The 72,089-nt window shown below is 42.5% G+C and overlaps 1 protein-coding gene and 1 non-coding gene across 2 annotated transcripts; both read left to right on the forward strand.

The window, feature by feature from the left end:
* Nucleotides 1-34,863: 34,863 nt before the first annotated feature.
* On the forward strand, nucleotides 34,864-38,394 carry LOC123049723 (cytochrome P450 87A3). The gene is made up of 9 exons (XM_044472610.1): nucleotides 34,864-35,120; nucleotides 35,223-35,547; nucleotides 35,694-35,840; nucleotides 36,848-37,099; nucleotides 37,242-37,331; nucleotides 37,482-37,560; nucleotides 37,660-37,766; nucleotides 37,828-37,958; nucleotides 38,056-38,394. The coding sequence occupies exons 1-9, from the start codon at nucleotides 34,897-34,899 to the stop codon at nucleotides 38,147-38,149; spliced, it is 1,449 nt and encodes a 482-aa protein (XP_044328545.1). The 5' UTR covers nucleotides 34,864-34,896; the 3' UTR covers nucleotides 38,150-38,394.
* A 4,241-nt stretch (nucleotides 38,395-42,635) lies between these two features.
* Nucleotides 42,636-42,708, forward strand: TRNAV-UAC (transfer RNA valine (anticodon UAC)). The gene has a single exon. It is a non-coding gene; the product is annotated as a tRNA-Val (tRNA).
* The last annotated feature ends 29,381 nt before the right edge of the window (nucleotides 42,709-72,089 follow it).

Below are 72,089 nucleotides of genomic sequence, written 5' to 3' on the forward strand. Positions count from 1 at the left end.
CATGCCGGTCTAAATCCTATGCGCGCAGGGGTCTGGGCTCATCGCCCATTGCACACCTGCACGTTGCGAACGCGGCCGGTGAGCAGACCTAGCAACCTCCATTACAAAGGAAGTTGCGTTACGCGGTCCAACCCGGCGCGCGTCGCTCAGTCGCTGACGTCAAGAAGGCTTCGGTTGATACCACGACGTCGAGTGCCCATAACTGTTCCCTGCGTCGTTGTTTAGTGCGTATAGGCTAGTGTCCAGACTCAGATCAATTACCAAGATCTCGTTAACCGTTTAATTGAAGTATCCGCGAACGCCGACCAGGGCTAGGCCCACCTCTCACTTAGGTGGTCTCAACCTGCCATGTCGCTCTGCCACAAAGTAACAGTCGGGGGCCGTTGGGAACCCAGGCCCACCTCTACCAGGATGGTGCCACCTGTCCTTTCAGCCCCCACATCGGAATCACTTGCGGGTACTCTACGAGCCGAACCGACTTTAGTCACCACATGTATCATATATTATGTATACAAGTATATACCCGTGATCACCTCCCGAGTGATCATGGCCCGATAGTATAGCATGGCAGACGGACAACAATGTAGGGCCACTGATGGAATACTAGCATCTTATACTAAGCATTTAGGATTGCAGGTAAGGGTAACAACTGTAGCAACAATGATAGGCTATGCAGCAGAATAGGATTAACCGAAAGCAGTAACATGCTACACTACTCTAATGCAAGAAGTAGAGAGAAGGAATATGCAATATCTGGTGATCAAGGGAGGGGCTTGCCTGTAAGCTCAGCCGAGAAGGAGGGGTCGTCAACACCGTAGTCGTACTGGGTAGCAGCGGTGTCGGTCTCGGTGTCTAGCGAGAGAAGAGGGGGAAGAAATAATAAATACGGAGCAAACAAAGCATCACAAAACATACGAGGCAATACGCGGTGCTAGGTATGCCCTAACGTGGTACTAGGCGATGCCGGCGAAGGGGGGAAACATCCGGGAAAGTATCCCCGGTGTTTCGCGTTTTCGGATAGATGAACTGGAGGGGGAAAGTTGCATGTTCGCTATGCTAGGGATGTGTGGCAGATAATCGGGCTACGTATCCGGATTCGTCTCGTTCTTCTGAGCAACTTTCATGTACAAAGTATTTTCATCCGACTTACGGATTATTTTATATGATTTTTCAAAGTTTTAGTAATATTCTGGATTTATTTATTAATTCGAATTTTGCCAGAGATACTGTTATTACACAGCAGTGGGCTAGCCACAGTCAATGACATGTGGGGCCAGGGAGCTGGGTTGACCCAGTCAACATTTGATTGGTCAGCATGTGAATAGTAGAGGTGGATCCCACATGTCATAGGCCATACCACTAAACAAATAAATAAACACTAACCTAATTAATGGGGTCCACATGTCTAGCCTAATTACTAATTAACCTTATACTAATTGAACAGGGGTCGGGCCTCACATCTAGTGGCTGTGTTGCCATGGACACCATAGCGTGCACGGGTGCATAGCAACGATGGCCATGGCCACGCATCAGCAGCAGCTAGCGGCCGAGTAGTAAGTAGCAGCAGCATCGCATAGCAGCAAACACGAGCGGCAACGGAGCAGCAAGAAGCGGCGGCGGCGGCGGTGTTAGAGGCAAGCAGCAGGCGAGTAGTAGCAGCAAGCAGAGCAACACCTATTGGCTGCAGCAAGAAGTGACAGCCGCTAGGCGCGGCGCGGGCGTGCACGAGCATCAGCGAGCGGACGGGCACGCGCAGATGCGGGCAGGCGCGCACGGCGGACCGCAGCCGCAACGTCGAGCGCGGCGGCGGTCGGAGCAGAGCTCGAGGAATTCCTCACCTCGCGACGGGTTCGGGCCAACGAAACGTGCAGGCAACACCTACGGGTCACCAGGAGCTCATTGGCGCGATGCAAATGAGCAGAGAAGCTCAGGAGCGTGGAGCTATTCGGCCATGGCGGCGGCCGGAGCACGGAGCTCGAGAAACGGCGGCTAGAGGACGGGAGCGACGCCTAGAGGAAAAGGGGATCGACGCGGAGCTCACATTGATGCTCGGGGAAGGCTCGAGGGTGCCGGGGACGGTTGGAGCAAGTAGATCGACGCAGCGGCCGAGGAGCACGCCGGCGAAGGGAACGGATGCGGATGGCATTGCAGGTGCTCCCCGGCTTCGATCCGGTGATGTGGTCGACGGAGAAGAACTCGCTGGAGCTCCTGGACGCCTCGGAACAGCGTGCGGTGGCCGGTGGCCACATCTACGATGGCGGCGTGGCCATGGACGCATGCAGACGAGCTTGGGTTCGAGCGTGGGAGGCGATGGAAAGGAGGAAAGTGGCTAGGGTTGCGGGAGGGTCTCACGGGTGACGTCCTTAACCACCCAGGGGACCGCGGGATGGCCGACGTGTGTCCAGCGGCTCCATGGACGGCGTGCAGGCGTCCACCCTGCCTCTGATGAAAAGAGGAAAGGGAAGGAGCCGGGGTGGGCTGGGCCGCCTATTGCCAGCAGGCCATAAGTGCAAAGCAGCACTGCTCATTTTTCCTTTACCTCTTCTATTTATTTATTTCTCCTCTGTTTGGCATTTAGATTAAGTAGCAAATGCATTTTAGTGAACAAGAAACGTGGCACATAAATATTGGGTCATATAATGGAGCTGCACACCAAGTTTCAAGTCATTTTGAAAAGGATAAATATTTGTTTATCTTTAAATGGTAAAATTAAATGTTGTTTGTTCCTGTTTTAATTATCTCAGAGGAATATAAACATTCCCAAAAATGTTGGTTGATGTTTGTTAATTAGTTAGTTAATATTTGCAACCCAATGAACATTTTTAATTTACTTTTTTAAGAAACTATAGTTTGACTTGTTATTTGAATTTGTATTTAAACTTACTTTGAAGCAAGTGAGGTTTAGCAAAATTTTAATTATGATGACCTGACATCATTAACACGGTTTTACTGTAGCTTAACTATCGGGGTGTCCCATTGACCTGGAAAAAATCATAAGGAAGCTTTCGGGACGAAGCGCCGCCGTCTCGAGGCGGAACCTGGGCAGAAGCAATCTAGGGCTCCGGCGGAGCTGTTCTGCCGGGGAAACTTCCCTCCGGGAGGGGGAAATTGAAGCCATCGTCATCACCAACAATCCTCTCATCGAGAGGGAGTCAATCTCCATCAACATCTTCACCAGCACCACCTCCTCTCAAACCCTAGTTCATCTCTTGTATCCGATCTTTGTCTCAAAACAACAGATTGGTACCTGTGGGTTGCTAGTAGTGTTGATTTCTCCTTGTAGTTGATGCTAGTTGGTTTATTCGGTGGAAGATCATATGTTCAGATCCTTAATGATATTCAATACACCTCTGATCTTGAACATGAATATGCTTTGTGAGTAGTTATGTTTGTTCCTGAGGACATGGGAGAAGTTTTGTTATAAGTAATCATGTGAATTTGGTATTCGTTTGATATTTTGATGAGATTTATGTTGTCTTTCTTCTAGTGGTGTTATGTGAACACGGACTACATGACACTTCACCATGATTTGGGCCTAGGGGAAGGCATTGGGAAGTAATAAGGACGATGGGTTGCTAGAGTGACAGAAGCTTAAACCCTAGTTTATGTGTTGCTTCGTAAGGGGCTGATTTGGATCCACATGTTTCATGCTATGGTTAGATTTGTATTAATTCTTCTTTCGTAGTTGCGGATGCTTGCGAGAGGGGTTAATCATAATTGGGAGGCTTGTCCAAGTAAGGACAGCACCCAAGCACCGGTCCACCCACATATCAAATTATCAAAGTAACGAACGCGAATCATATGAGCATGATGAAAACTGACTTGACAGTAATTCCCATGTGTCCTCGGAAGCGCTTTGCTTTATATAAGAGTTTGTCCAGGCTTATCCTTTGCTACAAAAAGGATTGGGCCACCTTGCTTCACTTTCATTACACTTGTTACTTGTTACCCGTTACGGATTATCTTATCACAAAACTATCTGTTACCTATAATTTCAGTGCTTACAGAGAATACCTTACTGAAGCTTGTCATATCCGTCTGCTCCTCGTTGGGTTCGACACTCTTACTTATCGAAAGGACTACGATAGATCCCCTATACTTGTGGGTCATCAAGGATCTTTTCTGGAATTATTGCCGGGGAGTGGAGCGCCTTTGGTGAGTGGAATTTGGTTAGGAAAATTTTATATTACGTGCTGAAATTTACTGTCACTTGTCACTATGGAAAATCATCCTTTGAGGGGCTTGTTCGGGATATCTTCACCTCGACCGGAAGAGAAAAGAATTGCTCGTCGACCTACTGAACCTACTATAAATATTTATTATGAAATTCCTTCGGGTATGATAGAGAAACTGCTAGCTAATCCTTATTCATGAGATGGAACACTACATCCTGATATGCATCTAATCTATGTGGATGAAGTTTCTGGATTATTTAAGCTTGCAGGTTTGCCCGAGGATGAAGTGAAGAAGAAGGTTTTCCCTTTATCTTTTAAGGGAAAGTCATTGACATGGAATAGGCTATGTGATGATATTGGAGCTTGGGACTACAACCGATTGAAATCGGAATTTCATCAGAAGTTTTATCCTATGCATCTGGTTCATCGTGATCGGAATTATGTATATATATATATATATATATATATATATATATATATATATATATATATATATAATTTTTGGCCTCGTGAAGGAGAAAGTATCGCTCAAGCTTGGGGGAGGCTTAAGTCAAATGTTATATTCATGCCCCAATCATGAGCTCTCAAGAGAAATTATTATTCAGAATTTTTATACTCGGCTTTCTCGTAATGATCAATCCATGCTCGATACTTCTTGTACTGGTTCTTTTATGAAGAAGACTATTGAACTCAGATGTGATTTATTGGAAAGAATTAAACGCAACTCTAAAGATTGGGATCTCGACAAAGGTAAGGAGTCAGGTATAAACCTCAAGTTTGATTGTGTTAAATCTTTTATGGATACCAATGCTTTTCGTGAATTTAGCACTAAACATGGACTCGACTCTGAGATATTAGCTTCTTTTTGTGAATCATTTGCTACTCATGTTGATCTCCCTAAGGAGAAGTGGTTTAAATATCATCCTCCATTGAAGTAAAAGTAGTAGAAACTATCAAAGCTGAAGAAGAAACCACTACTTATAATGTTGATCCAGTTGTTCCTACTGCTTATATTGAGAAACCACATTTTCCTGTTAGAGTAAAGGAACATGCTAAAGCTTCAGGTGTGGTTCGTAAGAGTTATTATAGAACACCTACACCCCCTGAACAAATTAAAGTTGAACCTAGTATTACTATGATTAAAGATCTCTTGGTCGATAATATTGATGGGCATGTTATTTATTTCTGTGATGAAGCTGCTACAATTGCCAAACCCGATGATAAAGACAAAGATAGACCTGTTGTTGGCATGCCTGTTGTCTCTATTAAATTAGGATATCATTGTTATCATGGCTTATGTGATTTGGGTGCTAGTGTGAGTGCAATTCCCTTTGCTTTATACCAAGAAATTATGAATGATATTGCACCTGCTGAAATAGAAGATATTGATGTTACTATTAAGCTTGCTGATACGTCTCAAACGTATCTATAATTTTTGATTGTTCCATGCTATTATATTATCTGTTTTGGATGTTTAATGGGCTTTATTATGCACTTTTATATTATTTTTGGGACTAACCTACTAACCAAAGGCCCAGTGCAAATTGTTGTTTTTTGCCTATTTCAGTGTTTCTCAGAAAAGGAATATTAAACGGAATCCAAACGGAATGAAACCTTCGGGAGAGTTATTTTTGAAACAAACGCAATCCAGGAGACTTGGAGTGGACGTCAAGGAAGCAACTAGGCGGCCATGAGGTAGGGAGGCGCGCCTAGGGGGGTAGGCGCGCCCCCCACCCTCGTGGGCCCCTCGTGGCTCCACCGACCTACTTCTTTCGCCTATATTTAGATATATTAAAATTGAGCACCCTCCCAGCCCTCTCGGGCCATCAACGCTCCCAGCCATCGGATCGACACTTTTAAGTATTTTCAGCCATCAGATTTATAATGAATCGCTCCTAACCTGGCTCCTTCGCTAATAACAATCGCTAACCATGCCGGGCCGCTGCTCCGGTAGATTTTTTGGGCGTCTCGGGTTAATATGGGCCTCTAGCAACCTCCCTGGCTCCCTGCACATAGCGAGTGCTCCGAAGAAAAAGGTACGGATTCGATCTGTTGAAAAGGGCAACGGCGATGCTGGTCCTGTCGTCAAACCTAGGCATGCCGCCGCCGCCGCTGCCGCCACCACCACCGTCGATCTCCTATTCCTTTTGGTGCCGACGCAGCTGAGAGCCACGACCTGCACACGGTGGTGTGGAGACAGCAACGCAGCAGACGGAAAAAATACGCCGGTGGAATTCTTCTGCGCGTACGGCTCTACCATCCTCCACGCCCCCCGCGACGGGAACTCCATGGTTGACTACATCCTTGGCGTCACCGACCTCCTCCAGTGGCACTCCGACTTAGGCTAGGTACACCCAGCCCTCCTTTCTCTGCCCCTTCTTGCATCCTTTGTAGCTTATCATGTCTGTCAAACTATTCCTCTCTGTTTGTTTGATTTGATGCTATCATGGATGGGTTGCAGAACTTGGTGAGGAATCAACGCATTAGTCTAGCTAGATGGCGCGTCGTACGCTCTCATTTCCCCAAACATATCATTGATAGGAACAATGGCCATATCAGGTGAGCCCAAGATTAACAAGTACATAGCGTGCCTTTAGCATTCGTGTTGACTAGATTTTTGTTAGGGCACTAACAACCTCTCCTTTTTATCTGTATACAGTGGTTGAGAGATTTTCTGCGGATTCTGTGTAATGTGTTCATCTCATATTTAAGTACATGACCACAAAATAACCAGGTAATGACAGTGTTCTACATATGTTGTAGCACAATGGTAATTTCTCTGTTCTTTAGGAAGTCAAAATATGCACCCCGTGAATTTATCAAGCAAATACATCGCGACTCGCTTTTCCAAGATCAGAAGTCATTTAGCTCGATCCTTCATATACTCACTTAATTTCGGTAGCAGTTACCATTCTTCAAGAATTTCTAATAGGATAAAATGAACAGTTTTAGATGTTATGTATTCTAAACTGAGACTTAAGAATATAATTTTGAACGGTGTTGTATATAGATGGATGGAGTATAATGTTATTATACTTTCATTTACTTTTTTTAACCGAACCAAGTTCTAAAATTCTCGATACCCTTTCAATGGTTCACAGATGTTGGGAGGGTGAGTCGAGCTAGAAGCCTAGAACACGGTGAAGCTCTTCTTTTTTCCTCCTCGTCATGCAAGCATCCCGCTTCCCCGACCTCGACCTCGAACAATGGCACCTCTTCTGTGACCTCCGCCACGCGCGCTGGCGGCCACCGCGGCTTTTCAACTCTGCATGATAGCTAGCCAATTGAACCAGTGCCCCTGGCATAGTGGCCTGCTGCCGTCCAAGCCGTCTCATGTTGGCCATACCTTTTTTCTGCAGGTATGTTGCCACAAGAAGAATCGGATATAGAAAGTATAGTTCATGATGTTAACTATCAGATGAATTTCTTGGTCTGAATAAAGGCAGTTTGCTACATACATTTGCTTTAGGATTTGTAGATTAGTTTTGTAGAAAGGCAAGAATGTCTCGATAGCTTCATCATCTATTGTCTAAGATGTTATAGTTTCTAGATATTTACCATACTTACAGAAATAAGCATCTCCGATTTTAGAATTCAGCTTTCAGTGTACCCTAAATGTGCAACATTTATACATTAGCAGTTCATATTTGTGTACTTGCATCCACTTCGGTGCTATATGACTTCTTTTTCGTTTTTTAACTAACCCACTGTAATCTGCAGTATCATTTTTAGGAAGCCGTGGACGATGTCATGGAAAGAGCACCCCATATGAAAGAGCTAATAGATATGAACAGCTGGTCTGATGTTATTGCTGCAAAACAACAAGAGGAGCTGCAAAGGGTTGCCACACTCTTCCAGAAAATATATCCAATTTAGTATAGCAGTTTATTGAACTTTATTCTCTTTCTCAAGGTTTGCCTTCTTGTTATTCTTGACAGCTTAATTTTTATGAGTCAATTTAGGCAGATGAACAACAATTTGAGTAAAACAAACTTATAAAGATCCACCATTTCCATATGTTGGTATATTTCTTACACTATGCATCCCCTTTAGTAGATTTGGATGGGAAGAATGAAAGATCGCCAAGAATCATCAGAGACAGGTGAACTAAAGACTTGTAGAATACTCGTGAGCTTCTCTTTCCTACAAGGTTTCTTACTCCAATTAAACCATTGCACCAACATCCCTCCATACATAGAAATATTATAAACAAACAGAATAGCACTAACTATCACCTAGCCTTTTCCATGGCCAGAATGTGTGATTGATGTGATATTGGCACATGAGACATTGGTCCAAGGCTGAGAGCAATATGCATGCATAAGGAGGATGGCGAAGACCAAGAAATAAAAGCTAACAGCCAATACCAGACTAGGGTGCCCTTTTAAACTTAACGCCAAGACCTCTTATTTGGTCTAAAGTCTAAAATGAGATTTTACATGATTATATGTTTACATGGATGAAGCAAAGCTATTTCTACACATAGCATGGTTGATAATCTTACCAATCCCTGTTTTTAGTGTTCAACCTGTGTTATACTACCGCCCTCTAGCATGGTGTAGATGTTCATTTCATATTTATGCCTGTAATAAATTCTCATACCAAATTTTGTGCATTGGTCTATTTTTATGAATGGTTACTAGCTGTGTAAATTTTATCCTTGCGGCAACTTCAAATATAAACAGGAGATATTCAATTGTCTTTTTGCATATGGAACATTTTAGTTAATTGCTCCATTTGTTCCATTGCTATTTTGGTACTGCCATACTCAGCGATGATTTGAATGGTGTCACTATAGCATGTTGATTTTTTGTATTCTATACCTATAGTTTTGAAAAAGTGTATTATGGGTTGTCTGTCTACATCAAAGCAATGTATTTGAAATATTCAAAGTTTCTCAGCATTTCTATTTTATTGTAAAATATCCTCTTTGATCACTAACCAATATGTAAACTTAGCTTTCATGTTCATATATTTACAAAAATTCTTATCATTTTACATTCAAATAGACGGGCGCAGCAACGCGCGCCATCAATGATCTAGTATACTCATATACCCTGAAAACATCCAAGAGCACCACGAAATCCTATTTCCACCGTGGCAATCTTCTGTACCCGTGAGATCCCATCTTGGGGCCTTTTCCGGCGCTCCGTCGGAGGGGGAATCGATCACGGAGGGCTTCTACATCAACAGCATAGCCTCTCCGATGATGTGTGAGTAGTTTACCACAGACCTTCGGGGCCATAGTTATTAGCTAGATGGCTTCTTCTCTCTCTTTGGATCTCAATACAAATTCTCCTCGATTCGCTTGGAGATCTATTCGATGTAATTCTTTTTGTGGTGTGTTTGTCGAGATCCGATGAATTGTGGGTTTATGATCAAGATTATCTATGAACAATATTTGGTTCTTCTCTGAATTCTTATATGTATGATTTGATATCTTTGCAAGTCTCTTCGAATTATCAGTTTGGTTTGGCCTACTAGATTGATCTTTCTTGCAATGCGAGAAGTGCTTAGCTTTGGGTTCAATCTTGCGGTGTCCTTTCCCAGTGACAGCAGGGGCAACAAGGCACGTATTGTATTGTTGCCATCGAGGATAAAAAGATGGGGTTTATATCATATTGCTTGAGTTTATCCCTCTACATCGTGTCATCTTGCCTAATGTGTTACTCTGTTCTTATGAACTTAATACTCTAGATGCATGCTAGATAGCGGTCGATGTGTGGAGTAATAGTAGTAGATGCAGAATCGTTTCGGTCTACTTGTCGCGGATGTGATGCCTATATACATGATCATGCATAGATATTCTCATAACTATGCGCTTTTCTATCAATTGCTCAATAGTAATTTGTTCACCCACCGTAGATTATGCTATCTTGAGAGAAGCCACTAGTGAAACCTATAGCCCCCGGGTCTATTTTCCATCATATAAGTTTCCGATCTATTTTATTTTGCAATCTTTACTTTCCAATCTATATCATAAAAATACCAAAAATATTTATCTTATTATCTCTATCAGATCTCACTTTTGCAAGTGGTCGTGAAGGGATTGACAACCCCTTTATCGCGTTGGTTGCAAGGTTCTTATTTGTTTGTGCAGGTACAAGGCGACTTTCATGTAACCTCCTATTGGATTGATACCTTGGTTCTCAAAAACTGAGGGAAATACTTATGCTACTTTGCTACATCACCCTTTCCTCTTCAAGGGAAAACCAACGCATGCTCAAGAGGTAGCAAGAAGAATTTCTGGCGCCGTTGCCGGGGAGGTCTACGCCAAGTCAAGTCAAGATTTGATCTCCCAGCAACTAGCCATTTCTGGAGCCGTTGTCGGGGAGATCTACGCACAAGTCAAGACATACCAAGTACCCATCACAAACTCTTATCCTCGCATTACATTATTTGCCATTTGCCTCTTGTTTTCCTCTCCCCCACTTCACCTTTGCCGTTTTATTCGCCTTCTTCCTGTATGTCTTTTTGTTTGTGTTTCCATGTTCCTTCTATTTGCGTGCATCTTTGCTTGCTAAAAATCTATTGATATGGATCCACTTAAAGTGTTCTACTTGGATCATCTTCGATCTATTTGTGCTCGTGCTGAAACCCCAACTAGTTTAGTTGAGGGAAAATCTTTAGATGAGCATGCTCATTTTGTGTGTCATCGTTTGTCTAAAAAGGGGAAGCTCTTATGGTATCAAATAAATAGTTTGCTATGCTATGCTTGGAATCTTTGTGAAATTTATGACTTTACTTGTTTCTCTAAGAACCCTAAAAAACACCTTCCCTACCTATGTGAGTTTAATGATAATGAAATCTTATCTTCTTATGGAAAGGGTGTTTATAGTTACTATGATATTGAGCAAATTGAAGAATTTGTCGTCTTTAAGGGTGCTCATGAAGTTGCTTCTTTGATTGAAAAATATGATATTACTCTCTACAAATCTGAAAATTCTGGCATACTTAAATATTGCTATGAAAACTATGCTCATAATGCCTATGTTAAGGAACTTATTGAGAGAATTACCGTTGCTTTGGAAGGAAATAATGATATGCACAAATCTATAGATAATTATGATTCCGATGATTTGATTGAAATATCCCTTGATGAACATGACGCTTGCTATTCTTATGGCCATGATGCCAATATTTATGGAGATGAATTTGCTATAGCTCCTTATGTTAAACATGAGATTATTGCTATTGCTCCCGTACTTGATAGCTCCTTGAATAAAAAGCATGATTGCAATAATCTTATTATAAATTCGCTTGATGTCAACTGTGCTAATAATATGCAAAACCCTAAGCTTGGGGATGCTAGTTTTGCTATGACTACTACTTGTTACAATGATCATGATTGGGGTGATTCTTCTTATGATCTTGAAAATTTATTTAAGCCCCATGATGAATATGAGATTGATAATAGTGTTTGCAATATTATTGAAAGTGGGTTTGGAAGAGTGTCAACTTTAGATCCCACATATTTGGAGCATGCCCAATCTTATGAAATTTTTGATAAAAGTGGGTTTGGAGAGGTCATGACTTCACTTAATGTTAATCCCACTATTTTGGAAGAGTGTCAACTTTGCATGCATGTGGATCGTGTTGAAAATATTTTATGTGATAGCTATTTTGTTGAATTTGCTTATGATCCTGTGACGCCCGGATAATTAAGCTACAGTAATTCCTTGCTAATGATGCCACGTCATCATGATTACTGTTGTCAAACTCGTGTTGGTTCGAATCCGGTCCAAATTCAAATCTAAAACAAAGTCAAAAATAAAAGTTTTCAAATGTCAAAACTAAAATGTTCACCTTATTATATAAATTCACTTGATCATTGTCATGTTGAAACCAACATCATTTAAATTCCCAAAAGGCCCGTGGAATTTAATTTGGTGGTCCAGCAACAATCAAATTGGCCTTTTCAATTTCTAAAAATGGTTAGGCAACTCCTTTTGCCCCCAAACTTTTTGTGCCATCTCAAAGTATTGTGTTAAAATTATGTGCCAAGTTTTGTTCAAGACAAAGTTCATTTTGTGTCCCAACTAAATGCAAAACGGTGAAAGAAAATAGAAACAGATTTTTATATAAAAATAAAAGGTGAAACGTCTTCCCCCCCCCCTCACCCTGGGCCACTTGGCCTACCTAACCACCAGGCTGGCCCACTTCCCCCCGCTACCCCTCCCTCCCTGTTCACGGAGGGATTGTGGGCATGCCCGATGCCCGCCACGGCACCGGTCGACGCCGTGGCGGCCATCCGCCGGCGAACCCCTGTCTACAAATAGGGACGGCGCCCCTCCCCCGGCGAACCCTAACCCCACTTCCCCCCTTGCGCCCCCAACCCCTCGAGCTCGAGCCCGCCCGTGGACGCCCGAAGCCGCCGCGCTGGTCCCAGTCGCCGTCGCGTCGTCGACCACCGCCGCCCCAAGCTCCGGCGCCTCCCCGACTCCTCCTCGCTCACGCTATTGCACATCTACAGGGCCCGGTGAGGCCCCCTCTCCGTTTTCCCCCTCTTTTTCCCATCCCGTCGTCGGAGGCCGAGCACACCCCGTTGTCCTCGCGCCCACATCCACCGCCCGGCTGCGCCCGACCGCCTCCACGCATGCACGCCCGCGTGCTCATCTGCTCGATGTGGCCAGCCGCGCCACCGCTGCTTGCCTCCGCCCTGCCGCCGCCCGCGTCGTGGCCGCGCCCGTGCCCGTGCCCTCACCCTCTGCCTCGTGATTGGCTCCCTCGCTGATCTGCTTTCCCGCGGCCCCGCTCGCCCTGCCGCGCGCAGGCACTGCCTCGGCCGTCCTCTGCAAACGCCGCAGCCCTGCCCCGCCTCGCGCTCAACCCCGCCGCTGGCCGCGGCCCTCCCCGCACTCTTCGCCAGCGTCCCGCATCTCCCTGCGCCCGCCCCGCCTCCGTCGCTCCCCCCCCCCCGCGCGCTCGCCGCTCGCCGCCCGCGGCCGCCGCCGTTGCTGCTAAGCTCCATCGCTGACTGCTGCCGCTGTTGCCGATGCTTCCGCTAGCCTCCCGCGCCGCCCGCTGCTAGCCGGCTGGGCACCATGGCCGCCGGCACGCTCCAGCCGTGCCCGCCCAGCGGGGCCTCGCCGATCCCTCGCTCACGGCCTCTACCGCGCTCGGGTCGGGCTCCCTCGCCCGCGCTCGTTAAACGCCCGCTCCTAGGCCACTGGCAGCCGGGGCCCACCCCCCTGTTTTGTTAAAAAATATATTTATACATATTAATAAAAATAATTAAGTAATTAATTAGTTAAATGGTTAATTAACTTAATTAATAAATCTTATTTAACCTAATGAGCTAGATTAGTTAGTTAATTCAGTACTTAGTTAGCTGTGTCAATGACAGGGGGGCCCACCACCTGTTGACCAGTCTATAAGCGAAGCATGAGACCCCCTGGCCCACCTGTCAGCCACTAGGTACACTTACGTGTACACTTTGCTGGGTGCGCTTAGCATTTTAGCAATTATTTTAGAATTATTACTAATTTCATAATACTGTTTAAAACATTAGAAATTCATAGAAAATAATCCGTAGCTCGGATGAAAAAGTTTTATACATGAAAGTTGCTCAGAAAAATCCAACGAATCCGATTACACGGTCCGTTCATCTGTCACATGCCCCTAGCATGCTGAACATGGAACATTCCCCCTCCAGTCGTCTGTCTGACACAGGTCCGGAACCGGGAATACATTCCCGGTTGAATTCCCCTTCACCTATGTCGTGTAGCCATACGTTAGGTCACACCCGGCACAGCATATTGCCATGTTATGCTTTGTGATGCTATGCTTGCTTTATATTTATTGTTTCTTCCCCCTCTTCTCTTCGGTAGACCCCGAGACCGATGCCGCCCGTGTGATCGACTACGTCGACGATGACCCCCTCCTTGCCAGAGCAACCAGGCAAGCCCCCCCCTTTGATCATCCCGATATCGCCCATTCCATTCTCTCATGCTTTCATTAGATTTTGCTACTGTAATTGATTGCTCCTATTCTGATGCATAGCCTGCTTTTGTAACCTGCTCTTTGTTACCTACCTGGTTATCCTAAACTGCTTAGTATAGGTTGGTTAGTGATCCATCAGTGACCCCCACCTTGTCCTTGTTGCCCCTGCTTCATCATTGAAGACCCGATCAACGGGATCGAAGACAGGCCCCGGCACCGCACATCACTTTCCCCTTAGTTGCTCGACACTACTGGGTTACTATCGAGTGCCGAGGGTGAGACCTCTACAGCACTTCTGATGTTAACCCTGTAGTGTACCTATTCGGTTGTGGTCATCGAGGGTGATTCCGCCTTAACCACTTCCGATACGACTCTTTCGTGCAACCCCTCAAGTGTGAACCTCGGGGGTGATTCCTCTTACATTCACCTTGATGATTACATCGAGTGGAATTCACCGGGGGTGATTCCTCGGGTTTTCCCCTTGATGTTTGGACACACGGATACTTGGACTTTACCACTGCTACTTGGAATGGCGGGTCGACCCTGAGGGGTACCCGCGAGTGATGTGGAGATGGGTTGACCTGGAAGGTGCCCGCGAGATACTTATGAGGCGTGGCCGGGCATTCCTAGCCCTTGCCGCAAGTCCTCGAGACGGGGCAACGGGGTCACATCTTTCGTGAGTCTCTGCTTGTTACCGCGCGTTCCTAATCCACTACGATTTGGATATTTGATCCGAGGGGCCTCTGGCCTGATAGCACTAACCATCACGTGGGCATAGTATGGGCGTTCTGTGTCGTATGCATCAGCCAAAGCTTATTAGACGTCAGCGACTGGGCGGCGTGCGCCTGGTTGGACTGGTAAGCACCTGTCTTTTCTAAGGAGGTAGCTAGGTCTGCTCACCGGCCGCGTTCGCAACGTGCAGGAGTTCCCGGGCGATGGCCCATGACCCCTGGGGGCATAGGTTTAGTTCGGCGTGTTGACCTCTCTATTAAGCCTAGGTCGGGTTGCGGCGTATTGTTTGGCCGAGGCCGGGCATGACTCAGGAAAGTGTGTCCGGCCAGAGTTAATCAAGCATGGTGGGTAAGTTGGTGCACCCCTGCAGGGAAGAAAACATCTATCGATAGCCTGTCCTACGGTAACGGACACTTGGAGTTGTATCCCGATCGATACAACTAGAACTGGATACTTGTGATGAGAATTGGATTATGGATGAGAACTGGATAGTATGGCTCTAGGATTGCTTTCTCGCAGGGAGTCGAGAAAGGATCTCTGGCCGAGGTTGATAACACTTCTACTACTTTACTTTATGCTACTCTTATCTCTTCTGATGCTGCAAGATGCTTGGAGCTGCTTGAAGGTGCTAGTCTTCGATAGGCTAGGCTTTCACTTTCTCTTCTGGCATTCTGCATCCAGTCCACAGATACAGCCCATTTCATTGATACCGATGCATATGTAGTGTAGATCCTTGCTTGCGAGTACTTTGGATGAGTACGCACGGTTGCTTTGCTCCCCCTTTTTCCCCCTTTCCTCTTCTTTCCGGTTGATGCAACCAGATGTCGGAGCCCAGGAGCCAGATGCCATCGCCGATGCTTACTACTACATGGAGGCCGCCGACGACCAGGAGTAGTTAGGAGGCTCCCAAGCAGGAGGCCTTGCCATTTCGATCGATGTTGCTTTTGTGCTAGCCTTCTTAAGGCTAACTTGTCTAACTTATGTCTGTACTCAGATATTGTTGCTTCCGCTGACTCTTGTGTTTTTGAGCTGATGTATTCGAGCCCTCGAGGCCCCTGGCTTGTAATATAAAGCTTGTATTATTTTAATTTGTGTCTAGAGTTGTGTTGTGATATCTTCCCGTGAGTCTTGATCTTGATCGTACACATTTGCATGTATGATTAGTGTATGATTGAATCGGGGGCGTCACAGATCCCACATGTAATTATTATGAGAGAGGAAAATATGGTTGTAGAAATTTTCATGATAATAAATTACCTCTCATTATGTTGAGATTGCTATTGTTTCTTTCTGCTTCCTTGCATATGCTAGTTTTTGCTTGCCTTGATAATTTGTTTGCTTATAAGATGCCTATGCATAGGAAGTATGTTAGACTTAGATGTGTTTGTCACGTGTTTTATGATGCTCTCTTTGTGCTTCAATTCTTGTCTTTCATGTGAGCATCATTGAAATCTCTTTGCCTAGCTAGGGGCGTTAAACGATAGCGCTTGTTGGGAGGCAACCCAATTTTATTTTTGTTCCTTGCTTTTTGTTCCTGTTTAGTAATAAATAATTCATCTAGCCTCTGGTTAGATGTGGTTTTATGTTTTAATTAGTGTTTGTGCCAAGTAAAGCCTATAGGATCTTCTTGGGTGATAATTATTTGATCTTGCTGAAAAAGACAGAAACTTTCCGCTCACGAAAATAATTGTTAAAAATCACCAGAAATCGATAAAATACTGATTCCAATTGCAGTAGATCAATAATAAAATTATCTAGGTCTTCCTATTTTGGTAGAAGGTTTCGAGTTCCAGAAGTTTGCGTTTGATACAGATTACTACAGACTGTTCTGTTTTTGACAGATTCTGTTTTTCGTGTGTTGTTTGCTTATTTTAATGAATCTATGGCTAGTATCGGGGGGTATGAACCATAGAGAAGTTCGAATACAGTAGGTTTAACACCAATATAAATAAAGAATGAGTTAATTACAGTACCTTAAAGTGGTAGTTTGTTTTATTTAGCTAACGGGGCTCGTGAGATTTTCTGTTGAGTTTTGTGTTGTGAAGTTTTCAAGTTTTGGGTAAAGATTTGATGGATTATGGAATAAGGAGTGGCAAGAGCCTAAGCTTGGGGATTCCCAAGGCACCCCAAGGTAAAATTCAAGGACAACCAAAAGCCTAAGCTTGGGGATGCCCCGGAAGGCATCCCCTCTTTCGTCTTCGTCTATCGGTAACTTTACTTGAGGCTATATTTTTATTCACCACATGATATGTGTTTTGCTTGGAGCGTCTTGTATGATTTGAGTCTTTGCTTTTTAGTTTACCACAATCATCCTTGCTGTACACACCTTTTGGGAGAGACACGCATGAATCGGAATTTATTAGAATACTCTTTGTGCTTCACTTATATCTTTTGAGCTAGATAATTTTGCTCTAGTGCTTCGCTTATATCTTTTAGAGCACGGTGGTGGTTTTAGAATACTGATCTCTCATGCTTCACTTATATTATTTTGAGAGTCCTATAAAACAGCATGCTAATTTGCCTTGGCTATAAAATTAGTCCTAATATGATGAACATCCAAGATGGGTATAATAAAAACTATCATATAAAGTGCATCGAATACTATGAGAAGTTTGATACTTGATAATTGTTTTGAGATATGAAGATGATGATATTAGAGTCATGCTAGTTGAGTAGTTGTGAATTTGATAAATACTTGTTCTAAAGTTTGTGATTCCCGTAGCATGCACGTATGGTGAACAGTTATGTGATGAAGTCGGAGCATGATTTATTTATTGATTGTCTTCCTAATGAGTGGCGGTCGGGGACGAGCGATGGTCTTTTCCTACCAATCTATCCCCCTAGGAGCATGCGCGTAGTACTTCATTTCGATAACTAATAGAATTTTGCAATAAGTATGTGAGTTCTTTATGACTAATGTTGAGTCCATGGATTATACGCACTCTCACCCTTCCACCATTGCTAGCCTCTCTAATACCGCGCACCTTTCGCCGGTATCATACACCCACCATATACCTTCCTCAAAACAGCCACCATACCTACCTATTATGGCATTTCCATAGCCATTCCGAGATATATTGCCATGCAAGTTTCCACCATTCCGTTTATTATGACACGCTCCATCATTGTCATATTGCTTTGCATGATCATGTAGTTGACATCGTATTTGTGGCAAAGCCACCTTCATAATTCTTTCATACATGTCACTCTTGATTCATTGCATATCCCGGTACACCGCCGGAGGCATTCAGATAGAGTCATATTTTGTTCTAAGTATTGAGTTGTAAGTAAATAAAAGTGTGATGATCATCATTATTAGAGCATTGTCCCAATTGAGGAAAGGATGATGGAGACTGTGATTCCCCCACAAGTCGGAATGAGACTCCGGACGAAAAAAGGAAAAAAAGAAGAAGAAAAAACAGTCCATAAAAAAGGAGAAAAAGGCCCAAATAAAAAAAGAGAGAAAAAGAGAGAAGGGACAATGTTACTATCCTTTTACCACACTTGTGCTTCAAAGTAGCACCATGATCTTCATGATAGAGAGTCTCCTATGTTATCACTTTCATATACTAGTGGGAATTTTACATTATAGAACTTTGCTTGTATATTCCAATGATGGGCTTCCTCAAATTGCCCTAGGTCTTCGTGAGCAAGTGAGTTGGATGAACACCCACTTAGTCTCTTTTGTTGAGCTTTCATACACTTATAGCTCTAGTGCATCTGTTGCATGGCAATCCCTACTCACTCACATTGATATCTATTGATGGGCATCTCCATAGCCCGTTGATACGCCTAGTTGATGTGAGACTATCTTCTCCTTTTTGTCTTCTCCACAACCACCCTTTATTCCACATATAGTGCTATGTCCATGGCTCACGCTCACGTATTGCGTGAAGATTGAAAAGGTTTGAGAACATCAAAAGTATGAAACAATTGCTTGGCTTGTCATCGGGGTTGTGCATGATTTAAATATTTTGTGTGACGAAGATAGAGTATGCCAGAATATATGATTTTGTAGGGATAACTTTCTTTGGCCATGTTATTTTGAGAAGACGTGATTGCTTTGTTAGTATACTTGAAGTATTATTATTTTTATGTCAATATTAAACTTTTATCTTGAATCTTTCGGATCTGAACATTCATGCCACAATAAAGAAAATTACATTGAGAATTATGCTAGGTAGCATTCCACATCAAAAATTCTGTTTTTATCATTTACCTACTCGAGGATGAGCAGGAATTAAGCTTGGGGATGCTTGATACGTCTCCAACGTATCTATAATTTTTGATTGTTCCATGTTATTATATTATCTGTTTTGGATGTTTAATGGGCTTTATTATGCACTTTTATATTATTTTTGGGATTAACATACTAACCAAAGCCCCAGTGCAAATTGCTGTTTTTTTGCCTATTTCAGTGTTTCGCAGAAAAAATATCAAACAGAATCCAAACGGAATGAAACCTTCGGGAGAGTTATTTTTGGAACAAACGCAATCCAGGAGACTTGGAGCGGACGTCAAGGAAGCAACGAGGCGGCCACGAGGTAGGGAGGCACGCCCAGGGGGGTAGGTGTGCCCCCCACCGTCGTGGGCCCATCGTGGCTCCATCGACCTACTTCTTTCGCCTATATATACTCATATACCCTGAAAACATCCGAGAGCACCACGAAACCCTATTTCCACCGCCGCAACCTTCTGTGCCCGTGAGATCCCATCTCGGGGCCTTTTCCGGCGCTCCGCCGGAGGGGGAATCGATCACGGAGGGCTTCTACATCAACATCATAGCCTCTCCGATGATGTGTGAGTAGTTTACCACAGACCTTTGTGTCCATAGTTATTAGCTAGATGGCTTATTCTCTCTCTTTGGATCTCAACACAAAGTTTTCCTCGATTCTCTTGGAGATCTATTCGATGTAATTCTTTTTGCGGTGTGTTTGTCGAGATCCGATGAATTGTGGGTTTATGATCAAGATTATCTATGAACAATATTTGGTTCTTCTCTGAATTCTTATATGTATGATTTGATATCTTTGCAAGTCTCTTCGAATTATCAGTTTGGTTTGGCCTACTAGATTGATCTTTCTTGCAATGGGAGAAGTGCTTAGCTTTGGGTTCAATCTTGCGCTGTCCTTTCCCAGTGACAGCAGGGGCAGCAAGGCACGTATTGTATTGTTACCATCGAGGATAAAAAGATGGGGTGTTTCTTGAGTTCATCCCTCTACATCATGTCATCTTGCCTAATGCATTGCTCTGTTCTTATGAACTTAATACTCTAGATGCATGCTGGATAACGGTCGATGTGTGGAGTAATAGTAGTAGATGCAGAATCATTTCGGTCTACTTGTCGCGGACGTGATGCCTATATACATGATCATGCCTAGATATTCTCATAACTATGCGCTTTTCTATCAATTGCTCGATAGTAATTTGTTCACCCACCATAGATTATGCTATCTTGAGAGAAGCCACTAGTGAAACCTATGGCCCCCGGGTCTATTTTCCATCATATAAGTTTCCGATATATTTTATTTTGCAATCTTTACTTTCCAATCTATATCATAAAAATACCAAAAATATTTATCTTATTATCTCTATCAGATCTCACTTTTGCAAGTGGCCGTGAAGGGTTTAACAACCCCTTTATCGCGTTGGTTGCAAGGTTCTTATTTGTTTGTGCAGGTACAAGGCGACTTGCATGTAACCTCCTACTGGATTGATACCTTGGTTCTCAAAAACTGAGGGAAATGCTTACGCTACTTTTCTGCATCACCCTTTCCTCTTCAAGGGAAAACCAACACATGCTCAAGAGGAAGCACTTGCCAATAGAGATACTATATCACCAATTGGGAATGTTAGAGATGTTGAAGTCTTTTGTGGGAAAATAAAATACCCCACTGATTTCCTTGTTCTTGGTTCCCTACAAGCTTTTTTGTCCCATTATATTTGGTAGACCTTTCTTGAACACTGTTAATTCCAAAATAGATTGTGCGAAAGAAACTGTTAGTGTAAGTTTCGGGGATGTGTCTCATGAGTTTAATTTCTCCAAATTTCGTAGACAACCCCATGATAAAGAATTGCCTAATAAATATGAAATTATTGGTCTTGCTTCTATTGCCGTGCCTCCCACTGATCCTTTAGAACAATAGTTGCTAGACCATGAAAACGACATGTTTACGAATGAAAGAAAGGAATTAGATGAAATATTCTTTAAACAAATGCATGTCTTGAAACACAATTTGCCTGTTGAGACTCTTGGAGATCCTCTACCACCCAAGAGTGGTCCTGTGTTCGATCTTAAGAAATTGCCTGATACTTTGAAATATGCTTATCTTGATGAAAAAAAGATATATCATGTTATTATTAGTGCTATCCTTTCAGAGCATGAAGAAAAGAAATTATTGAAAACTCTGAAGAAGCACCGTGCAGCTATTGGATATACTCTTGATGATCTTAAGGGCATTAGTCCCACTCTATGTCAGCACAAAATTAATATGGAACCTGATGCTAAACTAGTTATTGATCACTAGAGACGGTTAAATCCTGAGATGAAAGAAGTGGTAAGAAATGATTAAAGCTTCTGGAAGTAGTTATAATTTATCCTATTGCTAATACTAGATGGTTAAGTCATGTTCACTGTGTCCCTAAGAAGGGAGGTATTATCGTTGTTCCCAATGATAAAAATGAACTTATTCCACAAAGAATTGTCACTGGTTATAGAATGGTAACCGATTTTAGAAAATTAAACAAAGCTACTAGGAAAGATCATTACCCTCTACCTTTTATTGATCAAATGCTAGAAAGATTATCCAAACATATACACTTTTGCTTTCTAGATGGTTATTCTGGTTTTTCACAAATACCTGTGTCACAAGAGGATCAACAAAAGACTACTTTTACTTGCCCTTTTGGTACTTTTGCTTATAGACGTATGCCTTTTGGTTTATGCAATGCACCTACTACTTTTCAAAGATGTATGACTGCTATATTCTCTGACTTTTGTGCAAAGATTGTTGAGGTTTTCATGGATGACTTCTCCGCTTACGGAACTTCTTTTGATGATTGCTTGAGCAACCTTGATCGATTTTTGTAGAGATGTGAAGAAACTAATCTTGTCTTGAATTGGGAGAAGTGCCACTTTATGGTTAATGAAGGTATTGTCTTGGGGCATAAAATTTGCGAAAGAGGTATTGAAGTTGATAAAGCTAAAGTTGACGCTATTGAAAAAATGCCGTGTCCTAAAGATATCAATGGTATAAGAAGTTTCCTTGGTCATGCTGGTTTCTATAGGAGATTTATTAAAGACTTTTCTAAAATTTCTAGGCCTCTCACTAATCTCTTGCAAAAAGATGACCCATTTATTTTTTATGATGATTGTGTAGAAGCATTTGAAATACTTAAGAAAGCCTTAATTTCTGCACCTATTGTTCAACCACCTGATTGGAATCTACCCTTTGAAATTATGTGTGATGCTAGTGATTATGCTATTGGTGCTATTCTAGGAAAAAGAGTTGATAAGAAATTAAATGTTATCCATTATGCTAGTAAAACTCTAGACATTGCTCAAAGAAATTATGCTACCACCGAAAAGGAATTTTTAGCAGTTGTGGTTGCTTGTGATAAGTTCAGATCTTATATTGTTGATTCCAAAGTAACTGTTCATACTGGTCATGTTGCTATTAAATATCTTATGGAAAAGAAAGATGCTAAACCTAGACTCATTAGGTGTATTCTCTTACGACAAGAATTTTATTTGCATATTATTGATAGAAAGGGAGTTGCGAACCTTGTAGCAGACAACTTATCTAGGTTAGAAAATGTTCTTGATGACCCACTACCTATTGATGATAGCTTTCCTGATGAACAATTAGCTATCATAAATGGTTCTCGTAGTGCTCCATGGTATGCTGATTATGCTAATTACATTGTTGCTAAATTTATACCACCTAGTTTCACATATCAACAAAAGAAAAAGTTTTTCTATGATTTAAGACATTACTTTTGGGATGACCCACACCTTTATAAAGAAAGAGTAGATGGTGTTATAAACGCTTTGTACCTGAGCATGAACAGGAACAAATCCTACGCAAGTGTCACTCCGAAGCCTACGGAAGACACCATGCTGGAGACATGACTGCACACAAGGTATTACAATATGGTTTTTATTGGCCTACTCTCTTCAAAGATGCTCGTAAGTTTGTCTTATCTTGTGATGAATGTCAAAGAATTGGTAATATTAGTAGACGCCAGGAAATGCCTATGAATTATTCACTTGTTATTGAACCATTTGATGTTTGGGGTTTTGATTATATGGGACCTTTTCCATCCTCTAATTGGAATACACATATTTTGGTTGCTATTGATTACATTACTAAGTGGGTAGAAGCTATTCCAACTAGTAGTGTTGATAATAACACCTCCATTAAAATGCTCAAAGAAGTTATTTTCCCGAGGTTTGGAGTCCCTAGATATTTAATGACCGATGGTGGTTCACACTTTATTCATGGTGCTTTCCGTAAATTGCTTGCTAAGTATGATGTCAACCATAGAATTGCATCTCCATATCATCCTCAGTCTAGTGTTCAAGTAGAATTAAGCAACAGAGAAATAAAATTAATGTTGCAAAAGACTGTTAATAGATCTAGAAAGAAATAGTCTAAGAAACTTGATGATGCATTATGGGCTTATAGAACGGCATATAAAAATCCAATGGGCATGTCTCCATATAAAATGGTTTATGGAAAAGCATGTCACTTACCTCTAGAACTAGAACATAAAGCTTATTGGGCAATTAAAGAGCTCAACTATGATTTCAAACTTGCTGGTGAAAAGAGGTTATTTGACATTAGCTCACTTGATGAATGGAGAACCCAGGCCTATGAAAATGCCAAGTTGTTTAAAGAAAAGGTTAAATGATGGCATGCCAAAAGGATACCAAAGCGTGAATTTAATGAGCTGACTGTGTCTTGCTATACAACTCTCGTTTAAGTCTTTTTGCAGGAAAACTTCTCTCTAAATGGGAAGGGCCTTACATTATCGATCAATAACACCAAAGGCACCAATCCGAAGGTGGTAAATGGGCAAAGAATCAAACAGTATATCTCAGGTACTCCCATAAATGGTGAGACCAATATTATTAATACCATAACACCGGAGGAGTAAATAAGGGATATCTACTAGAATGCTCCAGACCCCGAAAAGGAATAGGTATGTGATACGGTAAGTAAACCGACTCCAAAACTTTTCCAATGGCAATTTTACTCCATTTTGGAATATTTAAAAAATAAGGAAAATAAAAAGTAGTCCGAAGAGTGCACGAGGAGGCGACAAGCCTTGGGGCCGTGCCCTACCCCCCTTGGCGCGCCTCCCAGGCTTGTGGCCAACTCGTGTGCCCTTCGGACTCTGTTTTCTTGCAGTGCACTTCTTTTGGTCGGTAAAAATTCATTGTATAATCTCCCGAAGGTTCTAAACACCGTACCACGGCAAAATCCTCTGTTCTTGTTTCGAGCTATTTTTCTGACATATCTAGATCCCTATGACGTCCCCAAGTGCTCCGAAGGACAAGTTCTTTGAGAAGGTCATCAACCCCTACCTTGAAGAGGTGCTGCAACACCCTCAAACCATTAAGATGCGTGAGGGGGTGCTGCACATCCACGATGTTCAAGGGCCAAAGAGGACCGGAAGCGTGGAGACAAGGCTCGAAGCAATGGAGCAACAGGTCTTCAAGTAACAAGGGATGGTGGAACGTGGACTCAACGCCAATCACTCCAGGATCATGGAATTTACCCGTGACCACAAGCTGGACACCAAGAACATCGGGGAGGCCATCTTCAAGCTTCATGAGAAAATCGAGCATCTCCAAGCCCAGATCTATGACCTGAAAACTAAAACTATGAGTATGAATACATATTTAAGAGGATGAGTTTGGTTGCAGATTTGAGGATCTCGAAGACTCGTTCATCTTTTTACGATGGTGAACCTATGCCTTGGAAATAGAGGACAAGCCCACAACATCATCAACCTCATCACCACCACCTCAAAAGAAGGAGAATTGAGTACATGGGTATGGGCACTCCCCTTGGCTTGTGCCAAGCTTGGGGGAGGTGTCCCGGTATCGTATCACCATCACATCTTTACCATTATCGTTTTTCTTAGTTCGCTCTTTTTGGTTATATCTTGATCCAGTAGAATAAAAGTTTTTAGTAGGATTTAGCTTTGAGTTTTACTTTGTGTTCTATCTATTTAATCGAGTCCGTGAGTTATATAATAAAGAGTAGTTTTGAGTTAAGGGCTTTACTTTGTTGCTATAATCCTGAGAAAAGAAAAAGAATAAAAGAAGCAAAAATATTATATAATGATCTTATGGAGAATGATGACTTCACATATAAGAAGTATGATGAATAAAATTTGTTGGGAGTTGAAAAACATAGTTTTGGTCATTGTTGCAATTAATAGGAAGTAATAAAGAAAGAGAGGTTTCACATATAAATATACTATCTTGGACATCTTTTGTGATTGCGAGCACTCATTAAAATATTACATGCTAAAAAGTTGATGTTGGACAAGGAAGACAACTTAATGGGTTATGCTTTCTTATTTCCGAATAGAGGTTATATTGTCATGGATCCTCCAACATGTTGAGCTTGCTTCTCCTCCTATGCTAGCCAAATCTTTTGCACCAAGTAGAGATACTACTTGTGCATGCAAACATCCCTTAAACCAGTTTTGCCATGAGAGTCCACCATATCTACCTATGGATTGAGTAAGATCCTTCAAGTAAGTTGTCATCGGTGCAAGCAATAAAAATTGCTCTCTAAATATGTACGGTCTTTTAGTGTGAAGAAAATAAACTTTATACGAACTTGTAATATGGAAGAAATAAAAGCGACGGATTGCATAAGAAAGTTCTTTATCACAAGCGGCAATATAAAGTGACGTTCTTTTGCATTAAGATTTTGTGCATCCAACCATAAAATCGCATGACAACCTCTGCTTCCCTCTGCGAAGGGACTATCTTTTATCTTTACCTTCTACCCTTATACAAGAGTCATGGTGATCTTCACCCTTCCTTTTTACACCTTTTCTTTTTGGCAAGCACTATATGTTGGGGAAAGATCCAAATATATATATATATATATATATCCACTCGGATGTAGGTTATCATAAAGTATTATTGTTGACATTACCCTTGAGGTAAAAGGTTGGGAGGCGAAACTATAAGCCCCTATCTTTCTCTGTGTCCTACGGAAGCTTTGATCTCATAACTATCGCTGAGTGTTAGCAATTATAAAGACTAGAAGATGGTTGAGTATGTGGACTTGCCATACAAAAGCTCGTACATTGACTCTTTTTGATATTATGATAAATTGCAATTGCTTCAATGACTGGGATCAAAGTTTGTTGGTTTCCAATGAAGTTTCTGATTCATACTTTACCTTGTGAACGAATTTTCGCTTTAGCATAAGAAATTATATGTCAATATATGGTGTTGTTCTAAAGATGATCATGATGCCCTCATGTCTATATTTTATTTTGTCGACACCTCTATCTCTAAACATGTAGACATGATTATCAATTTCAGCTTTCGCTTGAGGACAAACGAGGTCTAAGCTTGGGGAGTTGATACGTCCATTTTGCATCATGATTTTATATTGATATTTATTGCATTATGGGCTGTTATTACATATTATGGTACAATACTTATGCCTTTTCTCTCTTATTTTACAAGATTTACATGAAGAAGGAGAATGCCGGCAGCTGGAATTCTGGACCGGAATGGAGCAAATCTAAGAGACCTATTCTGCACAACTCCAAAAGTCCTGAAAATTTATGGAGAATTATTTTGGAATATATAAAAAATATTGGGTGAAGAAATACCAGAGGGGGACCCACCAGGTGGCCACAAGCCTGGGGACGCGCCCTACCCTCTGGGCGCGCCCCTAGGGCTTGTGGGCCCCCTGGCAGGTCTCCGGTGCCCATCTTCTGCTATATGGAGGTTTTTTACCTGAAAAAAATCATAAGGAAGCTTTCGGAATGAAGCGCCGCCGTCTCGAGGTGGAACCTGGGCAGAAGCAATCTAGGGCTCTGACGGAGCTGTTCTGCTGGGGAAACTTCCCTCCGGGAGGGGTAAATCGAAGACATCGTCATCACCAACGATCCTCTCATCGAGAGGGGGTCAATCTCCATCAACATCTTCACTAGAACCATCTCCTCTCAAACCCTAGTTCATCTCTTGTATCCGATCTTTGTCTCAAAACCTCAGATTGGTACCTGTGGGTTGCTACTAGTGTTGATTACTCCTTGTAGTTGATGCCAGTTGGTTTATTCGGTGGAAGATCATATGTTCAGATCCTTAATGATATTCAATACCCCTCTGATCTTGAACATGAATATGCTTTGTGAGTAGTTATGTTTGTTCCTGAGGACATGGGAGAAGTCTTGTTATAAGTAATCATGTGAATTTGGTATTCGTTCGATATTTTAATGAGATGTATGTTGTCTTTCCTCTAGTGGTGTTATGTGAACATCGACTGCATGACACTTCACCATGATTTGGGCCTAGGGGAAGGCATTGGGAAGTAATAAGTAGATGATGGGTTGCTAGAGTGACAGAAGCTTAAACCCTAGTTTATGCGTTGCTTTGTAAGGGGTGATTTGGATCCACAGGTTTCATGCTATGGTTAGATTTGTCTTAATTCTTCTTTTGTAGTTGCGGATGCTTGTGAGCGGGGTTAATAATAAGTGGGAGGCTTGTCCAAGTAAGGACAGCACCCAAGCACCGGTCCACCCACATATCAAAGTATCAAAGTAACGAACGCGAATCATATGAGCATGATGAAAACTAACTTGACAGTAATTCCCATGTGTCCTCGGGAGCACTTTGCTTTATATAAGAGTTCATCCATGCTTATCCTTTGCTACAAAAAGGATTGGGCCACCTTGCTGCACTTTCATTACACTTGTTACTTGTTACCCATTACGAATTATCTTATCACAAAACTATCTGTTACCGATAATTTCAGTGCTTGCAGAGAATACCTTATTGAAAACCGCTTGTCATTTCCTTCTGCTCCTCATTGGGTTCGACACTCTTACTTATCGAAAGGACTACGATAAATCCCCTATACTTGTGGGACATCATGAGGCCCCATCAAATATTATATGCCGAAATTGTTGACGTTGGACAAGGAAGACAACGTAATGATTTATGTTTTTTCATATTCACATAGGAGTTATATTGTCATAGATCCTTCAACATGTGGTGCTTGCTCAATATCTTTTCTAGCAAAAATTCCGCACTAAGTAGAGATACTACTTGTGCATCCAAAAACCCTAAACCCAAATCTTGTTTTGAGAGTCCACCATACCTACCTATGGATTGAGTAAGATCCTTCAAGTAAGTTGTCATCAGTGCAAAAAGGCAATAAAAATTTCTCCTAAATGTGTTGGATCATTTAGTGTAAGAGAAAATTGAGCGTTGTACTTACTTGTGATGGCAAAGTAATAAAAGCGACGGACTACATAATAAAGGTTGCTATCATAAGGGGCAATATAACGTGACGTTCTTTTGCACTAAGAGATTGAGCATACAAACCAAAAAGCGCATGACAACCTCTGCTTCCCTCTGCGAAGGGCCTATCTTTTACTTTATGTATTTACTTTTATGCAAGAGTCAAAGTATTCTTCCCTATTCCTTTTTATTTTCTCTTTTTGCAAGAAACATGTGGTGAGGGAAGATCTAGGCACATATATCCAGTTGGATATGAGTGATCATGAGTTATTATTGTTGACATCACCCTTGAGGTGAATATGTTGGGAGGCGAAACTTTAAGCCCCTATCTTTCTATGTGTTGGTTGAAACTTTTTGCTCATGGGTATACGGTGAGTGTCAGCAATCATAGAAGGATAAATGATAGTTGAGTATGTGGACTTGCCAAAATGCTCCGATATGAGACCCTTCCTGAAAATATGATGAATTGTAATTGCAAAGTTGACTGAGAACATAGTTTGTTGGTTTTCAATAGAGTTTATGCTTGTACTTCGATGTTGTGATGAATTGTTACTTGTTCCTGAGAAGTTATATGATAAAGTTATGTGATAAAGGTTAATGATGAACTTTGTTGTTGTTATAATAATAAGCATGATGCTACTATGTCCGTATTTTGTTTTTATCGACAGCTCTCTCTCTCTCTAAGCATGTGGGCATGTTTTTCGATATCGGTTTTTCACTTGAGGACAAGCGAGGTCTAAGCTTGGGGGAGTTGATACGTCCATTTTGCATCATGTTTTCCTACTGTTATTCATAATGTTTGGATGCATAATAATGCTCTATGGAGTAATTCTAATGTCTTTTCTCTCATAATATGCAAGGTTCACACAAAGAAGGAGAATACCGGCAGCTAGAATTCTGGGCCTGAAAAAGCTACGTCAGGGCACCTATTCTGCACATCTCCAAATGAGCTGAAAATTTACGGAGAAATACTTTGGAATATATGAAAAATAATGGAGCAAATAACTACCGGAGGGGGGTCACCTGGTGAGCACAAGACACCAGGGCGCGCCAGGCCCCCCAGGCGCGCCCTGGTGGGTTGTGCTCAGCTCGGCCCACCTCTGGTGCCCATCTTCTGGTATATAGGTCATTTTGACCTAGAAAAAAAAATAAGGAGATGACTTTTGGGATGGAGCGCCGCCGTCTCGAGGCGGGACTTGGGCAGGAGCACTTTTGCCCTCCGGGGGAGCGATTCTGCCAGGGGAACTTCCCTCCCGGAGGGGGAAATCGAAGCCATCGTCATCACCAACAACCCTCTCATCTTTGGGAGGGCAATCTTCATCAACATTTTCAACAACACCATCTCCACTCAAACCCTAGTTCATCTCTTGTGCTCAATCTTTGTACCGGAACCTCAGATTGGTACCTGTGGGTGACCAGTAGTGTTGATTACATCTTGTAGTTGATTACTATATTGTTCATTTGTGATGATTCATTATGATATTTAATACCCCTCTGATCTTGAGCATGATTATCACTTGTGAGTAGTTACTTTTGTTCTTGAGGTCACCGGAGAAGTCATGTTGCAAGTAATCATGTGAACTTGATGTGTGTTCGATATTTTGATGATATGTATGTTATGATTCCCTTAGTGGTGTCATGTGAATGTCGACTACATGGAACTTCACCATATTTGGGCCTAAGGGAATGCATTGTGGAGTAGTTATTAGATGATGGGTTGCCAGAGTGACAGAAGCTTAAACCCTAGTTTATGCACTACTTCGTAAGGGGCCGATTTGGATCCAAATGTTTAATGCTATGGTTAGATTTTATCTTTGTACTTTTCTCATAGTTGCGAATGCTTGCGAGGGGGTTAATCATAAGTGGGAGGTTTGTTCAAATAAGAACATCACCCAAGCACCGGTCCACCCACATATCAAATTATCAAAGTAGCGAACACGAATCAAACCAACATGATGAAAGTGACTAGATGAAATTCCCGTGTACCCTCAAGAACGTTTTGCTTATTATAAGAGACTGTTTTAGCCTGTCCTTTGCCACAAAAGGATTGGGCTACCTTGCTGCACTTTATTTACGGTTACCGTTACTTGTCCGTTAAAAATTATCTTGCTATCAAACTACTTGTTACCGACTATTTCAATGCTTGCAGAAAATACCTTGCTAAAAACCACTTGTCATTTTTCTTCTGCTCCTCGTTGGGTTCGACACTCTTACTTATCGAAAGGACAATGCTTGATCCCCTATACTTGTGGGTCATCAACAAACCTGCAAATTAATGTTATGTTCACAGTATTCCAGGTGACGTTTGAGCGACCCCAAAGCCATCGTATGATAAGAAGTGACTACAATACTCTCATGTTCTAAGAAGCAAAATCACATGTTAACACTCCGTGTTATTATAGTTGGCTAGCACAAACGCCCGTGCATTGCAACGGGAGAAACAAACTCTCGCACACCCATAGCGAGTCATATGGGTTGTCACTTCTCCTCTTAGTCATCATCTTCCATGATGTTCACTTGACCACCTATTTCATCCAATCTGATCAGTCCAAAGGCGATGATCTTGGTCATCACGCTCATCATGCCTATTTCTCGAGCCCCTACCTGCACCAGCTTGTAATTCCTTGTGTGCCGCAACCGCATATACAAGTTCATGTGGTTGAACACCAATCATGTCTTAATATATCAGGCGATGCATTTCTTTATTGAGCGCTCGCAATAATAATTATTAATGCAAAATTAAATTAAGGTGTGTGGTCATCAAATTGTTGACTCAACTTAAACTGCATACACTTCACTGTCGCCACCGTCCACCTTCTTCATCTCTAACATGAACTTGGGCATGTTTCTGGCAGTGAATCATGTTGTGTTGTTCTGCCATGCCATCGAATCGTGCATTTGGATGTCTGTATACAAGCTCCAAACCGTGATTTGGTATTTGAGCAGGTCCAATTCAACTGTTTGGATTTGTTCTGCCTTAACTCCCAAAAATGAGTCGAATATGACTCAACCCTTGCCAATGCGTGCGTGACCTTCCGCAATACAGAGCATCGGTGCAACAATTTGGGGGGACTTCATTCTTTTGCTCCACCGCCGCAAAACTTGCAAATAAATTCATAGTTGGGAAGTGACTGGATCACCTATAATAGTAGAGTAGAGTGACATATACCTATTGTCAGCTCTCACGTACATCATATGAGATTCAACAAAAACAACACTCACGTACATCATATGAGATTCAACAAAAACAACATCATCAGGAGATTCAAAAGTAACACGGTCACTTTTGACAAGCTCCTCCACGAGTCTTTTTTTGATTTATTAGGGTGACCCCATATATTCCTTGGTGGAGTCACAATGGGACTTCTTTTATGCACGCACAGCTGATGATATATATAATCGGTCCACAACGAAATTTATTTTGTTCTGTTAATTTCTTAACAGTGAAATTTTTATTTCTTATTTTAGTTCCCAGAGAATTTCATTTCCTCTTTATTTCCTTCCCTTCATGCCTCATATAATTATAGCAAAATTTATTCTTTCTTTTATTCTTTCCTAATGAAATTTCTTTCTTCTTTATTTCCTTTCTTCATGCCTCGTATATAATACGGAAATTTATTTATTCCCTCTTTCATTCTTTCTTTTAATTCCTTCCCTTCCTGCCTTATCATAAATGATGAAATTTATTTCATCTTTTATTCTTTCCTTTAATTCCTTCCCTTTCCGCCTCATCATAAGGATGAAATTTATTCCTTATTTCTTCTTCTTTCCTTCCGTGCTCATAACAGCGGAACCTACTCCTCCATTTAACTCGTTTCCTTCATTGAATATTTTTTAACAAAATTCGTTTAACCCATATAAAAGAATATTGGTTCGTGTGGGCAGACTAATTCCTCATGAGCTGCATTCGAACCCCACCTGAGGAACTTTATTTTTTGCGGGTTGGCGGGGCACGTACAGAGAGGTGAAAAACAGGACCACGTGTGGGCGGGCTGGGCACGTGTGAAGAAAAAAATAAGGTGACGTACAAAACAAATGATTGGACCAAAAAAGGTGGAGAAACAATCCCCTTTAATATTAGGTAGAGATTACAAACGATATTACTCGATTCATAACAAACAAGTTTGGGTCATTTCAGTATGATCGTTCTTCCAACGTTATAATCTTAATGTTGTTTTAGGACTATCGTTACACCAAATGATATCCTAAGATCCGGAAAACGTGATCACCAACAACACTTGAGCTAGTCTTAGAGGCAAGACTAGGAATCTTTATTTTATCCTTTTATTATTTCACATGTGCTTATGAGTTTTTCCACTGAATCGCTATTCCAGGATCATAGCAGTTATAGCATGAAATATAAACACTTAACTATGAATATGGAAATATAATAATACAATAATATTGCCTCTAGGGTATATTTCCAAGTGTCCTTCCTGGGACCCAAGCCGCAACGGCTTCCCATGTGCTAGTCTTCTTCAACCGAGTCCGCCGTGTCGACGCCGCCGGACGTGGACGTGCCGGCTTCGTTGTCTTGGCGGTGGGGCGCGAAAGGAGGTGGTGGCACGGCGACGCGGAACTTGCAACATCCGTGGTCTCTTGTGCCTTCTCTTCCTTCGCCGTCGCGTCGATGTTCATGAATAGGGTGTCATTCTCCACCCGCGGGACGCGTAGCCACCATTGCTCGCGATGGATCTCCTGCGCCTGTTGGAACGCCGTCTCCCGCTCTCCCGTCATCATGTCAGTGAAGTGCGCCCGCGCCAGCTCCAAGGTGATGCTGGCATGGACTGCTGAGGGTGGTTACGTCAGCTCGTCACCGGTTGCATCATCCATCGTCTCATCGGCGTCGCTGCCCTCGGGACAGTTTGCCGGCAAGCCAACCTGTATTCAGCTGGCTCTGCGGACCTGCAACCGAACGCAATCCGAAGAGCTCCTGCTTCCGTTAGGTGGAGATGTTGCCCCATAGAGATTTGGAGCTCGAGGCCATGGCGAGCGTGTTGCACAGAGGAGATCGGGAGCGGAGGTGTGGTGTAGATCTTATCAGACCTGGCCACGTATAAATAGTGGGTGTCGGCAGGCGGATAGATGGGTGGAGTTTGCATGCGGGCGCCGGAGTGGGTTTCTCGGCAACCTCGCTTGTTAATTGCCGGCAGGCGGATGTACGGAGCAGTGTTTGCATGCGGAGAAGGCGCGTACACCAGGATGTGGTGCGGGTGGCCCTCCTGGTCGACATGCCGCTTTAATATCGGCTCCTGTGAAAGGCCACGTCCGCTCTGGCCGGCATGAATGGAGCGCTGGCATGACTATGCGACAACTACTTCATGCGAAAAAGGGCGCAGGTGGAAGAGAGTGTTTTGGGTGGGTCTGGGGTGTCGGACGCGTGCGTGGTAGCGGTCCGGACTCCCACCCCGTCCCGGTTTGCGGAAAAACGGACGGCCAGACCGGTCCATGGGCCAATGGGGTAGTGTGTTGGATGACAAATCGTGTTCGAACCGCTCGGTACAGAGGGATGCGGGCAGTTTGAGGGTCAGCGTTGGAGATACCCTAATTACATTTTTTAGTGTGGATTTATTGTACTACAATACCACTGTACTCTCTATCTAAACTATTCAATTTTCATCAAGATTCATACTATTCTTATATATAAATTTCTCTTTTTTGTTTCTTATAAACAAGAGAGCATTTAACATTGCAACTTTGCACGTTAACTATACGCAAGTGCCACTCATTGTACACAATGTTTCCGGTCTTTTGATGAAACATAAATTTATCAAATTTTGAATTTTGAATGAGTTGTATCATTTAAAAAAATTGGGCCAAAAATTCCGAAAAAAAATTCTGCACATGGTAGTACTTGTGCGGTGTTGATCTGTAAAGTTTCAAGTTCAAATGTTCTCTTATTTGGGAGAAACACCAAATAGAAATTTGGATGCATGAACTTTGATGCAAAAATGAACGGTGATGCTAGTGGAGTTGGTTAGTATTGTATGGATAGAATGGAGAGGGCAAGAGTTCGATTCCTCTATGACACGCGCATAATTTTTTACTTGGCACAAAAATAACATGCTTTAAATGGCAGTACTAATTAGGAGCTCATTAAACACGCCAATTAAGATAGGGGGAATTAAATCGTGCTAATGAATGGTCCATTAAGAGATCATTAAGACACGGGAGAATTAAATCATGCTAATTAATGCCCAGGAGAATAAACCGGGTCAATTAAGAGATTCGAACGATTAAATCCCGCTAATTAAGGCGATGCGGAAACGGGAATCCGATTATTTTGTTTCCCCTTTTTCTGGCGGCTTCATACCAGTGGCGCTAAGAGTCTTTTTTTTTTCTTCAAAATTCGAAAGGTGCATTTCCGTTTGTATCCAGTGAAGGATTCAGCCGGTGAGCCGGACAAAAATCTTAGAGCCAAGCATCGCGGCCTCGAGGGTTGACAGCACCTGCACACAATATAAAACACGGCCCAAGGCCACCCTCCGTATTCGTGCGAAGCAGAAATCCAGATCCAGGGAGGTACACTGTAGCTTCAACATGGAAGACTACTCGCAGGTGCCCTTTGCATCCCTCTGCGGCCTTGCCGTCATCGTAGCAGGGTGGCTCGCGCACTGCGTGTACAAGTGGACGAACCCGGCGTGCAGCACCGGGAGGCTCCCTCCAGGCTCCATGGGCCTCCCTCTCGTCGGCGAGACCTTCCAGTTCTTCAAGCCAAGCCCATCCCTCGACGTGCCGGTCTTCTACAAGGAAAGACTGAAAAGGTAATCAAGCTAAGCAAACGATGGTCATTATCATATCACACTCGGATTAGTTTAAGCAGCAGTGGATTAATAAAGAGAAGGATTCCGTGCAACTGAGTGTAGGTACGGGCCGGTGTTCAAGACGAGCCTGGTGGGGCAGCCGGTGGTGGTGTCCATGGACGCGGAGGTGAACCGCATCATCTTCCAGCAGGAGGGCAAGCTGTTCCGGAGCTGGTACCCGGACACCACCAACAACATCTTCGGCAAGGAGAGCATCGCCTCCTACGACGGCTCCTTCCACAAGTACATACGCAGCTTCGCGTCCAGGCTCTTCGGCCTGGAGAGCCTCAGGGACGTGCTCCTCGCCGAGATGGACCGCAACGTGAAGCACAGCCTCGCGGCGTGGGCCGCGGAGCCTGCCATCGAGGTCAAGGACGCCGTGGCCAACGTAAGTATCACTATGTAATCAGATTATACATGAGTGCGCGGTTACTTACTTTAGTGCTACGTGTATATTTTTGCGCCTTGTATTTTAGAATAGGGGAATATTTTTGCGCCTCGTATATTTTTGCCATTTCCCTACCTTCCATGCAGATGGTCTTTGACCTCACGGCCAAGAAGCTGATTGGGTTCGGTCCCGAGAAGTCTAGGAAACTCAGGAAGAACTTCGATGCCTTCTTCCAGGGGTTGGTTTCCTTCCCGCTGTATTTCCCTGGGACAACATTCTACAGATGCATACAGGTATAAAATGTTCTATACTTATCTCTTCTCTATCTCTATCGCTACCTAATATTAAAGGGAGAATTGTTTCTCCACATTTTTTGGTCCAATCAATTGTTTTGTATGTCGCTTTTTTTTTCCTTCGTACGTGCCCAGCCTGCCCATCCGTCGTCCTGTTTTTTCCCTCTCCGTACGCGCCCCGCCAACCCGCAAAAATTAAAGTTCCTCAGGTGGGGCTCGAATCCAGCTCATGAGGAATTAGTCCACCTACCTATTGTGTTTGTTTGAGAAAGAAGAAGAAGATATCCTTTTATATGGGTTAAAATAAATTTTGTTAAAAAATATTCAATTAAGGAAACGAGTTAAATGGAGGAGTAAGTTCCGCTGTTATGAGCATGGAAGGAAAGGAGAAAAAATAAGGAATAAATTTCATCCTTATGATGAGGCGGAAAGGGAAAGAATTAAAGGAAAGAATAAAAGATGAAATAAATTTCATCCTTTATGATAAGGCAGGAAGGGAAGGAATTAAAGAAAAGAATGAATAAATAAATTTCCCTATTATATATGAGGCATGAAGAAAGGAATTAAAGAAGAAAGAAATTTCATAAGGAAAGAATAAAAGAAAGAATAAATTTCTATAATTATATGAGGCATGAAGGGAAGGAATTAAAGAGGAAATAAAATTTGCTGAGACCTAAAATAAGAAATAAAAATTTCACTGTTAAGAAATTAACAGAACAAAATAAATTCCGTTGTGGACCGATTATATATATCCCTCGGCTGTGCATGCATAAAAGAAGTCCCATTGTGACTCTACCTAAGAATATATGGGGTCACCCTAATTACATCAAAAAAAGACTCGTGGAGGAGCTTGTCAAAAGTGACCATGTTACTTTTGAATCTCCTGATGATGTTTTTTTTTTGGAAAAAAAAAGATGACCCCCAGCCTCTGCATCTGGAAGATGCATACAGTACATGATGCACATAAAGTTAAGCTTAACACAATTTTTGTCCTGATGCTTCTGTAGGGAAGGAAAAATGTGCAGAAGGTGCTCAAGGACCTACTGAAAGAAAGGCTCAGCGCACCTGAAAAGCGACACGGTGATTTCCTCGACGAGGTGGTGAACGAGCTACAGAGTGGAAGGGGAGTGGTAGACGAGAAGTTCGCTGTAGACTTGATGGCCGCCCTCTTGTTCGCCAGCTTTGCAACGGTATCGTCATCGCTCACGGTCGCTATGAAGTTCCTCAGCGGCCACCCGAATGTAGTGGAGTCACTCAAGGTTATGCTTTGTTTACTCCTAAAAGTGTTTGTTGCTGCGTGATTTTGCTGCAACTATACTCGTGTACATTTTGTCAATTTTAATGGTTAAAAGAACAAAGACAGTAGCTGCAGATAAGATTAAAAAGTGTGCCTTCTTGCAGGAGGAGCATGAAGCAATTCTGAAGAAAAGAGAAGATGGCAGGTCCGGGATCACATGGGAAGAGTACAAGTCCATGACTTTCACTGCTCAGGTTTTTAGTTCATTATTACTACCTTGAATTCACTAATTAGCAACTAATTAGGCTTAGTCTTAGAACAATAACTAGACTGACTTGTTACAAGTTGGAGCATAGAAACAGTTTCACCATGCACACTGCTACTCAAGTTAACGTTCTCTGCAGGTTACCAATGAGATAGCTCGCCTCAGTAACGTGGCCCCTGGAATATTCAGGAAAACACTAACGGACGTGCAAATGAAAGGTACTCTTAGCTTAGACAGTTCATCATCTTCCCAAAATATTATTTTGCAGTGCGTCAAGCTGTGCTAGTTAATGGACCAACAATTCTTTCCTGACGCAGGATACACTATTCCGGCCGGCTGGCTGGTGATGATCAGCCCCATGGCTGTCCATCTGAACCCAGAGTTGTTCAAAGATCCGTTGACATTTAACCCATGGAGGTGGCAGGTTGGTGCATAAATGAACTAATCTTTTTTAGAAACATAAATGAACTAATAGAAATCTGCAGGATGAGTCGAAGAAGAGCACCCTGCTGAAGAACTTCATGCCATTCGGAGGGGGCATAAAGCTCTGTGTGGGAGCAGAGTTCAGCAGGATTCAGATCGCACTCTTCCTTCACGCCTTGGTGACAAAGTACAGGTAACTGTTGTGTAAAAAAAAACTACGATCTCAGTACTAGGAATTCATATGACTACACTGAACAAACTTTGTTCCTTCGCGGCCAACCCTTGGGCAGATGGAAGGAGATAAAAGGTGGCGAAGTACAACGCGTATCGGAGATCGTGTTTCCGAAGGGCTATCACATCCAGATAATCCCTAGGGAGGGATAAAATGATTCAACAATGGAAAACTCGATGGCTCTTGATACAAGAAAGAGAGCCTACTGTATCGCAAGCAACTTGATGGATAATCTTACTTCCTCATAAGTTGGGGATTGGCAGAAAAATGGCAGCGATAGTTTCTCTACCATCTCTCCTCTATAAAATGTGACTCTCCAACATGTGACTACCAGTCTACTACTATCTCGTTATTTCCCACGTCCTCCATCATCTTGTCATGGAATTTCTAAACTCATACTCCATTTGTCCGAAAATAAGTGTCTCGATTTTGTACAAACATTGTTACAAAGTTATATTGAAGTCTAATAAAGTTAGGACATTTATTTTGGGATGGAGGAAGTAGTATAAACTGTGTATGGTATTGTGTTTGGGAAGTGGGTCACGGTCCCCTGGTGCACTCGGGTGCCAGCGCATCCTAATTTCGTAAATATACAAAATTCAAACAAAAAAACAGAATCTTTTAATATGATCCAACTATTGCACTCGAATAAAAAGTTTCACCAAGGAATAACTCGCGTTGACTTCAGGGCAAAAAATAACAAATTTTCAAGGACAAATAGCGTGAACCATAGCTTGTATGTATCGTTCAATTTGTTTTTCCAAGCCAGAATACCATGAAAGTCATTCCTTGACGAAACTTTTTACAGGAGTACAATACTTGATCATATTTGTCTCCCAAAGTCTCTGATTTTTTGACTTCTTTGGCAATTTCTAAATTATTTTGTGCATATACAGTGTGCTGGCACCCGAGAGCAATACACTCCCTACAGTCATCATGTTCCATGTCTAACTCAGCTAGTCCTTATCTACTTTACTTTTTTAATCAAAGGGATTGCCCCCGGCTTCATTAACAAAACTTATGAGAGTTTGTTACACCGCCCGATGAGCAAGCCAACATTAGAGGAAGAGGATCCACACCCTAGAACATGAATGCATCTAAACATTCTTTGAATTAAGAAAACTAGAATGAAAACACCATAACACAACCTCCTCAATATTTGAGGGTGCTTTTGAAGCAACAAGCTCCATAGTGATTCTGTTAGCACAACCTTATCGAGCGGCAATTCCTCAACATACTAGTGTCCAACAACACTTCCAATCTCACCTTCTCTAGTAGCTCAATCCCTAGTCGGAATGCCATTCACATCTTTGGTTTACGCCAATAGTCATGCCAATAACAATACAATCTTTTTAAACGGAGGCAAAAGATTCGCCTCATCTATTAATTAGAAGAGTTGGGACTGAATGCATCATTCTGATGCAGAGGCCCGGGGTAATCCTCCTTTAAAATAAAATAAAATTAGAAGAGTTGATTCAACATAAAATCGGGCGAAAACTGTCACAACCCGCTGAGCACGTGGGTGTGACAGTTTTCCTCAGCGGGTTGGGAAAACTAGACTAGGTCAATTGACTCTGACACGCAAGTTCAACCATTGGCGTGCAAGTTCAACCATAAAATCTAGACTGAATAACTTTACAGACATAAATGTTCTTGTCAGAGTCAATTTATATAACCATGCAAGTTCAACCATTAAACTATATTGTCCACGCCAATGGTCCTTCCACAATAGTTTTAGGTCATGATCCAACATTTATTTTTAGAGATGATAAAACATGTGTTTGATTTTCATTAAACTAGATTATCACTAGGAGGATATTTTTCCTTTGGAACTTGTTGGCATATCTCATCCTTATTTGCCACTCTCCAAAATCATTAAACAATTATTCATTAGGTCAAGGTACCCAAGATCTTATGGGTACATGCAGTGGGCCATTTCATAAGATGTCATTTCCCCTTGGTTCTTGAGGTTAAATATATAAAAGTCTAGGCTATTTCTCACACCGTGCAACCTATAGAAGAACATGATATAAAAGGGATTGTGCTAGGGAAGGATTCGGGTAAAACATACCTCCCTGATGGAAAATATTTTGCCCGGCTAACACACTTCCCTTTTCTCCATATTTTTCTTCTACAATTTTCAATTCCAATTCATGATTTTGCTGTCAATAGGGATTTCAAGGTTTCCAAAGGTAAAACACCAGAATGGAAAGAAAAACTCTAGATACATGTACACACCATTAATGCATTCACCAAGCCAAAGTACTCCACTTTACAAGAATTTATATTTTAGACTTGCCATTTGTTCAAAAAGACATATAATGTATTTCAAGTTTCTACACCCTCCCAATTTTCCAGGAAAATAGTGTCATGTGCATATTATGTTAATGCCACCACCATTCTCCTGCAAAGAAAGCCTAGGCCAATCATAATCATGACACCGAGGGCATCAACAACTTGAAGTGGAGATCTCTATCTCCATGTTGACCCCCATATGAGTACTGAAATGTGCACCTAATAGTACATTCAATTTTGACTAATTTTCCCACATGTGATAATACTGCCTAATCATTCCAAGTATGTGAAAACCCCTTTTCAAGCATGATGTTATAAAGTAAATCACAAATAACATTGTGATAGGCCTTTACAAAGTCAAACTTGAAAAGAAACCAAACATTTTCTTTGTATCTATCTCATGAAGCACTTCATGAGAATAAACACTCCTCCCCTAATGTATCTACTCCCTCATTTTCAGTTTATTAGGCTCATCTTAGACCCCTCCCAATGCTCCACTTTGTACAGGTGCTAAGGCTGACATGTAGGCAAAAAAGATGACGTGGCAAGGTAATTAAGAGGAGAGAGATGGGTGTGGTGACCCCAGGAAGGGAAAACACTTAAATGAAAGAAGCTCACCAAATCATGGATAACTTTAGTTGCTAAATCATTGAATGAAGGATGCTTAGCTACAACAAGTTAAGCATCTTTGCATTGCGGACTTTAGTTGCTTAGCTCTTTAATGTGCTTAGCACCTCATCTTAGCACTGGTGCATTGGAGGAGGTCTTACAACTCACTTCAAACAAGGAACACCTACTTAAGTGCTAGACAACATTTTAATGCTACATGCATGGCCCCCTTCCCTCCTTCGTGCATTGGTTGATTCTACATTGAGAACCAAAATGTGACATAATTTAATGTGGGCATAGCTATATTTGCATATTCATAAGACAACGAGCCTTACAGATATGTAATTTATGATTTTTGAGATAGGCCCTTTAAACCAAAAGGGAGAGAGTATTCTTCATGAAGGCAATATGAGTATTATCTATAATCTCATATCTGACCTCACATAGTTTATTGGTCGTATACTCAGTCATCATTTTAAATTATCATTAATAAGAGAGATGGGGCTAAACTTTTGTATAATCTCATAATCCTCTCTTGTCAAGACGAGAGTGATTATAGAAAATTTTATACTACCAGTATCAGATAATCCTCCATGAAACTCATCAAGCTGTCTATATCTATATAAAAATTTGTATGCGACATATGTGACCACCTTTATTGCTTATTAGCTCCCATCAATCCTTTGTAAAACTCATCAAACTTGCGAAACGGAGATGACTAGGAGGCGAACGACACTTCCCCTTGGCCCGCCGGTATCGCTGCGGGTTCCTCTGCTCCCCGTCGGCTGCTATGGAGGCCTGGTAGTGGGGGATCCCTCGATCTATGTGTCTAGTCTGTGTCCCATAGACTCTTCAAATTCTTCGTCGCCGACAAAGTTGGGGCAGCGACGATCATGTGATAATGATTCCTCGAATTTTTCTATTTTCGTGCCCTTGCTCGGAGTGGCCCTGACAGGTCAGAGGATGGTTTTGGTCATCAGGAACTCAGTCCGGGTGATTAGTGTTTTCCATGACGGCCACATCGTCCTACGGAGGGATGGCGTTGTGGCACGTTTTTGTTCTCATGTTCCATTTTTGTCCCGTGAATTTCTACTAGATATGGCTCCGTCGAAGAACTTGTGAGGTTTGTGTCCTCCCCAACCCCCCCCCCACCCACCCACCTCCCCCCGCGCTTGTGTAGTTGGATTTGGGGTTATGTTCTGGCGCTCCTCGGTGACAGAGTGTCTCAAATGACGATCAAGCCAAGTTGTGGTCGCCAATGTCTTCTAAGCGAATTCTTTATATACTCGTGTCGTTGCTGTTATCCGAGTGATCCAGATGAAAATCCCTCTTTTGCCTACCCTTATCGCGCTGAGAGGAAACAAAAGCTACATAAACGACCTTTCGGTGGTGGTTCTAAAAGTTGTTGAGTTTCAACAATGTTGCTCCCGTAAGACGGGGCATAGATGCGGCAAGGAGTTCTATTCACGACGGGTCGCCGGTAGATGCAGAACGAAGATGCTGCTGATTACTTTGTGAAGTTGATTGTAATTTCATATTACTGTAGTGAAGTCCTTGTAATTTCATATTGATGTAATGAAATTATTGTAATTTCATATTATGGCCTTGGGCTTTTTTGGAAAGGAAAAAAAAAATCCCCGGAGATGACTATGTTTGCCCAGCGAAACGATTATCTTGCTGGTATGTCGCATGCCGTGTAAATATGTAAAATGCACTTTAATAAATGTCAACAAAGCTGCTGTGGTGTAGTGGTTATCACGTCAGTCTTACACACTGAAGGTCTCCAGTTCGATCCTGGGCAGCAGCAAATTTTTTGTAGCCTAAAGAAATAGCCTTCTTGGTTTGTTATTAAGGCCCCGTTCGGTTCAGGGGAAATCAAAACATGGGATCATAAAGAGATAGAGGAATTGGAAAGGAAAGCTCCTGTAAAACAGATAAAAAGGCAGAGAAAACCATGTGAAAGAGTGTTCGGTTTGATGTTAAAAAAGCACAGGAAAGCATCTTCACGTGTACTCAAACATCCCATCCCATGAAATAATTTATTTGGTTATAGTACAGCTAAAAGGGCATGCTGCAATTTTTTATTTGGGCTTACGTGGTAGCCACGAGCGCTTTGCCTCGGGCTTCCGCCAAAACATTGGCTCGTGTTGGATTTTTTCAATCCACCGGAACCGGTGCGAATCTGCAGCTTAGAGGAATTTTTCCTGTAAAATACTATTCAACTTTCCTTTGTCCCGAACGCTGTGGATGGAAAACTTCCTAGGGGAATGACTTTCCTGTGAAATTCCTGCGACTTTCCTGTGAACCGAACAGGGCTTAAGTTTTTATGTGCATCACTGGAACACGGGCCCGTGAACACCTTTGGGCAAGTCTATGTCGGCTCGGTAGTGGACCGGAGTAGCATTAAGGTAGCATCAGTTGAACATCCTTGGGCCGGGCTAGTAACCATGTGCTCCATCATGCACATGATTGTTTTTTCTTTGCCCCTAAAAAATATGTTTTTTCTATTGATTCTCAAAAAAATTGTTTTTTATTTAGACGTCTCAGAAATAAATTTGTTACATTTAAATAACAATAAAATTTAAAATAAATATTCGCATAGCTTTCAAAAATCTATCGTGTCCTTCCAATAAATGTTTTGCCTTGTATTTGTATTTAAAAATGTTAAAAGTGTATAAAAATATTTTATATGCGCACGAAAATGTACAATATGTATGAAAAAATAGACATCAAAACATATATTTTCAAAATATTAATCATGTACTCCCTCCGCAAAATTAGTACAAAGTTGAGACACTTATTTTGAGATGGAAGAAGTATTTGAAAAATGTTATACTTGTATAAAATGTTTCCGATTTAACGAAAAATGTAAAATATGTACTAAAAAATTAGACATGTGTTTAAAAATCTGAAGGAAACCAAAGAAAGAAACAAAGAAAACGGAAGGAAAAAAAGAAAGAAAACCGATGCTAATGCAGTGTGGTAAAACGTACTTGCTTTTCACACATGTCTCGCTTATTGTGAGATGTAGGGCAGCCTCCTCTGGACGAGCGTAGGGCTCATCGCATGGAAGGCCACATGCCACAGCCTGGTGTTTTTGTTGTTTTATTTCCCATTTCATGATCTTGTTTTTGCTTTTTTTATACTTTTTTTGTACGTACAAATATTCTAATCATATACATATATATTAAAAATAAATTTTAAAAGCAAGTATTGGAAAATGTCAAATATGTATAGAAAAAATGTTTTTTGAACATGTCGAGCATGTATTGAAAAAAGTGTACATTATGTATAGAAAAATATTCAGCGCGTGTAACAAAAATATTTCACGTGTACACTAAAAATATACATTGTGTACTGAAATAGTAGACATGTGTGAACAAAAACTTAACCAATGAAAACCGACAATAAAACAAAGAAAAAGAAGTAAAACAAACAAATAAAAAGAAAAAGGACATTGTGCAAAACTAATGCAAAAAATAAATAAAACGAATAAAAGCAGTAAAACAAACAAACAAACAAAAAGAAAAAAAGAAAGAAAGAAAGAAAAGAAAGAAGAAAAAAAGTGAAAATCGAGAAAAGAAACAAAGACACCGAAGAAACAATAGAAAACCAGTGGAAAGAAAGAAAAAAACAAAGAAACCAACGACAAACGAAAACATAGCTCTCGTGACCCGGCAGTAAACGGGAAGGTGTCTATTGGGCCCAATGGGCTTGCAAAAAAGTACACTCCAAGGGGCTACCCATACGTGTCATTGCGCTAGTTTCAGGAGGGTTTCTCTTTACCCTAAAAAAAGGAGGTTTCTCGTGCCACTGCCGCCATATGAGAAATTTAGGTCCCCTCGTCTCCGGCTCCATCTTGGCCTTGAGAGGTGAGGGTACCTCGGATCTTGAAGACCTCGGTGTTCTTCGTCAACATCTAGTGATCATCATAGTTTTGTGAGAATAAACTTTCTCTCGTTCTTTTGGCGGTGCCATAAGGTTAGAGAGTTTTCTGTCCTCGCAAATCAAATTATTCGAATCTGATGAGTTTATGTTGTTGTGTCAAGCTTTTTTTAGGTCTGATTCTTTGTGGAGGTGAAAAAATATTCATCGACACCATGATGAAGATATAATGATTCGACGGCCTGTACTTCCAAGGGATCATACCCGACCCAAGTACATTCACTGATCAAGGCTTCCCATCTTTTCTGGATAGGCGACTCAAGGTGCTTTGAAAACCATTATCGATAATGTTCGTGCGGGCGAAAGAGTGACAACATCGTTGCTCTAGTCTAATTGCAGCCTCTTTACCAAAAAAAATTTAGAGTATTTTTGCACGCAGAGTTTGATACCGCGAAGAAGGTGTTTTCAAGATATTTCATTGTTATTCTCAGTCATAGAAATTACTTGTTTTATTTTCGATCTAAATCAGTAAATCAGTGTATTTGTAACTATTATGAGTATAAATAAAATTACAAGTGTTTCTAAAAATATGTGTCATTGTGGAGACGTGGCACAAACGACATCTATCTTTATTCGTTGTGCTAAAAGAAATCTATTTTCATTCATAGTTTTTTTAACACGGCACATACGTATGCGCTCATATAAACGTGCATATACTTGTCCTATGAACGCACACATGCACACCCTACCCAATGAACACCTTCGAGAGACTGAGCCGGTATATTATCTGACCGGAAATTCTAAAATAAATTCAGGATAAATATGAGCACCTGGACTTGAATCCTATGGGCTGAGGATACCACTGTCTACCTAACCATCCCAACCATAGGTTGGTTCGCTATTCATAGTTTTTTTAACAGGTTAGTTTTCTTTCGTCGTTTATTTAACACAGTACAGACGCAGGATCTCATATACATACGCACATTGCCTAAAAAAATACATACGCACATATACCCACTCCTATAAACGGAAGCACGCAAACCCTACTTCTATGAGCACCTCCAAAAGAACGAGGCGACACGTCATTTTGAGATTGATGAAGTCGCCACAAATGCCTTCATAGTTGACAGGGATGTCTTCACCCAGTGAACGCACATCGTTGGAAGTTCTGAAATAAATACAGTAAAATGCGAGATCAATTTTCTTTCATAATTGATACATATCGAGGTGTTATTTTTTTGTCTAAAACATTCAAGCTATAAGTGTTTGGAGGAACCATGCAACATACCCAACAAGTACACCATCACCAGATCAGCTACTAGCTACTAGTTTCTATTTATACCTACTAAAAAATAGAGGTACGTTTCTCCAATCTTTTTGATCCGTTCACCCATATTATATTTTTTATGATTTTTTCTACAGGTGGTACTATTTTTTTTGTACCCCCATCAGCGGCAGCTCACATTGCTAGAAAACGCAGCTACTGGCTCGCGCTCCAAGCTTGGCCCAAAATAGCCCGGCCACCAAGTCATAAGAACAAGCTTCTGCTTGATCTCAGTCCGTCTGTCGCCCGTGGCCTTTCTTGGGCCGAAAAATATGGTTGCATGGGGTAACCCCACGCCGCCTCTTTACACAAATTCTCGCCAAGTTGAATGCACCAGTGGGTTGCCTGCCTGGAAAACCAAGGAGCCTCCTCGAGAATAAATAAAAAAGATGCGGATAATTAAATTGGATGAGTAAACGATCTAATTCATTAAATGAGATTGTGCGCTAGGAATAAAAGAAATTAAGAAAAGTAAATTTGATATCTTGAGCACAGAAAAGAGAGGAATATACTCCACAGTTGTGGGCACATGTAAGTAAAGGAATTGAAAATAAAAAAAGAAATAAATAAGGTTTTTTATGAATCAATAGGAAGGAAAGAAATACATTTCTCTTTAATGAGCACGTGAAGGGAAAAATCCGATGGGAGAGAGGACCCGATTAAATAAATTGGCTCGGAAAGGAGTTGCGATCAAAAGAAGGAATAAATGAACACGGTAATTAACCTACATGTGTAGGAGTCTGAAGTGTGATTAGAGGGCGCGGTGTGTAGCATGCACCATGGAGGAGCTTGACAACTGATCAAACTCACTGCCTTGAGACTAATTTTTTTTTAATCTCATGTTATAAATTTTACCGAGCCATGTTTATATTATAATAATTTGTGCACTAAAAAGGGATGAACAAACTCACTGCCTTGAGATTTATCATGTTTGTCGTAAATAGATGAACAAGAACCACCATCGACGATGATACAAAGTGAAAAAGTGGCACACATGTTTGCTAGTAATAGGAAGTCAAAAAAGCACATACAGTAGTACTACGTATCATGGCAGTATCACCTGTCACCCGACAGATCCTATACAGCGCGTAGGTCGCGCTCTAGCGAGGTAGCGCCCACCCCCGAGCTCCCGATCCAGCGTATGGGCCAACACATTTTGCGTTTTATTCCTCACCAGTTTTGGGAGTTTATTCTACAGGTTTTTCTTTTTGTCCTTTTTCGTTTTTATTTTATATTCTATTTTTATTTTTTCTGCTTTTCCTTTTCTAATTTTTTCTTTCGTTTTTCTTTTTATTTTCTATTTTTCTTCTTTATTTTTTCACTCTTTTACGATTTTCTTTTCAAATTTGTCAACATATTTTTGTTCATCGAATTCAAAAAATGTTCAACCATGTAAAAAATATTCATCAAATTTAATTCTTTTTGTTCAGAAGATTTAAACAATTTTCATTAAAATTCAAAATTGTTCATTGAGCAAAAAACATGTTCATAATTTTTTTTATTTCAACATTTTTAATATTTTTTATCAAATTAAAAATCTGTTCATCATTTTTCCTATAAAATGTCATTGAACACAAAATATGTTCCTCCAGTTAAAAAAATGTTCATCGAATTCAAAATGTGTTCATAAAATACAAAAAAAATTGTTAATCATTATTTAACAATGCTCATAAAAAATTGTGCATCAAAATAAAAATTGTTCATTAAAACTAAAAAAATCTTCATTCTTTTTTAAATTGCTAACATTTTTTGAATTCAAGAATTATTTTTGACAATTCACAATTCTTTGAATTATTCTAACTGTTTTGTAATTCCTAGTTATTTTAACATAGAATAAAACAAAAAGAGAACATTAAAAAGGAAAAGTAAAAAGAAAAAGGAAAAAACAATCAGGAAGTGTCCCGCTCCGCACATGGGCCGGTCCAATAGGGCGCAGTATGCGATTACGTCACTGGGCACGCCCAGGTCGCCAAATAGGGGCACCCTATATATCACGCACGCCACGCGAGCGCAAGAAGGCAGCCCATCTGATACTCGTACGGTCAAAAACTTGATCCAAGTTCGATCCTCGGCAGTAGTATGTTTTGTTAACCTTTTTATGTATTTTTAGGGGAGCCTTTTTATGCAAAATCACTAAGTAAGGAGCATTGTTTAGAAAGTTCACTCTCACCTTCCCAGGTTGCGACATGTGGGTTTTTTTTTTCTTTCGTAGATCCGTTTATTCAAAACATTTTATCTATTAAACTGTGCGTCCAAATCTCGAACCGTTTTCATTGTTGGATTTCTTGCGTCGAGATCTTCAAAACTAGATCCTGTGTTGATAAGTTTTGATGAACTTTTTTTTGAAGAAAAAAACTGGATGAAAAAACCATACAAGCAGAACGTTTCTTCCCTTTCCGAAAGAGGCATGACCATGCCTCTCGTGGAAGGAAAATAAAAGATAACACATTTTCCCCGTTTCCAAGAGGTACGGCCGTGCCTCTCGCAAAAAAAAATGAAAGCATGTTCTTTTTTCTATTCGGAGAGGCACAACCGTGCTTCTCGCGAAAGCAAATCCGAGCCTCTACTGGAAGGAAAAAAAATGCATTTTTTCCCATTTCCGAGAGGCACGGTCGTGCTTCTCGCGGAAGCAAATCCCTACATTTCACGGAAGGAGAAAATACGGTTTTTTTTTCGTTTTCGGGACGCACGACCGTGCTTCTCACGGAAGCAAACCCGTGCCTCTCGTGGAAGGAAAAAAACGCATTTTTTTTGTTTCTGAGAGGAACGGCCATGCTTCTCACGGAAGCAAATCCATGCCTCTCCCAGAAGGAAAAAGAAAGAAAATGCGATTTTTTTTCCCTTTTTGAGAGGCACTGACGTGCCTCTCGTGGAAGCAGAAAAAACACGTTTTTTCACACACAAAAAATTCAAGACCGGTGGAAAACCGAAAAGCCAAAAAAAACCATCTAAAAAGCCAAAAACGCGTGTGAATTTTTTTTTTTTGAAGGGAGCACCCATAGCGCGCCAGGTGACTTCAGCCCACCCCCAGTTGACCCTTAAGAGGCTGCCGAAGGAGTGCCTGTTAATTAGACTCATAAGGTTGCATCAGCTATAAACCCTTCGGCCTTTACCTGGCCCATCAACTGGCTGGCAAGGTTCCTGATCACGCTTGCCGCGCTATAAAAAAGCTTCATTTCTGTTCTAAATAAAAGAAAAACTAGTCTTGAGTGCTTGGACGGACCACGTCACGGACCCAATGCAACAAGCATGCCATCCCCTGACCAGTACGTATCATGGCAGTGTCGCCTGTCCCCTCCTGCATACCACGCCACGCCACGCGAACACAAGAAGGCAGCCCGTCTGAATGAAACTCCTACGGTCAAAAGCTTGATCTCCACTCGACGAGTCCGGTCAAAACTAGAACCTCCATCGATGTTCGTGGGCACGTCCTATGTAACGCCCGCGAAGCAACTTGGAGGTGAAGAGAGGCACTTTTCTGCTCTGCGACACGATTCCGAATGGCATCGCTCATTCATTTGATCGCCCCACTACGCCGACGCCTCTCCGTTGCGCTTCCGCCCGGCCCGCGCGCGCACTTGTACGCGACTGGACTCGAGCGCGCACGTGCATGTGTTGGCCGATCGTGTCGTGCGCCGTGACGCGGAGAGCGTGTGCCTGCGGAGATTTACGTTGAGTGGTAACGGGTATCTTGACCAGCCGCGCCGTACGCATGCATGCATGCATAGGGAGGAGCTGACCTTTGACACTTTGACCAGACCATCGCCTCGGTCTTGCCATTACCCCTTCGTCAAGGCGACATCATAGCAAGCTACGCGCATATGCGAACAAAACAAGTCGAGAATATAATACTCTCTTCAATCCATATTACGCACTCCTACGTGCTTAAAGCAACGACAAGTAATATGGATCGGAGGGAGTAGCAGAACTGATATATGTCCTGACACGAACTTGGCAATATGCTTCAATGCAGTATATCTGTTTATACTTATGGGATTATTATCGGGGGATCCCCAAAGTATGTGATATACTGGTGTATATGTGTTTGCTCTACCAAAGCATAAGCATATGACGTTGGCCGTGTTTTACTGAAACTGCACATGCGTTTCAATCTACCTACATCTACATGTCGACAGATTTTGACTCGGAAACTTGGGAACTGTGTGTGCTATCTTAATCCTTAAGTTCAGAGTTCCAGCTTGTTGCTTGCCTTGGACCTCCAGGAAGTTTGGGACTTGGGAACCGTGTCGCTGTCTATCTTATGAGTGGGCTATATGTTCCTCTACGGCTTCAAGGGCTAGGAACGTGAATCATCATGCATGCAATATGGAGGGCCAACCCGCTACAAAGAATACAAGATGGAGTGGTTGCTACTTTCCTCTAACACCATGTGACAGCAAAAGTAGAAATGAGAAGATAATCGCCGGAATACGCGGCATATCGCAAACAATCTCACAAGAGCCTTCCGTGACAGTGACTGCGCAATGCACATCGTATACCACCAGAAACTAGGTAGACAAGAGATGACCGTGCCGTTTTGTTGAGCCATCCTAATCAGATTGCAGTGCTACAGGTTGGAGCCTGGATCTGCAGATTTATTCCCGAAGAGTATCTGGGTCTAAAGTCTAAACACAGGACCGTTTCGCCGCCAAGTAAACTATCCAGCCACAGGCCTTCTGATATCTAGCAGTGAGATCCTTCTGCCAGTGATTAAAGGGACCGCTGGCAACTGGCAAGGGATGAAAATAATAATTGACAGATGACTAGTTCGGTTTCTTCTTCTTCTTTTGCTTGTCATCGTGGCCTTTATCATGCGATCGCATCAAGATCACGGCAAGTACGCGCTGATCAGTTTGTTTATCAGCTTGAACTTACCGAAAAAGGCTTCCGCCCCGTTTTATATATAAAGCAAAGATCACCAACATCCTGATACAGACCCACGCCACCACAACAACGCACACATCCAAGGCATGAAACACGGGCGTTGAGCACAGCAACACCACCCCTAACTACGAAGAGATGAAGCCGCATACGACGATTTGTGGACTCCAAAGCGGCGCCTTCAGCATGGATACGACACCGGAGTGCCGCCACCGCCCGATCCAAGGATCAGAGTTTCCCTTAGAGCACACGATGGGCGATGAGAGCCGCGACGACGCCTTCAAGAAGGGAACGAGTTCCGTCGCCGCCGGTCTGTCCGCAGAAAGAACGGGTTTTCACCCCGGCCACCCCTCACCGCCACCGAACGCCGCACCCCGGCTGCCACGCCGCCCGCACGACCATGGCCACCGGGCAGCACCAAGCCGCGGACTCTGCCCAAAAGCACCGCGCTACCACCATCGGGGCCGCCGCCCCGGCATCCAAGACCGGCACCACCTGACCCGAGACCCGCCGCTACCTCAACCGAAGAGACGAGCGGAAAGACCCCGCCTTTCGCACCCCTGGACGACCCCCAGCGCCGAGACCCAATAGGCCGGCCAAAGCTGGCCTCCATCGCCCGTCCTGCAGCCCCGAGCGCGAGACGAGCTCTGTTCTGCTGCCGGGCGCGAGACGAGCTCCGTCTTGCTGCCGGGGCGAGACGAGCTCCGTTTGTATACTCCCTCTGCCGCTGCCATCCCAACATTTTTGGAACTTACCAATGTAGCTATATACTCATGAAAGTGTACATATGACAATAGCTACATTGGTAAGTTCATAGTGCGCTTTTAATTGTCTTTGAAGGGCCCGGTTAAATCATCACTACTACAAATCTTAGTTTTGGAGTCAGTTTTCGGCAAAGGAAATTTCAGAAAACACTAATTTGGTCACCTGTGGCGGTTTTAATTACCATGCAACCGATTTACATAAATCATTCAGCCTAGAAAAACCTTTATATTAGGGGTGGTCTCCTGAGATAAACCGCATGCATATGTTACTCGGACGCTTTTACGAAACTGCCTTCGATAAGTTACATACACAAAAGCCCACTCTATATATATATATAAAGTTAAGTTCCAAACCCTAACACCATCCCCTCCCATCTGACGCCACCGAGCTCCGCCAACTGATACCCCTCACCTCCCCGGCTTCCCGCCACCTTCCCACCTCCCCCCAGCAAGATGGATCCCCCGAGCTCGGGCGGCGACTTCCTCCTCTTCCCAAGGTGAACTCGCCGCCTTCCCATCCAAAATTATTTGTTCTCTGTATATGACCGAGAGCATCATTTTTTAATCTCAAACCTGTGCATGGACAAGCTATTGTGAAGTGATGCAATCTGCTTTTGGTGCTACATTTGGACATCACTTTTGTTATCTTTATGGTGCCATGCTTTTTGGTATCTATTTGTCACGATCAGAGACATGATTTTGCTAGTGCATGTGATTGCCATATTTTTGCTAGTACCCGTAGAGTGACATGAATTCTTATGGACCAGTGTTGAGTATGGATGTCAAATGGATCGATGAAAACACTAGGATGATCACCAAGTTGTTTGGGCAACAATTGGGGGTTGGAAATAGGCCAAGCACTCACTTGACACTATATGCATTTGAGGAGGTGGGAAACCGATTCAAGATAAGAACTGGGCGCAAATACAAGCATGCTCAATTGAAAAACAAACGAGGCAGGCTAAAATGTGATTACAGCAGATTCAAGAAACTCGTGATGTGGAAGGCTAGATTGTTCATAAGTGGTTCGACTATGTGCTCCATGAGCTCTGCGCGTGAAGCCGACCTGGATGGCCCAACTCGCTTAGCTCGCTCTGGAGACCTGAGGCCTGACGTAGTGCAAATCACGAAGCGACATAAATCGTGATCAATGGGTCAAAAATCTTGGGGTTTGACGAAACTACGACATGATTGGACAAGTGTAGCGTACCCCTTTGTTCGTGACTCTCGGGAGCACAGGCGATGGGGTTTCCCTCCCTCCATCGGCAGCGGCGGCGGTCTGCCTCGCTGTTGTGGCCTTAGGGCCAAGGAGACACGGTGGATCCCAGCCCTGGCCGGTGGGAGGGCTCCGTTTTAGGTGTTTTTTTTAAGTTCGGTTAGGGTTTGTGTCCTGTTCAGAAAAGCGAGGCGGCGGTGGCTCCCTGAAGATGAAGTAAGGTACTCCCTTTCTAGTCCCTGTTTCGGCGGTGTGTCCAACGTTGTCGTTGGCGTGTGGAGGTGGAACTCATGGGTTTCGGTCGTTGTTTGTCTTCGGTTGATCCGCATGGATCAAGACTTCTTTCATCTGTGTTCATGTGTCTACATGTTGGATCCTTCATATGTACGCTTCTCTTCGTCACGATAGTGGGAGTTGTGGTGCCCTGGTCCTGATGGGCCTTAGCACGACGACTTCGTGACTGTCTACTACTCCCTCCGTCCTAAAATAAGGGTCGCTAATGTTTGCCCTGCTCTTGTGAGCGAGGGGCGATGGCGGAGGAGGCTCCGTCATGCTCCGCCATCGCCCCTGCCTCATTGCTTTTAGTCACCAGATTTTTTTACCTTTTCTTCTTACTGTTTACACGGGATGCCCATGTAACCATGTTCCGAGCACTAGTTTATTTTAACGGCTACTTATTTCCAAGTGTTTGTAATGTGTGCACTGGCACAGCAGGCGCAGCAGCCGCGTTCTCTCGATGTGTCTGACGAGGACCGTGTATTCTCTGTCGGTGGGGGCACCAACACCCCGGCCTCTACAAGGCTCCAATACTTGTATGCGATGAAAAGCGAAATAATGCCACGTTCGACAGCTGCTTCACCCGTTTACTCGTTTTTGCCGAGTGGACTGGTCCAGTTGTCATGCATGCACTTTACAGTCTTCACTCCTCTCCAAAAAATGATATCTAGGAGTATGTGGCACGATATGGACCACAAAATGCATGCGTCGAGAAAGGCAATCTCCATCAAAATGCAGTGTCAAATTCTGAACCAAGCCATATTTATATGTCCGTGGATCCTTCCAATAGCGGAGGCGCAGACCATGATCGTGATCTGGCCAACATGCAATCGATCCAACAGCCGCTTGACGAAAAATCAAAGGGTGGACGACGCCACCAAAGCCAGTGGGTTCACTTGCGTGGCTGCAGTCTGCCTATTGGCAATGAATCATCCAGCTGCAACGACTACGTTTCGCCACCGTACATATGTATAAGCATTCATTCGTGGCATTGATCTGCTCCAAATTAATACTCCACTAGATCTATTCCCTGCTTGAGAAGAAACTGGCCCAATTTTCGGTCACAATCATTCGGCGGTTGGGATCGTGGAGCAGATCGGGTCTCCCCCCCGCGCTCGATCGTCAAGTCGTATCCGCACGTATCTAGACTCGATTTTTCAACCCTTTTGCGGCTGTGGTTAACGAACATGCCACGCCAAGGACGACGACGATCCGCTCAGTAGAGAAAATCAAGGCAACGGAGTTAGGGTCTGGGATATCTTAACCCACCACGCCTAGCTCATGCCGCGCTTACTTAATTCAACTGCCGATCCTGCTTGCGTTCTGCCGGCCCTCCGAGTCGAGAAAGTCAGCTTGCAGATGGAGCTGCGAAGAGAGCCGTCGTCACTTGAATCGTCAAGCTTGGGTGCATGCTGGCTCCGTGCTGTCCTTGACGAGCGAAATGAACTGGAAATATTCGCGTGGAGCTGAATGATTTGCGGTCTGCAGTGGCAGCACGGAATGATCGGCGCCTCGCGACGTATCGGGCTCCTGTTTGTTGGTTAGTACTCCCTCCGTTCCTAAATATAAGTCTTTAGAGAGATTCCACTATGGACTACATACGAGGCAAAATGAGTGAATCTACATTTAAAATGCATCTATTATACATTCGTATGTAGTTTATAGTGAAATCTCTATAAAGACTTATATTTAGAAACGGAGGGAGTAGTTGGTTGGTGATGGGCGCAAAAAGAAATGCCATGCGCTGATTCTGCTAAGCTTGCTAGCTCGTAGTTCTGGGCAACACATTCACACATGTCGTTGAACTTCTTGTTTTAAGCACGCATGCATGCATGCACATGATCGCTGTATAATTATGCTTGTGCATATGCTGCATCAGAGTTTGGTCGTATAGTAGTTGTTAAGGTTATCGTCTGCTTGTTACATGTATATAAGCATTTAATTGTTGGCATATCCTGGGTATATCGTTGAAGTTACTTAATTTGATCACGAAAATATACTGGTGTACTCCTGGTGTGAGAGTATGTTACCAAAAGCTATCCAGATATGCAACGATATTTTGTACTCCGCCGGTCTCAACATACGTGATGCCCATGCATTCTGAGATTCAAGTTTAACCATCAATTTGACCAAAGAAATGGGTTTATGTATAACACAAATATATCATTGAATACATAGTATTCGAAGAGAGCTCACGCCATTATGATTAATGAAGAAAAATTAAATTGCGAAATACAAGTACTTCATGTGAATATGGATGGAGGGGGTATATTTGTGTTTGGCATTACTCCCTCCGTCTAGGTGTATAAGTCACCTTACGAAAACCAAATAATCCCAAAATACTTAGGCACGGTGCATTAACTCCCACCTCGTTTCTTGTTTCTTGACATATCAACCAATAAGAGATGTGGGGCGTACATGTTTTCAATGACTCGAGACTACCGAGCATGACATGTAGTGGTTAGTTCATTGCATGCAATGCTATTAATTAGCAAATAAACATTAAGTTCTCTCGTTTCCCCTCCTTCTTGGTCACGGTGCACAACCTAAGATGACTTATTCACCTAGACGGAGGGAGTACGATGAATCATGAAAGCTCCTTTTCATAGCCAATTCCAGTGGATGGCGACTGGGTCAACATCGCCCCCACGCGATCAGCGGTGGGCGGTGCGCCGGGTCTCCAACCTCCGGGCTCCAGCGCTGCTCGTCTTCCGATGAGGGACTTTAGTGCGGCGAGCCAGATCACGGCGTGCGCGTTGACGATCGGGCTGTGCGAGAGGGAGAGGTGATCGGAGAAGGTATACATGTTTTTTTCCCTTGTCACATATCGTTGGTTGGGCAACTGTTGGGGGCGGTGCGACACATCGCGAGGTTCGAGGAGCATGGGAAGGCGGGTCGCCATGGCGGACGTGCTATTAATGTTGATCGAGGGGTTACATCCTCATTCACTATTCCCTCGCCGCTCGACGACCCCAATTCCCCTCCCTCATGCACCGAATCGAGCTCGCGGCTAAGGTTTGATGGCGAATTGGAAGCTGAAGCTCAAATCCAGGATGTTGGAGATAGCGTGCGGGGATGATCTAAAGATGGAGCGGATGCGGGAGATCATCTCCTGGTTCGCGGAGAGAGAGAGAGGATATGCAGGCGGCGAGGACGGAGGCATTTCGCATGCTCACCGAAGAGGAAGACCTTTGTCTGTTTCCCGATGGGCGGGCGGTGGGATCCGTGAGGATGCTGTTGTGGGCGATGGAAGAAGCTGCCTGATACGTCTCCAACGTATCTATAATTTTTGATTGCTCCATGCTATATTATCTACTGTTTTGGACATTATTGGGCTTTATTATCCACTTTTATATTATTTTTGGGACTAACCTATTAACCGGAGGCCCAGCCTAGAATTGCTCTTTTTTGCCTATTTCAGAGTTTCGCAGAAAAAGAATATCAAACGGAGTCCAAACGGAATGAAACCTTCGGGAGCGTGATTTTTGGAACGAACATAATTCAGGAGACTTGGACCCTACGTAAGAGAAGCTTCCAGGAGGCCACGAGGTAGGTCCACCCTTGTGGGCCCCAAGTTGCTCCACCGACGTACTTCTTCCTCCTATATATACCTACGTACCCCCGAACGATCAGATACGGAGCCAAAAACCTAATTCCACCGCCGCAACCTTCTGTACCAATGAGATCCCATCTTGGGGCCTGTTCCGGAGCTCCGCCGGAGGGGGCATCCATCACGGAGGGCTTCTACATCAACACCATAGCCTCTCCGATGAAGTGTGAGTAGTTTACCTCAGACCTTCGGGTCCATAGTTAGTAGCTAGATGGCTTCTTCTCTCTTTTTGGATCTCAATACAATGTTTCCCCCTCTCTCGTGGAGATCTATTCGATGTAATCTTCTTTTTGCGGTGTGTTTGTTGAGACCGATGAATTGTGGGTTTATGATCAAGATTATCTATGAACAATATTTGAATCTTCTCTGAATTCTTTTATGTATGATTGGTTATCTTTGCAAGTCTCTTCGAATTATCAGTTTGGTTTGGCCTACTAGATTGATCTTTCTTGTAATGGGAGAAGTGCTTAGCTTTGGGTTCAATCTTGCGGTGTCCTTTCCCAGTGACAGTAGGGGCAGCAAGGCACGTATTGTATTGTTGCCATCGAGGATAACAAGATGGGGTTTTTTATCATATTGCATGAATTTATCCCTCTACATCATGTCATCTTGCTTAAGTCGTTACTCTGTTTTCATGAACTTAATACTCTAAATGCATGCTGGATAGTGGTCGATGAGTGGAGTAATAGTAGTAGATGCAGGCAGGAGTCGGTCTACTTGTCTCGGACATGATGCCTATATACATGATCATACCTAGATATTCTCATAACTATGCTCAATTTTGTCAATTGCTCAACAGTAATTCGTTCACCCACCGTAAAATACTTATGCTTTTGAAAGAAGCCACTAGTGAAACCTATGGCCCCCGGGTCTATCTTCATCATATTAATCTTCCAACACTTTGTTATTGCTTTGCTTTTTACTTTGCTTTTATTTTACTTTGCATCTTTATCACAAAAATACCAAAAATATTATCCTATCATATCTATCAGATCTCACTCTCGTAAGTGACCGTGAAGGGATTGACAACCCCTTATCGCGTTGGTTGCGAGGATTTATTTGTATTGTGCAGGTGCGAGGGACTCGCGCGTAGCCTCCTACTGGATTGATACCTTGGTTCTCAAAAACTGAGGGAAATACTTACGCTACTTTGCTGCATCACCCTTTCCTCTTCAAGGGAAAACCAACGCAGTGCTCAAGAGGTAGCAAGAAGGATTTCTGGCGCCGTTGCCGGGGATGTCTACGCAAAAGTCAACATACCAAGCACCCATCACAATCCCTTATCTCCCGCATTACATTATTTGCCATTTGCCTCTCGTTTTCCTCTCCCCCACTTCACCCTTGCTGTTTTATGCCCTCTCTTTTTCGTTCGCCTCTTTTTCGCTTGCTTTTTGTTTGCTCGTGTGTTGGATTGCTTGCTTGTCACGATGGCTCAAGATAATACCAAATTGTGTGACTTTAGCAATACCAACAATAATGATTTCCTCATCACTCTGATTGCTCCTCTTACCAATACCGAATCTTGTGAAATCAATGCTGCTTTGTTGAATCTTGTCATGAAAGATCAATTCGCCGGCCTTCCTAGTGAAGATGCCGCTACTCATCTAAATAGCTTCGTTGATTTGTGTGATATGCAAAAGAAGAAAGATGTTGATAATGATATTGTTAAATTGAAGCTTTTTCCTTTTTCACTTAGAGATCGTGCTAAAGCTTGGTTTTCGTCTTTGCCTAAAAATAGTATTGATTCTTGGAACAAGTGCAAAGATGCCTTTATGTCTAAGTATTTTCCTCCCGCTAAGATCATCTCTCTTAGAAACGATATTATGAATTTTAAGCAACTTTATCATGAACATGTTGCACAAGCTTGGGAGAGGATGAAATTAATGATACGTAATTGCCCTACTCATGGTTTGAATTTGTGGATGATTATACAAAAAATTTATGCCAGATTGAATTTTGCTTCTAGAAATCTTTTAGATTCGGCCGCGGGAGGCACTTTTATGGAAATCACTTAGGAGAAGCTACTAAACTCCTAGATAATATTATGGTTAATTATTCTCAATGGCACACTGAAAGATCTACTAATAAAAAAGTGCATGCGATAGAAGAAATCAATGTTTTGAGTGGAAAGATGGATGAACTTATGAAATTATTTGCTAGTAAGAGTGTTTCTTCTGATCCTAATGATATGCCTTTGTCTACTTTGATTGAGAATAATAATGAATCTATGGATGTGAATTTTGTTGCTAGGAATAATTTTGGTAACAACGCGTATAGAGGAAACTTTAATCCTAGGCCTTATCCTAGTAATTCCTCTAATAATTATGGCAATTCCTACAACAATTCTTATGGAAATTTTAATAAGATGCCCTCTGAATTTGAGACTAGTGTTAAAGAGTTTATGAATTCGCAAAAGAATTTCAATGCTTTGCTTGAAGAGAAATTGCTTAAAGTTGATGAATTGGCTAGGAACGTTGATAGAATTTCTCTTGATGTTGATTCTTTAAAGCTTAGATCTATTTCTCCTAAGCATGATATCAATGAGTCTCTCAAAGCCATGGGAATTTCCATTGATGAGTGCAAAGAAAGAACCGCTAGGATGCGTGCTAAGAAAGATTTCTTTATGAAAGCGTGTTCTTCAAATTTCTATGAAAATAAAAATGAAGATCTAAAAGTTATCGATGTGTCCCCTATTAAATCTTTGTTTTGCAATATGAATCTTGATAATAATGGGACTGAATATGATCCACCTTTACCTAGAAGACGTTCCAAAAATTCGGAGTTTTTAGATCTTGATGCTAAAATTGATAAAAGTGGGATTGAAGAAATCAAATCCCTAGATGTTGCTAAACCCACTATTTTGGATTTCAAGGAATTTAATTATGAAAATTGCTCTTTGATTGATTGTATTTCCTTGTTGCAATCCGTGCTAAATTCTCCTCATGCTTATAGTCAAAATAAAGTGTTTACTAAACATATCGTTGATGCCTTGATGCAATCTTCTGAAGAAAAACTTGAGTTGGAAGTTTCTATCCCTAGAAAACTTTATGATGAGTGGGAAGCAACTATTAAAATTAAGATTAAGGATCATGAGTTCTATGCTTTATGTGATTTCGGTGCTAGTGTTTCCACTATTCCCAAAACTTTGTGCGATTTGCTAGATTTTCGCGATTTTGATGATTGCTCTCTAAACATGCACCTTGCGGATTCCACTATTAAGAAACCTATGGGAAGAATTAATGATGTTCTTATTGTTGCGAATAGGAATTATGTGCCCGTAGATTTTATCGTTCTTGATATAGATTGCAATCCTTCATGTCCTATTATTCTTGGTAGACCTTTCCTTAGAACGATTGGTGCAATTATTGATATGAAGGAAGGGAATATTAGATTCCAATTTCCATTAAAGAAAGGCATGGAACACTTCCCTAGGAAGAAAATAAAATTGCCATATGAATCTATCATGAGAGCCACTTATGGATTGCCTACCAAAGACGGCAATACCTAGATCTATCCTTGCTTTTATGCCTAGCTAGGGGCGTTAAACGATAGCGCTTGTTGGGAGGCAACCCAATTTTATTTTTAGTTTTTTTTGCTTTTTGCTTCTGTTTAGGAATAAATATTTGATCTAGCCTCTGGTTAGATGTCTTTTTATGTTTAATTAGTGTTTGTGCCAAGTTAAACCTATAGGATCTTCTTGGATGATAGTTATTTGATCTTGCAGAAATTTTCAGAAACTTTCTGTTCACGAAAACAATTGTTAAAAATCACCAGAACGTGATAAAATACTGATTCCAATTGCTTCTGATCAATAAACAAATTGCCTTGGTCGTCCTATTTTGGATGATGTTTTGGATTTCTATAAGTTTGCGTTAGTTACAGATTACTACAGACTGTTCTGTTTTTGACAGATTCTGTTTTTCGTGTGTTGTTTGCTTATTTTGATGAATCTATGGCTATTAAAATAGTTTATAAACCATAGAGAAGTTGGAATACAGTAGGTTTAACACCAATATAAATAAATAATAAGTTCATTACAGTACCTTGAAGTGGTCTTTTGTTTTCTTTCGCTAACGGAGCTCACGAGATTTCTGTTGAGTTTTGTGTTGTGAAGTTTTCAAGTTTTGGGTGAAAGATTTTGATGGATTATGGAACAAGGAGTGGCAAGAGCCTAAGCTTGGGGATGCCCATGGAACCCCCAAGATAATCTAAGGACACCAAAAACCGAAAGCTTGGGGATGCCCCGGAAGGCATCCCCTCTTTCGTCTACTTCCATCGGTAACTTTACTTGGAGCTATATTTTTATTCACCACATGATATGTTTTTTGCTTGGAGCGTCTTGTATGATTTGAGTCTTTGCCTTTTAGTTTACCACAATCATCCTTGCTGTACACACCTTTTGAGAGATCCATACATGATTTGAAAATTATTAGAATATTCTTTGTGCTTCACTTATATCTTTTGAGTTATATAGTTTTGCTCTAGTACTTCACTTATATATTTTAGAGCACGGTGGTGGATTTGTTTTATAGAAACTATTGGTCTCTCATACTTCACTTAGATTATTTTGAGAGTTTTAGATAGCATGGTAATTTTCTTAAATAATTCTAATATGCTAGGTATTCAAGATTAGTAAAAACTTTCTTATGAGTGTGTTGAATACTAAGAGAAGTTTGATGCTTGATGATTGTTTTGAGACATGGAGGTAGTGATATTAAAGTTGTGCTAGTTGAGTAGTTGTGAATCTGAGAAATACTTGTGTTGAAGTTTGCAAGTCCCGTAGCATGCACATATGGTAAACGTTATGTAACAAATTTGAAACATGAGGTGTTCCTTGATTGTCCTCCTTATGAGTGGCGGTCGGGGACGAGCGATGGTCTTTTCCTACCAATCTATCCCCCTAGGAGGATGCGCGTAGTGCTTGGTTTTTGACGACTTGTAGATTTTTGCAATAAGTATGTGAGTTCTTTATGACTAATGTTGAGTCCATGGATTATACGCACTCTCACCCTTCCATCATTGTAGCCTCTTCGGTACCGTGCATTGCCCTTTCTAACATTGAGAGTTGGTGCAAACTTCGCCGGTGCATCCAAACCCTGTGATATGATACGCTCTTTCACACATAAACCTTCTTATATCTTCCTCAAAACAGCCACCATACCTACCTATTATGGCATTTCCATAGCCATTCCGAGATATATTGCCATGCAACTTTCCACCATTCCGTTTATCATGACACATTCGTTATTGTCATATTGCTTAGCATGATCATGTAGTTGACATAGTATTTGTGGCAAAGCCACCGTTCATCATTCTTTCATACATGTCACTCTTGATTCATTGCATATCCCGGTACACCACCGGAGGCATTCATATAGAGTCATACTTTGTTCTCGTATCGAGTTGTAATCATTGAGTTGTAAATAAATAGAAGTGTGATGATCATCATTTAATAGAGCATTGTCCCAAAAAAAGAGAAAGGCCAAATAAAAAAAAGGGGCCAAAAAAAGAGAAATAAAAAGGGGCAATGCTACTATCCTTTTTTCCACACTTGTGCTTCAAAGTAGCACCATAATCTTCATGATAGAGAGTCTTTTGTTTTGTCACTTTCATATACTAGTGGGAATTTTTCATTATAGAACTTGGCTTGTATATTCCAACAATGGGACTCCTCAAGTGCCCTAGGTCTTCGTGAGCAAGCAAGTTGGATGCACACCCACTTAGTTTCTTTTGTTGAGCTTTCATACATTTATAGCTCTAGTGCATCCGTTGCATGGCAATCCCTACTCCTTGCATTAACATCAATCGATGGGCATCTCCATAGCTCATTGATTAGCCTCGTTGATGTGAGACTTTCTCCTTTTTTGTCTTCTCCACATAACCCCCATCATCATATTCTATTCCACCCATAGTGCTATATCCATGGCTCACGCTCATGTATTGCGTGAAGGTTTATAAAGTTTGAGATTACTAAAGTATGAAACAATTGCTTGGCTTGTCATCGGGGTTGTGCATGATGAGAGCATTCTTGTGTGACGAAAATGGAGCATGACTAAACTATATGATTTTGTAGGGATGAACTTTCTTTGGCCATGCTATTTTGAGAAGACATAATTGCTTAGTTAGTATGCTTGAAGTATTGTTATTTTTATGTCAATATGAACTTTTATCTTGAATCTTTCGGATCTGAATATTCATACCACAATTAAGAAAAATTACATTGAAATTATGCCAAGTAGAACTCCGCATCAAAAATTCTGTTTTTATCATTTACCTACTCGAGGACGAGCAGGAATTAAGCTTGGGGATGCTTGATACGTCTCCAACGTATCTATAATTTTTGATTGCTCCATGCTATATTATCTACTGTTTTGGACATTATTGGGCTTTATTATCCACTTTTATATTATTTTTGGGACTAACCTATTAACCGGAGGCCCAGCCCAGAATTGCTGTTTTTTTGCCTATTTCAGAGTTTCACAGAAAAAGAATATCAAACGGAGTCCACGGAATGAAACCTTCGGGGGCGTGATTTTTGGAACGAACATGATCCAGGAGACTTGGACCCTACGTAAGAGAAGCTTCCAGGAGGCCACGAGGTAGGGGGGCGCGCCCACCCCCTAGGGCGCGCCCTCCACCCTCGTGGGCCCCACGTTGCTCCACCGACGTACTTCTTCCTCCTATATATACCTACGTACCCCCAAATGATCAGATACGGAGCCAAAAACCTAATTCCACCACCGCAACCTTCTGTACCCACGAGATCCCATCTTGGGGCCTGTTCCGGAGCTCTGCCGGAGGGGGCATCCATCACGGAGGGCTTCTACATCAACACCATAGCCGCTCCGATGAAGTGTGAGTAGTTTACCTCACACCTTCGGGTCCATAGTTAGTAGCTAGATGGCTTCTTCTCTCTTTTTGGATCTCAATACAATGTTCTCCCCCTCTCTCGTGGAGATCTATTAGATGTAATCTTCTTTTTGCGGTGTGTTTGTTGAGACCGATGAATTGTGGGTTTATGATCAAGATTATCTATGAACAATATTTGAATCTTCTCTGAATTCTTTTATGTATGATTGGTTATCTTTGCAAGTCTCTTCGAATTATCAGTTTGGTCTGGCCTACTAGATTGATCTTTCTTGCAATGGGAGAAGTGCTTAGCTTTTGGGTTCAATCTTGCGGTGTCCTTTCCCAGTGACAGTAGGGGTAGCAAGGCACGTATTGTATTGTTGCCATCAAGGATAAAAAGATGGGGTTTTTATCATATTGCATGAATTTATCCCTCTACATCATGTCATCTTGCTTAAGGCGTTACTCTGTTTTCATGAACTTAATACTCTAGATGCATGCTGGATAGTGGTCGATGAGTGGAGTAATAGTAGTAGATGCAGGCAGGAGTCGGTCTACTTGTCTCGGACGTGATGCCTATATACATGATCATACCTAGATATAGTATGCTCAATTCTGTCAATTGCTCAATAGTAATTCGTTCACCCACCGTAAAATACTTATGCTTTTGAGAGAAGCCACTAGTGAAACCTATGGCCCCCGGGTCTATCTTCATCATATTAATCTTCCAACACTTTGTTATTGCTTTGCTTTTTAATTTTCTTTTATTTTACTTTGCATCTTTATCACAAAAATACCAAAAATATTATCATATCATATCTATCAGATCTCACTCTCGTAAGTGACCGTGAAGGGATTGACAACCCCTTATCGCGTTGGTTGCGAGGATTTATTTGTATTGTGCAGGTGCGAGGGACTCGCGCGTAGCCTCCTACTGGATTGATACCTTGGTTCTCGAAAACTGAGGGAAATACTTACGCTACTTTGCTGCATCACCCTTTCCTCTTCAAGGGAAAACCAACGCAGTGGTCAAGAGGTAGCACTGCCTCCAAGAACCCCAGGCAGGCAAGGAAGTGGAGATCGTTCAGATCTCGCCGCGGTGCGTTGGCGGGATGTATCAGATACTTTGGTTCGGGCAGTCATCGCACTTTCCGTCCTCCGATGGGGACACGCATGCGACCGATGGTGATCGAATCAGATCCAAAAGTGGTGGATGGAGAGGGGGCGAAGAATCAGCAGATGCGGAGGGCGATGTTGCCGCCCATGAGGAATACGAAGGCCAGAGCAGTGGCGTTCCTGCTCAAAAGGTCGCCCAGGTTTCCTCGCTGCTGTCCCTGCCTACCCAGCCTTGCTCGCTTCATGGCTATGGAGTAGGGGCATCGCCGGCTGGTAGTCGTTTCTGGCTACTGGCCGGGGATGACTCCGATGAGGAGGCGGGTCTTCATCGGAGATGATAGGTAAGCTTATTGGTTCTGAGAAATATTTCACTCTCCAGTCAGAATTAGGCCTGTGATGAGAGCTAAAAGGATAAAAAAAACATAAGGATATTAACATGACTAATGAAGCAGAGGAACTTGTGCTTCTTTTGATAAAAAGTTGTATCGAGAATATTTCTTTGAGGATTTTGTCAGGGGTGAAATGGTTTGTAAGAAAATGAAAGAAAAACAATTTTCCAAAATTCCAGATTTATGGTCTAGTGATAATGTAGCTTGATAACCCACAAGTATAGGGGATCAATTGTAGCCTTTCTCAATAAGTAAGAGTGTCGAACCCAACGAGGAGCTAAAGGTAGAACAAATATTCCCTCAAGTTCTATCGACCACTGATACAACTCTACGCACGCTTAATGTTCGCTTTACATAGAACAAGTATGAAATTAGAAGTACTTTGTAGGTGTAAAGGGATAGGTTTGCAAGATAATAAAGAACACGTAAATAAAAGCTAGGGGTTGTTTAGATAAATAAACAACGAAGTTAGTTTTAGTAGAGAGCTTTTGTCACAAGAAAGTTATTTGTCCCTAGGCAATCGATAACTAGACCGGTAATCATTATTGCAATTTTATATGAGGGAGAGGCATGAGATAACATACTTTCTCTACTTGGATCATATGCACTTATGATTGGAACTCTAGCAAGCATCCACAACTACCAAAGATCATTAAGGTAAAACCCAACCATAGCATTAAGTATCAAGTCCTCTTTATTCCCATACGCAACAACCCACTTACTCGGGTCTGTGCTTCTGTCACTCACGCCACCCACCATAAGCGAATCATGAACATATTGCAACACCCTACAGCGTGGATCCCTCACACTTGTGCGACACGGAGAGCACCATAGGACATCACCAATAATAAAACATACAACTCAAACCAATCATGATCATCAATCAACCCATAGAGCAAAACGGATCTACCCAAACATCATAGGATAGTCATACATCATTGGGAAATAATATATAGCGGTGAGCGCCATGTTTAAGTAGAGATTACAATGGGGAGAAGAGGTGTCACCACTGCATAGAGGGGGAGAGAGTTGGTGATGACGGCGTGATGGCTCATTGATGCGTCTCCAACGTATCTATAATTTATGAAGTATTCATTGAGGGAGTCCTGGATTAAGGGGTCCTCGGGCGTCCGGCCTATGTGACATGGGCCAGACTGATGGGCCATGAAGATACAAGATAAAGACTTCCTCCCGTGTCTGGATGGGACTCTCCTTTGCGTGGATGGCAACCTTGGCGTTCGATTCCTTCCTCTTTAACCGACTCTGTACAACCCTAGGCCCCTCCGGTGTATATATAAACCGGAGGGTTTAGTCCGTAGAGGCAATCATAATAATCATACAGGCTAGGCTTCTAGGTTTTAGCCATTACAATCTCGTGGTAGATCAACTCTTGTATTCCTCATATTCATCAAGATCAATCAAGCAGGAAGTAGGGTATTACCTCCATCAAGAGGGCCCGAACCTGGGTAAACATCGTGTCCCCCGTCTCTTGTTACCATCGACCTTAGACGCACAGTTCGCCCCCCTACCCGAGATCCGCCGGTTTTGACACCGACATTGGTGCTTTCATTGAAAGTTCCGCTGTGTCGTCGTCAGAAGGTTCGATGGCTCCGTCAATCATCTACAACAATGCGGCCCGGAGGGAGGTTTTTCTCCCTGGCCAGATCTTCGTGTTCGGCGGCTTCGCACTGCGGGCCAACTCGCTTGGCCATCTAGAGCAGATCGATAGCTACGCCCCAGGTCACCAGATTAGTTTTGGAAATCTGGACTATGTCGCTGATATCCGAGGAGACTTGATCTTCCAAGGGTTCACAACCCCAACCTCCGCTCTGGCCTTAGGTCCGGGGCACATCGCCAGGTCCGAAGACGGGATTCCTGAGCCCGCTGGACTATCTGTGGCCACTGAACCCAGTACGGGAGGTCTGGAGGAAGTAGTGTCGCTGGCAACCATCCGGATGCCGGACTCTTCTCCGGACACTGGCTCCGGACCCTCGGAGCCAGCATCGTGTGAGTTCGGCCAAGAAGTTTCCTTCCCGCCGTACTCCACGGACTCTCTTCTCCCCGACCAAACCTCGCCTTTAAGTGAGGCTCTGGACTTGATGTGATCCCTCGTCATTACAGAGGAGCAACGTTCGAACTACGCCCAGCCCGGACTAGGGGCTGAGAGCGGGGAATTTTACATCCCACCCACCACCCACTTCATAGCCACTGTCGAGGACTTAACTGACATGCTCGATTATGGTTCCGAAGACATCGACGTCATGGACGACGATGCCGGAGAAGAGCAGGCCCAAAACTCTCCGTTTACCGGACGCTGGACGACCACCTCTTCGTATGACATGTACATGGTGGATACACCCAAAGAGGGCAATGGCGATAACGAGAAAAATCCAGTAGAGGATAAGCCTCCTGAGATACAACCAAAGTGGCGACGTCAGCGGCGCCGCTCTAAATCACGCCGTGGAAAGGACAACAACACCGGCACGGGAGGCAATAATACTCCGGACGATGCCGAAGACCAAGAAAACCCCGTCGAGCCAACCTCCGAACAGGACGATCGGGAAGAAGGGCAAGTTAGCCCTGATGAACAGGTTGTAAACGAAGACTCGGAGGATAGTAATTATCTTCCACTCTCCGAGGATGAGGTGAGCCTCGGCGATGAAGACTTTATCATGCCTGAGGAACCTCTCGAGCAAGAGCGCTTTAAGTGCCGGCTAATAGCCACTACAAGGAGCCTGAAAAAGAAGCAGCAACAGCTTCAAGCTGATCAAGACCTACTCAACGATAGGTGGACTAATGTCCTGGCAGCCGAGGAATATGGCCTCGAGCGCCCAACCAAAAGTTACCCGAAGCGCAAACTGCTACCTCAATTCGATGACGAGGCACTGGAGCCCGTACCATCAGCGCGTAACACGGCTGACCGACCACCACGCGGCCGGGATAGAATGGCAACTCAAGTTGAACACCAGCCCATGCCACCTCGCCGTAAAGATAGAGACATAACAGCTCGGGGGCATACATATGACGTGCGTCAGGACCTGGAAAATAGAGCAGGTCAGACCAGATCGATCTATGGATCACGGGGGCGTGCCTCGACGCGCGACGACAGCTATCTAGCCGGACATGACAAGCATAACCGCGTCCGGGCCGAAAACCACAGACGGACTCCATCCGAACTACGTCGTGACTTGGCCCGATATAGAGGTGCCGCACACCCCCTCTGCTTCACTGATGAAGTAATGGAGCACGAATTCCCAGAAGGGTTTAAACCCGTGAATATCGAATCATATGATGGAACAAAAGATCCTGCGGTATGGATCGAGGACTTTCTTCTCCATATTCATATGGCCCGCGGTGATGATCTCCATGCCATCAAATACCTCCCGCTAAAACTCAAGGGACCAGCTTGGCACTGGTTAAACAGCCTGCCAGAAAACTCTATTGGTAGCTGGGAGGACTTGGAAGACGCCTTCTGATACGTCTCCGTCGTATCTACTTTTCCAAACACTTTTGCCCTTGTTTTGGACTCTAACTTGCATGATTTGAATGGAACTAACCCGGACTGACGCTGTTTTCAGTAGAATTGCCATGGTGTTATTTATGTGCAGAAACAAAAGTTCTCGGAATGACCTGAAACTCCACGGAACTTATTTTTGGAAAATATTAAAAATACTGGAAGAAGAATCGACGTCAGGGGGGCCTCCACCTGTCCACGAGGGTGGGGGGCGCGCCCCCTGCCTCGTGGGCCCCCTCAACTCCAACTCCATATATTCGTGTTCGGGGAGAAAAAACTAGAGAGAAGGATTCATCGCGTTTTACGATACGGAGCCGCCGCCAAGCCCTAAAACCTGTCGGGAGGGCTGATCTGGAGTCCGTTCGGGGCTCCGGAGAGGGGAATCCGTCGCCGTCGTCATTATGAACCATCCTCCATCACCAGTTTCATGATGCTCACCGCCGTGCATGAGTAATTCCATCGTAGGCTTGCTGGACAGTAATGGGTTGGGTGAGATTTATCATGTAATCGAGTTAGTTTTGTTAGGGGTTTGATCCCTAGTATCCACTATGTTCTGAGATTGATGTTGCTATGACTTTGCTATGCTTAATGCTTTCACTAGGGCCCGAGTGCCATGATTTCAGATCTGAACCTATTATGTTTTCATGAATATATGTGAGTTCTTGATCCTATCTTGCAAGTCTATAGTCACCTACTATGTGTTATGATCCGGCAACCCCGAAGTGACAATAATCGGGACCACTCCTGGTGATGACCGTAGTTTGAGGAGTTCATGTATTCACTATGTGTTAATGCTTTGTTCCGGTACTCTATTAAAAGGAGGCCTTAATATCCCTTAGTTTCCATTAGGACCCCGCTGCCACGGGAGGGTAGGACAAAAGATGTCATGCAAGTTCTTTTCCATAAGCACATATGACTATATTCGGAATACATGCCTACATTACATTGATGAATTGGAGCTAGTTCTGTGTCACCCTATGTTATGACTGTTACATGATGAACCACATTCGGCATAATTCTCCATCACCGATCCAATGCCTACAAGCTTTTCACATATTGTTCTCCGCTTATTTACTTTTCCATTGCTACTGTTACAATCACTACAAAACCCAAAAATATTACTTTTGCTATCGTTACCGTTACTTCCATATTACTTTTCTACTAAATACTTTGCTGCAGATATTAAGTTATCCAGGTGTGGTTGAACTGACAACTCAACTGCTAATACTTGAGAATATTCTTTGGCCCCCCTTGTGTCGAATCAATAAATTTGGGTCGAATACTCTACCCTTGAAAACTGTTGCGATCCCCTATACTTGTGGGTTATCAAGACTATTTTCTGGCGCCGTTGCCGGGGAGCATAGCTCTATTCTTTGAGTCACTTGGGATTTATATCTGCTGGTCACTATGAAGAACTTGAAAGACGAGAAAAAAAATTATCCCTCAACTACGAGGGGAGGTAAGGAACTGCCATCTAGCTCTGCACTTGATTCACCTTCTGTTTTGAGTAAGCTTGCGACACCTAAACCTGCTTTTGCTATTAATTCTGATATGTCGCATGTTGTTGATGATGCCACTTCTGTTGTGCATGATACTTATGATGAAACTACTTCTATGCTTGATACTACTGTGCCACTTGGTAAATTTCTTGATGAACAACTTGCTAGGGCTAGAGAGAATGAAATTATTGAAACTGATAATATTGAAGATAGTGATGATGAAGACTCTCCTCCCAATAAATATGAATTACCTATTGTTCCTGAGGGTTATGTTATGGATGAAGAAGCTGCTAGAGCTATTTTAGCTTGCAATGATAGATATGATCTAAAGAGGTTATTAGCTAAATGGAAGCAGCAATCTCTTAATGCTAGAATGAAACCCGACCCTGCTTTTGCTACTTCACCTATCTGTGTTACTGATAAGGATTATGAATTCTCTGTTGATCCTGATATAATTACTTTGGTTGAATCTGATCCTTTTTATGGCTATGAATCTGAAACTGTTGTGGCACATCTTACTAAATTAAATGATATAGCCACCCTGTTCACTAATGATGAGAAATCCCGCTACCTTTATATCCTTAAAATATTTCCATTCTCATTAAAGGGTGATGCTAAGATATGGTTTAATTCTCTTAATCCTGGTTGTGTGCGTAGTCCCCAGGATATGATTTATTACTTCTCTGCTAAATATTTCCCTGCTCATAAGAAACAAGCTGCCTTAAGGGAAATATATAATTTTGTGCAAATTGAAGAAGAGAGTCTCCCACAAGCTTGGGGGAGACTTCTCCAATTACTTAATGCTTTGCCTGATCATCCTCTTAAGAAAAATGAAATACTTGATATCTTTTATAATGGACTAGCCGATGCTTCAAGAGATTACCTGGATAGTTGTGCTGGTTCTGTTTTCAGGGAAAGAACACTGGATGAAGCTGAAATTCTATTGAATAATATGTTGACAAATGAAAATAATTGGACACTTCCTGAGCCAGCTCCTGAGCCTATTCCTAAACCAACTCTGAAGAAAAGAGGTGTTCTATTTCTCAGTCCCGAAGATATGCAAGAGGCAAAGAAATCTATGAAAGAAAAAGGTACAAAAGCTGAAGATGTTAAGAATTTACCTCCTATTGAAGAAATACATGGTCTTAATTTACCGTCTGTTGAAGAAATATATGATCTTAATCCCTCACCTATTGAAGAAACACATGGTCTTGATAACCCGACACAGGTAGTAAAGGTAAATTCTCTCTATAGATTTGATGAAGGTGATATCCCTCGTTATAAGTCTGCTAGACAATGCTTGGATGAGTTTGACAACTTTATGGTTAAGCAAGAAGACTTCAATGCTTATTTTGGTAGACAATTAAAACAAAATGCTTATATGATTGAACACTTGGGTGATTATATGTCTAGAGTTAAAGGTGAACTTAAACTCATTAGTAAACATGCCTCTATGGTTACCACTCAAGTAGAACAAGTACTTAAAGCTCAAAATGATTTGCTCAATGAATTGAATAATAAGAATAATGACTATGCTGTTAGAGTAGCTACTAGAACTAGTAAGATGACTCAGGAACCTTTGTATCCTGAAGGCCACCCTAAGAGAATTGAACAAGATTCTCAGAGAAATAATATAGATGCACCTAGTCCTTCTAAAAAGAAGAAAAAGAAAAATGATAGGACTTTGCATGCTTCTAGTGAACCTGTTGTTGACACACCTGAGAACCCCAATGATATTTCCATTTCTGATGCTGAAACACAATATGGTAATGAACATGAACCTAGTAATAATGTTAAAGATGATGTTCATGATGATGCTCAACCTAGCAATGATAATGATGTAGAAATTGAACTTGCTGTTGATC

This window comes from Triticum aestivum, chromosome 2D (genome assembly GCF_018294505.1).
Source record: "Triticum aestivum cultivar Chinese Spring chromosome 2D, IWGSC CS RefSeq v2.1, whole genome shotgun sequence".
In the NCBI taxonomy this organism is placed as follows: Eukaryota; Viridiplantae; Streptophyta; class Magnoliopsida; order Poales; family Poaceae; genus Triticum; species Triticum aestivum.

Excerpts from the sequence above, each read along its gene's own strand:
- LOC123049723 (XM_044472610.1), top strand. The coding sequence starts at position 34,897 with ATGGAAGACTACTCGCAGGTGCCCTTTGCATCCCTCTGCGGCCTTGCC. Across the intron at positions 35,548-35,693 it reads TCAAGGACGCCGTGGCCAAC|ATGGTCTTTGACCTCACGGC; the intron begins GTAAGTATCACT and ends CCTTCCATGCAG. Across the intron at positions 35,841-36,847 it reads CATTCTACAGATGCATACAG|GGAAGGAAAAATGTGCAGAA; the intron begins GTATAAAATGTT and ends ATGCTTCTGTAG.